This window comes from Musca domestica, unplaced genomic scaffold (genome assembly GCF_030504385.1).
Source record: "Musca domestica strain aabys unplaced genomic scaffold, Musca_domestica.polishedcontigs.V.1.1 5, whole genome shotgun sequence".
In the NCBI taxonomy this organism is placed as follows: Eukaryota; Metazoa; Arthropoda; class Insecta; order Diptera; family Muscidae; genus Musca; species Musca domestica.
Genome location: NW_026712346.1, coordinates 26,732,148 through 26,804,236, shown reverse-complemented (window position 1 = coordinate 26,804,236; position 72,089 = coordinate 26,732,148). Strand labels below are relative to the sequence as shown.

Sequence of the window (72,089 nt, the reverse complement as noted above, 5' to 3'; positions counted from 1 at the left end):
GGGGTCCTTATCAGTGGAGAGTTATGCCGTTTGCACTAAAAGAGCATCTGAAGAACTTAGGTGAAGTGTTCTGCAGATTAAGGTTTGCCAATTTTATGATAAACCCGGAAAAATGCGAGTTTATTAAAAATCTAGGCCACGTCGTCATTGGAGATGGCATACATACTAATCCCGATAAAGTGGCTGCTATTCAAGAGATGCCAGCACCCACCAATCTAAGAGAGTTGCGTAGATTTCTAGGAGTCGTATCGTGGTATCAGCGCTTTGTACCAGAATTTGCCACATTGGCATATCCAATACGTCGCAATTTAAGAAGGGAAAACACTGGAAGTGGCCGGAGGATCATCACACTGTTTTTGAGATGTTGAAGATGAGACTCACCCAAGCGCCGGTCCTGGATTGTCCGGACTTTGCAAGGATGTTTACGTTGCAAACATACGCCAGTGAGCACGGACTAGGTGCAGTTTTAACGCAGGATTTCGAAGAGGCATATTACATTCTCCGAAGACTCTGCGAAACCTCCTTCTTCTGCAGAAAAAGCACGAAGCAGCGACTTCGTCTCCCAGGCCTAAGTTTCCTAGAAATTTACCGTGGTCACTTTGACTACGGCCGAGGGAGTGGAATTATCTCCCACAAAAGTCGAGCATCAAATGGAAACTTTGAATTTGCAGAATGAGCAGAATACAAGATTCATAGGGGAACGTTGCCCACGCCACAATGAACGCCGGGGGCCCCATCTAGCGGAGCCTCACCGGCACCACATGGATCGGTAATGAAAGGAATAGCAGAGCAAATTCGTAAATGGAATGTTTCATACGATTGTAAACGGGAACCAAGGGAATTTATCGAGAGGGTTGAAGAACGCACACCCATGCTTGAGAGAGAACAGAACTTACTGCCGGCCGCAATGCCAGAAGTACTCGTGTCTTCAGTTATTTTAATGTTACAGTCTAAAATAGAGCGTAGATTGTAAAAATTATTGATGTCCGACTGTTTGGATACTCGGAGCAACCATATCTTGACAGTGATATTAAAAAGACGTACTACTTCTACTATAAATGGGAGTTTCTATTCCAAGAAGTTTTTCACCTCTGTGTTTAAATAATCGTGAGGAAGACCAATTTATAGGGCAATAAAATCCTTGATGTATGGATGTGATGTTTATACCCACGGTGGAAAAGTAATTGTTTTTCTCGTACATTTCAAGGCCCTTTACCTTGGGAGACAATACAGACGGACACAAATAAATTACGGAGAACTCACCTTATCGTGTATAGTAAATGCGGGCATCACTTTGGTATTCGGTGGTTTTCTTTTGGATGGCACCTTACTCGTCGCTTCCTTTGTAGCTGGTTTCTTTATACCCGCCTTATCGGACAGGGCAGGATACTCTGCAGACGACTTCGCCTTTGGGGTAGCACCTTTAGGAATTTCCGTTGAAGTGGGATTTTTTGGAAAGTCATCAATTTTCGCCGTACCGTGTTTTTCGGCTACCTCGGCAATCGTCCAGTGTGACAGAAACATCCATCGGTTGAATCGATGCTATGGGAGGATTATATTGTTTATCGCCCAATTGCTTATCAAGTTTAATCTGCAGGTCAGCAATTGTCCTATGAAAGGCCATTTCACGACCATGTGCTTGGACAAGTTTACATCTCTCAACCTGGGTCTTAATGACGGCGTCCAGTTATGTTAGAGAGCGGTTTTCTTCTTGGGCTCTAGCCAGATCTTTTGTAAGTTGCTGGACCAATGCGTTAAGTTTCACTGATTCGAATTAGGATCGCTGTTGCAATTGTTATTACAGCACTTCTTTTTCCTTTTCTGTATCTATCAGATATCACAATCTGATATCCTCCACTAGGTATGCCATTGTCGGAGATTTCAACAAATTCACCTTTGTCATGAATAGCAGATACATCTTTCATTTCAACAGCAGTTGACATTGTATTTACAATTAAATTAGGCGGTACACAAAAACCTTTGATAAAATCGACCTTCTTTGCTGATTTATACAAGGTTTTCACAGTACTGTCCTTTTTCATACGGACGCACAAACCTTCTGAACTGCTTTTTCGGTAGTCGGTACGGCATTGCCATTTTTCTTTACTGCTCCATCGGCTGACATAGTGATGTTGGTATACCAGTAGATGGCACACCGACGTACACGCTGTATTGCGGTTCATTGACAGGAGTATGTTATCGCCTGTTATTAAAGCTCAAATGAAAATGCTTTTAAAAGTTTTTAGCATGAACCGCACTGATCAACACCACAACACAGCATAATGTTGCCTGAGACATTTGCCCTGGCAAAGTCAAGCCCAACAGATATGGTTCCGTATCTCTAATCAAAACCCTTAATTACAAAAGAGGTAAGGACAGTAAGGGACGTCGAATGTCCAGATCTAAAACCAAATTGACAATCTTTTAAAATTATTTTGTCTTCAACTTTAATTTTGAGTCTTTTCTGAATGCAGACAACATTGAAATGCGGCGATAGTTACCACAGTCTGATGGCGAAGATCCCTTTTCTAAGATGGGTACAACTATGGCCTCTTTCCAGGGTTAAGGTAAGTACCCGAAGTTTAAAGAATGGTTGAAAGAAGAACATTCTCCGAAGACTCTGCGAAACCTCCTTCTTCTGCAGGAAAAGCAGGAAGCAGCGACATCGTCTCCCAGGCCTAAGTCTCCTAGGAATTTACCCGTGGTCACTTTGACTACGGCCGAAGGAGTGGAATTATCTCCCACAAAAGTCGAGCATCAAATGGAAACTTTGAATTTGCAGAATGAGCAGAATACAAGATTCATAGGGGAACGTTGCCCACGCCACAATGAACGCCGGGGGCCACATCTAGCGGAGCCTCACCGGCACCACATGGATCGGTAATGAAAGGAATAGCAGAGCAAATTCGTAAATGAAATGTTTCATACGATTGTAAACGGGAACCAAGGGAATTTATCGAGAGGGTTGAAGAATGCACACTCATGCATGAGAGAGAACAGGACTTACTGCCGGCCGCAATGTGTCTTCAGTTATTTTAATGTCTCGTGTCTTCAGTTATTTTAATGTTACAGTCTAAAATAGAGCGTAGATTGTAAAAATTATTGATGTCCGACTGTTTGGATACTCGCAGCAACCATATCTTGACAGTGATATTAAAAAGACGTACTACTTCTACTATAAATGGGAGTTTCTGTTCCAAGAAGTCTTTCAACTCTGTGTTTAAATAATCGTGAGGAAGTCCAATTTATAGGGCAATAAAATCCTTGGTGTATGGATGTGATGTTTATACCCACGGTGAAAAATTAATTGTTTAACTTTCTCGTACATTTCAAGGCCCTTTACCTTGAGAGACAATACAGACGGACACAAATAAATTACGGAGAACTCACCTGTGTCGTGTATAGTAAATGCGGGCATCACTTTGGTATTCGGTGGTTTTCTTGTGGGGGGCACCTTACTCGTCGCTTCCTTTGTAGCTGGTTTCTTCTTACCTGCCTTATCAGACAGGGCAGGATACTCTGCAGACGACTTCGCCTTTGGGTAGCACCTTTAGGTATTTCCGTTGAAGTGGGATTTTTTGGAAAGTCATCAATTTTCGCCACACCGTGTTTTTCGGCTACCTCGGCAGCCCAATCGTCATTTGGAGGAGAATTGGCTTTTTTTTTGCACTGCCAGTGTGACAGAAACATCCATCGGTTGCATCAATGCTATGGGAGGATTATGTTGTTTATCACCCAATTGCTTAAAAAGTTTAATCTGCAGGTCAGCAATTGTCCTATGAAAGGCCATTTCACGACCATGTGCTTGGACAATTTTACAACTCTCAACCTGGTTCTTAATGACGGCGTCCAGTTATGTCATTAGAGACCTTTGATAAAATCGACCTTCTTCGCTGATTTATACAAGGTTTTCACAGTACTGTCCTTTTTCATACGGATGCACAAACCTTCTGAACTGCTTTATCGGTAGTCGGTACGGCATTGCCATTTTTTTCACTGCTCCATCGGCTGACATAGTGATGTTGGTATGCCAGTAGATGGCGAACCGACGGACACGCTGTATTGCGGTTCATTGACAGGAGTATGTTATCGCCTGTTATTAAAGCTCAAAGCGCTGGGCTTCTGCAGCGTATTGGGAATACAGGATTCCTAACCAAATTATTCTCCCGCTGTTGTGCCCCCCCTCATGAGGAAGCGATCAATTCGCTCGATGCCTGCCATATCGTATGTGACTTTACATGATGGCCTTCTAATGAACTCATCAGATCTAAAAGTCGATCTCAGCCCTAAACAATAGTATAAAATGGACCTTTCCCACTTCCTAAGCCTTTCCATCTGACTCGACGAAATAGGGAACCAGATCGAAAAGGCAAAGGAAATTTCATATAATTAGCTGTTTATACAAAAGGAACTTAATGCCATTTGATAGACCACCATAATATCTAAGGACGCCTTGGAATGCAAAATATACTTTTTTCGCCCGTTCAAGTATGAAATCCACATGTCTAATGAATTTGAATTTCTCACTGTGTATAACACCTAAATACCTAATCTTATCCATTATAGGAATGATAAATATAGGGTAAAAGGACCTAAAATTAGGAAATACGACTCGTGGTTTACCTTTAAATACGATTGCTGTACATTTGTCAACGTTTAGCTATGTAGGTCCTCAAACCAAACGTTCAGCAGGGATTATAGGGAAGTCGCCCTCGGTCGAGACAGGATAACATCTTCAGCATAGAGAAAATGCAAGCCCCAAGTGGGTTCAGGCGTGTCACCAAGGAAGATGTTTAGATCCTGCTCAGATCGGTCTCTCTGTGGACAAATGGTCACCAACTTTCATTTGGAAGCTCCTATCCCGAAGGAAGCTCGCCACCAGTCTGCAAGTCTGAGCATCACATCCAAATTGCTTTAATTTGAACAAGATGCCCCCATACCACACAGAGTCAAACGCCCTGCAAAGTCAAACCCAACAGATATGGTTCCGTATCACTTCCGTATCACAACCCTTAATTTCAAAAGAGGTAAGGACAGCAAGGGCATGGGACGTCGAATGTCCAGATCTAAAACCAAATTGATAATCTTTTAAAATTATTTTGTCTTCAACTATAATTAAATAATAGTCTTTAAGAATAACAGACTCATACAACTTTCCGAATGCAGACAACATCAAAATGCGGCGATAGTTACCACAGTCTGATGGCAAAGATCCCTTTTTTAAGATGGGTACAACTATGGCCTTTTTCCAGGGTTTAGGAAAGTACCCGAAGTTTGAGAATGATTGAAAAGAATTGGCAGGAAACTAATTCGGCGTACCTCCATCTATCTATATTATCGATAGCAGACCCATCAGCTGCGAAAGTAACAATACTAACGCTAAATGTACACACACACATATAACTGTACATATTTTTGTGGTGCGTTCAATGGTTGGAGAGAGCCTCAAATTTTGTATAAATAAAAGCTGAACTGAGTTCAAAAAAAGAAAAATAAATAAATAAATAAACCTATACCTATAAATAAATAAAACCTATCTCTGACCTGATTTACGAAGAAACTCGTGGTGTTCTGAAGGTGTTTTTGGAAAACGTTATTTGTGCTGTCACCTACACCAAACATACTAAGCGTAAAACCATCACCGTCGTGGATGTCGTATATGCTTTGAAGAGACAAGCTCGTACCTTGTACGTTTTCGACGATTAAACAAATTCTTGGCGCAATTTGGAGAAATCTTTTTTACAATAAAACAATCGGTCGTTTTCCGGACCACAAAATATATCAAAAAAAAAAAAAATTAAAATAAAGAAAAAATAAACAATTACCTTAATAAATGAAGAAATTTTATTTTAAAATGTTTTTTAGATTTTGTTTTTAGCTTATCACAACAAAAATGGCAACTCACGTTGCCAAACACATTTAGTTGCTCTTCTTCTTTTTCTTATGATATGATCTTTATGTATGTATTGGTGCTGTTTAGTCGATATTACTAAAGAACAACAATGCTGTGGTAGCAAAAAAAGTCATTTTGACTTTTTTAAATTTAATTTGAAATTGTTGAATATTTTTATTACATAGATCGTTGATTCATATTATCTTTAAAAATTTTATTAAAAATTTTTAAATTTTTCATTGTAGCACTGATAATTTACTTAAAATTTTCATCGAATATTAAAATAATTAAATTTTATTTAAAAGTTGTCTATTAAATTAATTTTTCTTTATTTATGTTAAGTATTCTTATTTGATTTTCGATTAATTTGTGCTTAATTATACATTACATTTATTTTTTAAAAATCACTTCTTTGTTTTATTTATAATTATTTTTTTGTTGCAAATGTCAGACTTAATCCCTTTATTGTTGTTTTTATAAAAACAACGTTTGTTTATTATGGTATCCCGAACAAACAAGCCAAACACTGTTCTATTAATAGACAAGTCACGGTCGACGAAGGAATTTTTGTTGTAACAGACAAAACCAACTTACATGGTTATGCTACTTCGTTCAGCTTGAACGAAAGCATAACAAGTATGTAAATGTTTATAAGTGAGGTTGTAAGATTTAAAAGATTTTCCAAAAGAATTTTATTTTTATTTAATTCTTCGGTTCCTCTTCTATTGAGCTTACAATCTCGTCACTTGGGTAAAAAATGTTTTTTGTATAGAAGTTATTTTTAAAATAACTTCTGGGGAGAATATCCTAGTCAAAAAACAAAGGAACTGGTGAGGATTGGTGGCTCTTTGCCTTACCCCCTGGTAAACATTACCATCGTTCTCCGCTAATAAACAAACGTTGTTTTTATAAAAACAACAATAAAGGGATTAAGCCTGACCATTTTGCAACAACAAAATACTATGGTATCCCGAACAAACAAGCCAAACACAGTTTTAAAATTATTTTATTTATTTCCTTGTTATTAATTTAAAAATTTGTGATTTCATCAAAAGTAATCTTTATTTTCATAAAAATTGTTTATTTACTTCAAATGTTTTTATTAAAATTCTCATTAATTTGTGATTAACATTTCCTTTAATTTTCAAATTTTTTTTATTTTATTTTTAAATTAATTTATGTTATTTAATATTTATAATTATGTTCGTTAATTTTCAAGTTCAGTTTTATTTTTTCATCTATCTCTAAAAATAGCTATTCAATAACTTTTATCTAACAATAGTTCTTAAGTCTATGGCATAAATTTACTTAGTATAATTCTTATTTTTCTAAGTTTATTTAATTATGACAGTTAATGATATGATAGTTAATGTTACCTAACATTAATTCAATAAAACAATAAGCTTAAATGCAAATTAAATTTGCATATATAAATTCTCGTAAAAAGATGAATAAAAAGGATGTCTCTAACATTTTTTTATATTTTTGTTTCTTATATACTATATAAAACTTATCTTAAATCTATTTGCACTACTTAAACTAATTTACATACTACTATTTACAGTATATGCAGGGAAAGGGCGTTACACCAGTTACTGGGCTGTTTGGTAGAGAGTGTCGTCGATGTCTAGCGAGCCGAACTTACGATGATAGAAGAGGAGTGTGTCCTCTCTATATATAGAACACCTTCTTCATCTAGTGTAACTAAGCTACTCGGCGGCCTATAATCGACATGAATTAGCCTTTGCACATCAGGCTTTCCTTAACAAGACTGTTACTTACTGTAGCTGCCCGGTCTAGGAATTAAAGGGCATTGGTCACTAGAATCTTATCTATAGGGCTGAAGTCTATGGAACTATATACTATCCTGTTGGGCTGTAAGCGCCATATCCCATCTTCACCCTGCCTTGGCTTTAAGCCCAAGCAGGACCTAAGAATCCGTCTTTCCCATATGCGAAGTCTTGCCATTTGGTGGGGAGAGATCCCAAACCAAATAGGAAAGGCGTATGCAATTAGCGGTATAATAATCTGTTTATAGATTAATTACCAAACTTCTACAGTGAGCCCTTCTCTTCTTCCGATGGAACTTTGATAGGTCCAAAATATGAATTAGACTTTTCTAAGTATAAAGTCAATTTGCCTAACAACTTAAAATTGGCTATGGAAAATAGCACCCAAGTATTTGACTTGGTCTGAATTTCTAATAGCTTCCCCTCCAATTGCAAGTGAAGGTTTTTCTGTCTGGCGCTACGGTTCAAGTATTTCTTCTTGCCTTTAAAGGTTATAGCCTCACATTTGTCGACATTTAAATGCATTTTCCAAGTTTGGAAGTATTCAGGGAGTTGCTCCAAATAGGCATTCAGCCTGTTATTAGTATTCCCAGCGTGGACTCCTGTAGCAGCGACAAATATGTCATCCGCATATATCAGGAGTAAATGCCTATCAGGCGCACGTGGTATATTACTATTAAATATGTTTAAGGGAACTGGTCCTAGGACCAGGACGACGGAAAGGTCCTCCTCAACTTTTATCTTAAAACTTTTGTTTGTTAAGATGCTAGTTGTCATCCTACATATATTAGAATTAAAGCCTAGTCTTCTCAATTCATGTATATTATAACCTTTTGTTATACGTTGTCGAACGCTCTGGCAACATCTAAACTATCAGAAATAGTTATGTGTCTGTTATTTAAAGCTTTATTCGCATATTCCCCTTAGACCATCAGGGCATATGATGTTGAATGACCCTGCCTGAAGCCAAATGGAATAACTTTCCTCCAAATCTTCTAACATTTCTCTTATATCAGAGAGTAGAAAGTACTCAAATAGCTAATTAGCCTATAGCTACTGCAATTACATCTTCTTTGCAACCCTGTCCCGCATTTCCGGCGAAAGTCTACGGGTCCTCTGTTTCCAGAATATGTTCTAGAAATGGTGGACTCCATGGTACTTCGAAAACATAACCTGCTCGCTCCGTCTGTACAGCCGAATAAGAAATCAAAACTATCCTCCCTTTTGTACATTCTCCCAGCTAGTGTATCTGAGGTCTGCCCCTACTATGACTTCCCCAGTTATGTCCCCAAGTAGTTCTAAGCTATTTATATCGAAAATCTCAGTTGACGTACAGTACAGTACAGGCCCTTCCGCCCTATAGATTCTAACACTAGTACACTCCACGGGTCCAGATCAAGTGGTACTCTATCTCAATCTTATGTTTTCCCTTACTTGTACAGCGGTACCCCCACATCTCAAACCTCTTCTATACTGTAAGAAACCAACATATCCTCCTACTGAAATCAGTGGTTATGAGATAGTTTATTTTCAGCCAATAATATGACCTCCGTCTGAGGAAGGTAGTGCCTCCTGTGTATCGATACTTAATAGTGGCTAATATAAGTGAAAAAGATCTAACAATTTATACCTAACTTACCTACCAAGGAAACCATGACTCTAGCCTGGCTTGTCTTGTTCTTACTTTTTAGCTCTTCCGCATGATGAATGTCAAGAAATCTTTACCAGAGATTTCGTTACAGAGTTCGTCGAAAAGCGTAAAACCACTAACTACTTCGCCTTGCGATTGCCATGTTGGCTTTGGGTAGACCCAAAGTGGTGTTAGCTTTGGGTTGAGCCACAGCCACATTCCCTTTTTGCTACTGTCCCAAAGTCAGGTTAGATTTGGGTGCAGACTTAGCCGACGTAGCAGAAGCAAATAATACGTCAGGCTGTATCTTGCCACTGCCTTTAGGGAAACTGGCCATGGACACAGCGTCCCTTTCTTAGCATACTTGCCTTCAGCTAATTTTTCCAATAGCTTCTGGCGTGTTAGATAGGTGCGAGTGTTCGCAGAGTGTACAATGTGATTGCAGTTTATGCATTTAAAAAAGTAACAGTTTCCCCTCTGACTGTATCTTTCACATCCAACATTGTGGGCTTATTAACGCCCTTGTGTATTTTACATTTGCCAACTCCATTATTTGTTCCACATTTTGGTGTTGCCCCCACACAACGGTACCCCCGATATTCGGTATTTTCATGATTTTTGCCAAACTTTTACACGGATTTGTCTAAAAATTTGTCATAATAGACTCTAGCTCGTATGGCGATACATTGTATGCATAGGTCCACGTTTTGGTACAGCCCCCATATAACGGTAACCCCCGATTACCGGTATTTGCATGAATTTTGCCAAATTTTTTCGTGGACTTGTTAACAATTGGTATTTGTTGGTCATAATGGGTTTTAGATCCTGCGGCAAAAAATTGTTCATAGAGGTTCCTACTTCGCCTAGCGATTGCTAGCCAAGATGCATGTTAGCTTTGGGTAGACCCAAAGTTTTGTTAGCTTTGGGTTGAGCTATAACCACATTCTCCCTTTGCTACTGTCCCAAAGGCAGGTTAACTTTAGGAGGAGTCTTGGCCGATGTTGCAGAAGCAAATAATATGTTAGGCTGTCTTGCCACTGTCTTTAGGGAAACTGGCCTTGGGCCTTAGCAGCATTGCCTTCAGCTATTTTTGCCAGAAGCTTCAAGCGTGTTGGACAGTCGTGAGCATTTGCAGCGTGTCCAGTATGATTGCAGTTTACAAATTTAAATACGTGATCTGGCCACATAGTTACCTTTCCTGTAAGTAACGCCTTTGTGGATTTTACAGTTACCAGGACCAAGGACTCCTGTCGCATTTGCAATGTTTGCGTTTTTTCCTGATGTGATATGGGCATCAATGTTTATCGTTTGCGCAATGACGAAGGCACCATGCACAGCATTGCCATCACCTACAAGTACAGCATTACTAACGTCATCCATACAGCTGACAATTTAGACTCAACTGCAGACTGGAAATTAGAGTTTCATGAAATGCTGACGGCAAAAGACAAATTCACCCTTCTTACTTGGATGCGGCCATAGTTTGAATCAATCAATTTTGTAACTAAAAGTAGGCCCCTAAACACTTCACTATTAATTTTCCTTTGTTTTCACTGTTCATCGATTTATTTTTATACGATGTATGTCTTCACGCGATCACATCACAATATTTCCTTATATCTATACTTAATATATATATTATTTTTCTAAGTTAATCTATATAATACTTAACTGAAGCTACAGTGAAGCTGTAGCCTTGCTCTATACAATTTTAATTAAATATAGCTTATAATAATAATGTTCTCCCAAAGAACGATAAGTTCTTTTAAAAACTGGAGTCCCTAACGTTTTTATTTTTCAATTCCTTAACAAATAATCTATCGTTAAATCTACTTACTATCTAATGGTGATGATTAGTCTACTTAATTTACTAGTTACAATACTTACAGAGGATGTTACACCGGCTACTGCGATACCTGATATACGGGGTTTCCTAGCGCGAGCGTCCCAAACCTTCGATGATAGAAGATGACTTGGTCTTCTATGTAGAGAAGACCCTATTCATTCATCGTAAGTAAACTGATTGGTGGCCTATAATTGGCCCGAGCTTGCCTGTGCGTATCTGTTTCATATACTAGGCTTTCTCTTACTAATCTATTATAGACAGATGCAGCTCTTTCTAGGTACATTAGAGCGCTAAGCATAGGAAAAATATCTATTGGGCTAAAGTCGAACGATTTGAAATTATCCTGTTGGCAGGTAAATTCCAGGTTCCATCTTCACCCTGGGTTCGCCTTAAACCTAAACAGGACATTAGAATTCGCCTCTCCCTAATGCAGAGTCTTTCCATGTGGTGGGAGGGTATCCCAAACCAAATAGGAAAGACATGCAATCAGAGGCCTTATTATCTTTTTTAGATATGTAGGCCTAACATATATATTTGACTTTTCTAAACAATATGCCTAACAAACTCAAGGTTGCTATGCAAAATGAGGCCCAGATATTTCATTTGGTCCGTATTGCGAATTTGTTGGCCACCAATCAAAAAATTTGGCTCATATGTTTCCGTACATTGAAAATATTGTGGAAAATGTAATCTGTCTGGAAAATTACTTTTTGGCGGCGGCTTTCTCAGCAGCTGGCTTCTTTGCGATTTCGCGAACTAAACGTTGGAAGGGTAATTTGGGGATCAATAATAAGGTTCTCTTCATTTCACGCAAATCAACTGTATAGGACAAAAACGATGGTATCAGGACGGAACTTTGGTATCTAGTTGTTTACCGCGAGCCTTTCCACCCGTCGATTTACGGGCAGTTTGCTAAGTGCGAACCATTTTTCACTTGAATTTTTTACTTCACTAGAGATATGCACATAAACGCTATTAACACTGTAATAACGTTGCCAGCTGTGATTATTTGCTTCAAGGCCATATTTATTGATACAGTTTCTTAAAAACTAAACAAAATGGCTTATTGTTAAAACTAATTTTATAATTAAAAATACGACAAACGCCATCTACTTAAATACGCTACTATAAATTCAGCGGTGGATTGATAAGCAGCAATATTTTAATGATAAGATGAAAGTAATCATTAAAAAGCTCCGAAAATAATTCAATTTAAAAAAACGGGCTAAAAATTATTTAATAAAATTAAAACTTAACTGTTTAAAACTATTATTTACAAAATATATACAAATTTGTTTATTGATTAGCAATATAAACAGAGTCAGAAATGTTCATTTTGTTGTGTCTTCTATAATAAAACAAGAAGTTTATTCTCATTACTATAAAAGAGACCCTTTTCGTTTAAATTGGCCACACAGCATGAGGCAATTGTCTTTAAGTGTGTATGTCATTGGAATTTATAGAACATTCGAGGGACTCTAGAATCTGCGAGTTTTCCATTTGACTATCCGTCTCGATGAAGTTTAAAGTCGCTCTAATGAAAAATCGATCAATCCTGTCTATGCCTGCCTTGTCCGAAGTTGTCCTATATGACGGACTTTTCAACGCCTCATCCCCTCTAATTGTTGGTCTCAAACCCAGACAATAATTAAGCATGGACCAACCCCAAATTCTAAGCCGCTCCAATTGGGCGGAAGAGATTGTGAACCATCCCGGAAATTCGTACGATACCACAGGTCTTATTACTTGTTTACATACTAAAACTCTATTAGTCAAACATCCATTATGCTTCTATATGTCCTTAAACATTTTTAAATTAAGAATAGAATCCATATGTCAGATAAATTAAAGTTTTTCACAGAGAACCTGTCTACATTCAGTATCGGAATTGTCAACATTCAGTTAAGGGCCCCACAGGCAGAAGTATCCATGAATTTAATCGAGATAGTCTAGGACCAGATATTGCTAATATGACGTCGTCAGCATAAGACACAAATAGCAATAGCATGGGCATAGAAGAGAACATTGAGGAGCCCCAGCTCTGAAGAAAGTCCGTCTAGGTCTATGTTCCGGTTTTTCCCCATAAACCGTCATTTTCAGCGCTCTATGGTCTGAATTATAGTCTACAGTTGTAATCTCTCGCGCCCCCATTGTCATCAACATGAGTACCAGACGAAGCCAGGCATATGTCGATAAAGGATTGTAATCCAAAAGCGACCCTGGTCGATCCGTCCGCGATACCCCCACCCCTTAAATCTCTCCTGTCTCCTATGTGTCGATACGACAAAGCTAATGTTAGCAAATATAAATGTAGAAGACTTTAGCCTGGCTTGCCTTGTCCTTACTTTTCAGTTCTTTCCAGAATTGGCGAACTTGCATGACAGATGTCAAGAAATCTTTACTAAAAATTTCGTTACAGAGTTCGTCAAAAAGCGTAAAGCCACTGACTAATTGACCTAGCGATTGTTCGCACAGCGCCATGTTGGCTTCGGGTAGACCCAAAGTTGTATTAGCTTTGGGTTGAGCTATAACCACATTTGCTTTTGGCGGCTGTCCCAAAGTCAGGATAGCTTTAGGAGCAGCCTTAGCCGATGTTGCAGAATCAAATGATACGTTAGACTGTATCTTGCCACTGTCTTTAGGAAAACTGGCCTTCGGCACAGCCTTAGCAGCATTGACTGCAGCTATTTTTGCAAGAAGCTTCAGGAGTGTTGGACAGTCGTGAGCATTTGCAGTGCGTCCAGTACGGTTGCAGTATGCGCATTTGAATACGTAATCTGGCCGCATCTGTCTGTCCCACTTACAGGTATCATCGTGGGCTTATTAACGCCCTGGGGGATTTTGCACTTACCAGGACCATGGTCTCCTGCGCACTTCACGCAGCAGGAAGGCATACCGAAATTAGTGGACACATGGAAGCGCCATTGGCAATTATGGCACTGTATCAACCCCTTCTTTTTCATTCAGGGCCTTAACATGCTGTGCACAGAAATAGCTGGTGGTAGTTTTAACTTACCTGTAACATCCTTTTCTTTGCTGGAACTAGCATTACGAGTGACGGCTTTACTGTCTTCTCCTTTGATGGTCATTGCTGTCTTTGATGAAACTGTCGCAACCTCCTTCCTTCCCCCAGGTAGTACGGGCGTATTGCTTACCTGTGATGGCGCACGGCATACTACCATCGGTACCTGTGCCACTGGCGGTGTGGTCACGGACTGCCCTATTAGCAACGTAGGTGCAGTATACACCTCCATGGTGGCCTCTTCAACGATTGTAGATGGTACCCAATTTTCATCACTGATTATTAAGGAAAGACTTCTCCAGTCTTTCAGCTTCTCGTTTGTAGGATGTTTCTCGCCTTAGAATAGCTTGACATTCTCGAGCATTGTCTTCCTGCCTTTCTTTATATGCATTATAAAACATACTTTTGCTCAACAGCATTAAGAGCATTTGGAGTTTTGCGTTAGCAGCCTCCAATTTCATTGACTCAAATGAGTCGTCGCGGTCGTATTTGCAATTTCGTACCTTTATCCATATGTGATACTGATATCACTGTGTGACCGTAGGAAATATCAGCAAATCCAGACACTGCTTCTAGGCGTTTATCCTTTGGCGCCACATCGAAGGCATCATCCACTGCATTGCCATCACCAATGTTGTTAGTGATGGCACCAACCATCTCCTTGATCAATTTGTACTTGATAACACTAGCACCTAGTATGGCATTGCCAACATCATCCATACAGCCGACAATTTAAACTCAACTGCCGACTGGAAATTAGTTTTTGGTTTCTATGACAGCAGATGAAATTATCAAATGCCGACGGCAAAATACAAAGTCACCCTTTCTCCTCCGATGCGGTCAAAGTTTGAAACGATCAATTTTATCCCAAAAAGGTAGACCACTGAACACTTCACATTTATTTGTCCTTTGTTTTCACCAATCGCCGATTTATTTTTATCCGTTTATTTTTATTCCATAATACCTTTCGAAATAATTTAGGCATTCTTTTCGGTCTTCTTGAGCGAATGATACGAGTCTTCTTGTTGTCATGGGCAGCATTGCCAGCCAATTCCAAGACTTCAGCAGACAAAGTTGTAGTAGTTGCCTTTGAGCAGTAGACGATGAATACGACCACTTAAGCACTGAAAAACACAAATGATAGAAATCTAATGTTTTTTCCAGTTTAAAGATGCCATTTATATATTTTATTCAGTTGACATGTTACAATGTTTTACATAAAGGTTAAGGTATTATTTATGATTACATAGAGGTATTCTTTTCTAGATATTTACATACATATAAAAGAGATTACAAAATTTTGTGTTCGTCTTGTACATTAGTACTGCAAATCAATTACATTTACAATGTTTTGTTGAATTCGTGTTGAAGAAGGCCCAAAAATTCAAAAAAGGCAATTATTATTCTAGACTTAAAAATAAACTTATAACTATTATTTATATAAGACTTAAAACTAAACTTATAACTATGATTTATATAACAATAATATTTACAGTATATACATATTTTTAAGGCCTATTGGTCAGTATTATATACTGTGCCAGTGGCTGCATCATAGCTTCCGAATCTGCGTTGATAATGAATAAGAGAATCTTCATTATATAATAGGCCTTCTTTATTGAGCTTAAGAAGGGCGACTGGAGGGATTTGTTTTTGTCTCAGAAGTGTTTTTAGATAAAAATTAACTTGTAAGAAATAATTTATCATACTGCTTTCTAAGTTATGACATCTATCAAAGCATGATATTGTATTTCATATCATAAATGCGTCTATTCTGCACAACTCTGTAGTTCTATAAATACTTTTGTTTGAGGGCCTTCTGATTTCTCCATTTTCATTTATGTAAGGTCTAAGACCTACAGCTGAACATAGAATACGTCTCTCAAAAGAACGCAACCTTTCCATTTGGGTCAATTAGATATCAGCCCACACTGGGAAAGGGTAAGTTAAAATTGACCCAATTAGTTGCTTTTCGCTTTTTCCATCTCAAAATCAATGTGTTTGATGGAATCAAATTTCCTTCTGAACATAATGCCTAAATATTCCATTTCATTTGAGGCACGCATTATTTCATTACGTAATTTTATTTTAGGTGTATATCTGCCTTATGTTGGATATGTTGCCCTGCGCTGACCACTTAGCACAATAGATGATAATTTGCTGGCATTGAGATTCAGCTGCCATTAATCAAAATATTTACTTAGATTTTCTATGTATGGACTGAGTCTCCTTTCAAGTGTATGGCCAAAACGTTCACGTAAGTCAATCAGAAAGTCATCTTCGTAAGTTAAAAGCAGACCGTCATCGGGTGGACCAGGAATGTCGCTTATGAATATTTTGTACAGGACCGGCCCAAGGAGTGAACCTTGTGGTACACCCGTTTGTGTCTGTCGCTGCCCAGACATATTATCCCCGACTTTAACCCTACATGTCCTTTTTTAAGGAAAACTCCAATAGGCCTGCATATATTATGACTGAAACCAAAGGATTGTAGCTTATAAATAATTTCATTTTGCCAAACGGTATCAAATGCCTTTGCGAAATCAAGGTTAGCGGCCATAGTGCCCATTTTCCTCTCATACCATCTGCTGACATAATTCAAAAATGTTATTAGAGCATGTGTCGTTGAGTATTTTGGCCTAAACCCAAACTGAAACCCTTTAAGAATATTACGGTCTTCCATTGTTGATTTTAGTTTTTCTAAAATTAAATATTCTAATATTTGTCCAAAAGGAGAGAGATGTGAAATGGGTCTATAATTGCAAAATTGTTTTCCATCAGTTTTTGGCTTTTTAATTGACACTATTAGAGACTGTTTCAAACTAATTGGAAAATAGTCTATATTTATGCAAAGGTTGCATAAAAGGGTTTTGAAATGGAGAATTGTATTACCCACTTTTTTGAGGGCAATATCAGAAATCCCATCAATACTGCATGATTTTTTTGTCGGCCTTTATTTATTACAGCGCCAGCTGCTGTAAGGTCATCTCAGAAGTTCACCAGAGGCGTTCGCTAATCAATCCCACCCACTGCCTCATTTACAAGTCTGTGAATAGGAGTGCTTCCCGAATCATCCCTTAAATTATGAACTCCTTCTAAGTGGTCTGCTAAAACCTCAGCCTTATTACTGTTATCAGTAATTTTTGATCCATTGGTATCAATTAATGTCCCTATTGACTCTTTGTTGGAAAGAGCAACTGCTCTCTTGATTTTGCTGTATGTTTGTGAATTCACTTGTATGCCCTCCAAATAATTTTTACAACGGTCTTGTTCAAAATTAGTGACTAATTGTTCTATTAATCTTTTACGTCTTAGGATGTGAGGTGGTAATTCACCTTATAAACATTTTTGCTTAGGAACCGAATGTTCAATAGCATCTTTAAATGCCATGTTTAATCCATTAACACAATGATTAATTTCACTGGCTAATACATTTCTACTTTTAGGAAGAGAATGACCTGCCAATTTATATTGCAAAAGTCTATCGAATTTTCTGATTTTTATATCTTGTAATTATAATACGTTTTATCAACACTCCTTAAAATAATTTGCAAGGAAATAATTATTTCAACATCTGTATTATCTGACTCAAAATCATGGGTTTTAAACTGGTCATGCTCTTCCAATACGACTCTCGGCCATATTATGAAAAAAGTAAATAAAAGAATATTCAGTTTTGGCATGTTTGATTGGGATACCGTAGTATTTTGTTGTTGCAAAAAAACGTCAGGATTAATCCCATTATTGTTGTTTTTTTATAAAACAACTTTCGTTTATTAGTGGAGAACGATTGTAATGTTTACCAGGGGGTAAGGCAGGGAATACCTAGGTTTCGGAAAGAGCCACCAATCCTCATCAGTTCCTTTGTTTTTTGCCTGCGATATTCTCCCCAGAAGTTATATTAAAATAACTCCTACGACAAAAAACTTTTTTATCCAAGATTTAGTTTTATATAATTCCTTGGTTCCTCTTCTATTGAGCTTACAATCTCGTCACTTGGGTAAAAAAGTTTTTTGTAATAGGAGTTATTTTAAAATAACTTTTGGGGAGAATATCCCAGGCAAAAAACAAGGGAACTGATGAGGATTGGTGGCTCTTTCAGAAACCTAGGTATTCCCTGCCTTAACCCCGGGAAAACATTACCATCGTTCTCCTCTGATAAACAAATGTTGTTTTTATAAAAACAACATTATTGGGATTAAGCCTGACAATTTTTGCAACAACAAAAGAATCTTCTATAATATTGGTTCTTGTGGCAATTTAGTATGTATGTTTGGAGCTCTCGACCTCTTCTATTATCAATATTCCCACCCCAGTCACGATGTTTTGTATTCAGGTCACAGTCAATTATTGTCATTGGCTGCGCCCAGGATAGCAATTTCATCTAGACTAGAGGGGTAAAAATCATCTTTAGGGGGCAAATACGTTGACATTAATATAATGAATGTCCCGTCAGCTTTATAAAGTCGTATGCCACAAGACTCAATATTACCTATGTCTATTTCTTAAAATTCTGTCTTATATTCCTCTTAAACTAGGATTTCCGTGCCTCTACCTGATCTGCCTACTGTGCACTGTTTATAAAGTGCATATCCCTCAATACCAAATCTGTGCCTCTTTGTCAGTTAAGTATTGCTAAAAGGAGAACATCAGACTTATAAGTTTGAATAAATTACTTAATGTAGTGTCTTTTAACTAAAGACACCATCAAATTGCGATTGAGAAATATGCACTTCAACATTTGTAACCTTGCAAATGCATCGGGAGTTTTAGAAAGGCAGTGGGATCACCTTCTCTTCTTTTTTATTTCCTAATATCTATCTTTAAATTGTCCAAGATCTTTCTGTGAGGTTTCTACCAAAAGTTGTCCTACATTCATCAGCCATTGAAATAGGTAATGTTGCAGGGACCTTAGTGACAACATTATTATTTATAATTTTATTTGAGCTATTTGTAGGTATATTTGGGGTATCCTATATTAGCATATGTTAAAAAATTATTAGCAGTAGAAATTCTGTCTGAATTTGCAGAATTAATTGCAATTTTTTCATCTCTCCTTCCTTTCTTTTTTAAAAGGATGGCATTCTGTGTTGGCCAATCGCGAGAATTAGCTGCATGACCTACTTGATTGCGAATAATGTACTTTAAAGGTGGTCTTGGTACATCAGATTCCGATGTTTAAGCATTTGGGACATTTTCAACCAAGCATTTACCATGTTCGTGATTTTCGCAACAGTTGTCCAATTCGTTGACAGTTAAAGCATTTAACAATGTCGCTGCCAGTAGCCCTGCTAAAAAAGATATTGCATATTAATTTTTTTGCTTTGGTTTTATAAAGTCAATTTTATCAGATGATCCATCTAATTTAAGAATCCATTTAGTTTCAGTAATATTTACTAAATCTTATACTTTTATACTGAAATTTTAATTTTACAAAGAATCTATGATTTCTTCTTTACAAGCTTCTTTAGGCAACCTACTGAATTACTTAATTACTGAATAGGGCAATGATTGTTTTGGGGTGTGTGAGATATTTATATCCTCTTTCTTTAAGTAACGAATTATTTTTTTGAAAATTCTCTAAACGAATAATTCTAACATAATTGTGCTTCGAACAACTTTGATGCTATAGTTGTTATTTCCTATATTATACATGTATACACAACTTCATACACTGTTATGGCTGGTAGGATCTCACTCTTCCCTTTGGCGGCATTGGGGGTTGATATTACTGCGGCTGCGGAAGAATTATTGTTTTTTTCGGTGGTATTTGGGTATTTTCCACAGTATCCATCATTATATTGTCTCCATCTATGACATTCGATGGAACAGCTTCAACATTTTTTGTACTTTGCTGTTTTTGAAAGTCAATAATAATTTTCTTGTAGCTGGTTTCTTTTTCGCTGTTTCAGTTAGCAGACGTCTTGAAGTTTTTTGAGACGAGTGATTTCTTCCAATTTTATTTTTTTTGGATTTCACTCAACCTGGCTTCAAGCTTCATAATTTTATATGATGACTCATCATCATAATTCTGCTTCCTCTTCTCACGCTTTCTTACGCATCTTTGCTACGTGCCCATATAACTTGATCGACACATACCACTTCATTTCCATCTTCGTCTTCTTCCATCTTCTATATGCCGACGGAGCCAAAAATAAAGTTGTAACCACAATAGCAGCAACGGTGTTTGCATTTCGTTGTAAAACAATATTAAATTTTCTCTTTTCTGGCCGATGGCGGCTTTTGTTTTCTCATAAGTTTATGGTTTATGGTTCATGACAAATATTCATTTAAAGAAAATTGTTAAGGAAAAAAATAACATAAGTTTACATTTGTATGTTCCTCCACTTAAAAGCTTATTTATAATTTGGGCCAAGTGCATGATACTACTATAGATAGAGAACCAATAACATCTGATAAAGGCACAACTTTTTCTATAACTAAATACAAAAAATTCCATATTATTTTAAAAGATCCGAATAGAATTATTTTAAAGAAAATTTCATTTTGAATAAAAAAGATCTAATTATTTATATTAAACAATGTTGAATTCACATGAATTATTATTTTAAGTTTGTTTTTGGTTGCAATGTAATTTTCATGTTACTTTTGTACCTAAAATGTCATGCCAACATTAAACTTGTTATTTTCTCACGTAAGGTATACTAAAATTATTCGATTTGTTCGACTTATTCAAAAATTCGAATTATTCGAGCAATTTAATACTCTTAATCGAACAAACTAAAAACCCCAAAATCGAACTTTTAATCGAAGAAAACTCAAACCCGATTAATTGGATTCTCAAAGGGTTATTCACTGTTTGGCTTATATTTCACTGTTAAAACAAATACATTCACAAATTTATGTGTACTATTATTTTTATTAGCGGCGGGCTAAGGTGTACGTACATCGAAACGATGAGATGTGCATAGTAGTCAATTGGTAAATTTTTCGAAAGGTTGTGTGGTAGCGTGTTTAATTTTTTACAAATCTAATCACAAATTCCCAACTAAAGTTAAAAAAAAATAAAACGAATTATTTTATAAGGAATTATTTTAAAATTATTTTTGAAAATGCAGCCTGATATGTTTACTCTTGCAGGCATAATGTTAATGAAGAAAATTTTTATCTTCAAATAAATTTGAAAGCTCAAATCTTAATAAGCTTTATAAAAAATTCTAAAAAACTTTTCAGAACTTTTATATTTACATCAAAATATAACATTCTTCACAAAAAGTCATAATTTACGGGGGAAAGTTACAAAATCCCCCAAATACTTCATACTACCAATGTACAGGCATTCTGTGACAAACGGTTATGTTTTTTCAATTATGAATTTAAACACAATTTGTTAATCTTTTTTTAATTTCTTGAAGAAATATTCCCAAAAAGAAATTCCTCTTTACAGGCAAATAGAACACTAAAACACTTGGAAATTATTTTCTTCTCCAATTTTTGAAAATAATAAATCATTTCCAAATTCTCTAAATACATCGGGGAAAAATAATTGTGTAATTCCATTCAGAGAAAATTCATATTCAAATTTCTTGAAATGCGTATAAAACATTTAAAAATTTTGTTGAAAAAGGAAAAAACATATTTCATACATCATTCTTAAGGGATATATGAAAAAAAAAGCTGGTATATTTTAGCTGGTAGTTTTTAAAATTCACATGAAATAACTCGAAGAAATTAAAGGTAGATAATTTTTAAAGGGAAAGGGAAGAAAACAAAATGGACAAAAAAATTCCAATAGCAAAATGTATGTGGTGGTTGTTCCTTGAGTTATAATGTTTTTTTTCTAGGAGGGAGTATCAAAATGATTATAATTTTAATATTACAAGAAAATATCAGTATAGATAATTGAAATAATTTAAATAAAATTAGGAAAAAAGTAAAATATTCGATCAAATAATTCAAAATCAAAAAACTTAAAAAAATAATGTGTACAAAAATAATCAAGGAAAAAAGCAAGCATCAAAAAATCTTATTTTAAAAAATCTTAATAGTTATTGAAAAATAATCAAATCCCTAAATTATTTTTATTTATTACAGAAAAGTACTAAAAACTATAGATTGAGTGGAAAACAAGAAAAAAAGCTGTAAGTTCGGCCGGGCCGAATTTTTAATACCCTCCACCATTAGGTACAAATTTGGCAATTTCCAAAAAAAAAATACCGTTAAAATCTTACCGAATGCTTATACGACGACGTGGGCCTGCATAGGCAACTTTTGTCATAAATTATTACAATATTTAAATGCGAAACTTGAAGAAAAATCTGTTTATAATGTAGCTAAAATCGTCAAAATACCGAATATGGGGGGTACCGTTATATGGGGGCTATACGAAGACGTGGACCTGCACAGACAATTTTTTGACTTTGGATGAAGTATCCATTACGAACTTCAAATACCAAATATGAAACGATTCCGGTAAACAATGTCGCTACAATCATCAAAATACCGAATATCGGGGGGTACCGTTATATGGGGGCTATATGAAGACGTGGACCTGCACAAATAATTTTCTGTCTTAGGCTCTAGTATCCATTACGAACTTCAAATACCAAATTTGAAATAATTCCGGTGAATAATGTCGCTAAAATCATCAAAATACCGAATATCGGGAGGTACCGTTATATGGGGGCTATATGATAACTTGGACCTACATGGCCCATTTACGAACTTAACCTGCCTACTGGGAAAATATACATGTGTGCAAAATTTTAGCCTTCTATCTCAATTTGTTCGAAAGATAGCGTGATTACAACAGACAGACGGACAGACAGACAGACAGACAGACACACAGACGGACATGGCTAAATCGTCTTAGACTTTTACGCTGATCAAGAATATATATACTTTTTTGGGTCTGACATGAATATTTCGAGGAGTTACAAACAGAATGACAAAATTAATATACCCTCCATAGTATGGTGGAGGGTATAAAAAAATATCTTTCCATCTTAGTACGAGCTATTTTTCACTTCACTAGAGATATGCACACAAACACTGTTAACACTGTAATAACGTTGCCATCGCAATTTCAATTTTATTTCCCAAAATTCATTACATTAAATTAAACTTACTCTAACACAAATTTTATTTGTTTTTCCAGAGATTTATAATTGTGTTTTGATTAAATTGGGCAAGGCCAGCCAACTTTTATGTATGTAAATATGTAGAGTTTTTTTAACATTTTTAAGTTCGAAAAAAAGGGAATAAAAACGAGATTATCAATTAACTTATACTACTTACAGCTAATGGGCATTGCCCTTAAAAACTCAATAACAAACAAAACAATAACATAACAAAACAGAATAATGTAAGTCTCAGTTAATATAATGCATTCCATGTGTAAAGAATTAGTTTGCAATGTAAGTGTTTACATTTTTTTAACATAAAATTTAATATTATAAAATTATACTCCATTGAATTTATATGTATATAAAATTATATTATGAATAATAATCATAATAATATTTATTATTTTTATTACTATTTTTTTATATTAAATTTATTTATTATTTATTATTATTGGTCAATAGAATAAATAGTGTTGTGAAAATTATATGATCCATATCTTCTATGGTAGAATACAATTTTGCCCTCATTATTGAAAATTTTGCCATCATTGTATAGTGTTAGAAAGCTCATAGGTGGTAGGTACTCACCGTTTGCCATGATGGTGTTCAGCTCATTGCTTGTTACACTACAGTTAAATATGTTTTGATTACTATGGATTGTGCACTTCTCCAGGTATTTTAACGCTATATTGACCAATTCAATTCTGTCAATTTTACTTTTTTCATAAAGTAATAAGTTTTTAGGACTTCTTAGTCTACCAAATTCATTTCTAGCATTTTCCTCTCTAGTATTCTAATTCTTTACATTTGATGTGCCGATATTGTGAACCAAATGGGGAATGCATATGACATAGCTGGTCTTACAAGTTGTTTGTACAAAATAAGCTTTACATTCTGCGTTAGACCATCCCTCTTACCTATCATACTTCGCAGTTTGGCAAATACGGCCTTTCATTTGCTAAGTACATAATCAATATGTCTTGTGAATTGTATATCTGATTGAAGTATTACTCCAAGATTTTTTATTATGTTAGTATTATGAATAACACTATTCCCTGTTTTAACTGCAGGAATGAATTTCCTCGCATTTCTGCATACTGATCCCGGCTTCTCCTTAAATATAATTGATCGGCATTTATCTATGTTAAGGGTTAATTTCCACATATCGAAGTATTGCTTCAAATCTTGCAGATATTTTGTTACTAATTTTTCAGCTGATTTTGCCCTATGATGTGTTGCTGCTACTATTATGTCGTCTGTAAAGATTGAGGCCATGACCTCTCCAGTTGGCTGTGGGATATCAGCGAGGAATAGGTTGAAAAGAACAGGGCCCAGCACTGATCCCTGTGCGACCCCTGTTTTTAATGTGTTTTTTTTTTTTCTGAATTATGGCCATCAGTGGTGACATAATAACTTCTATTTTAAAGGTAATTTTTGACAATTCGGGTAATATTGGGGTTGATATTGTATTTATTATTCATTTTATATATCAGCCCTTCTTAACACATCGAAAGCTTTGGAAAAATCCAAGCTGACTGCTATGGTGGCTTTTCGTTTGTTTCTACCTTTATTTATCTTGTTTATCAATGTCATTAGGCAATGTGTGGTCGATGTACCTTTTCTAAAACCATATTGATTGTCTTTCAGAATATTGTTATCTTTTATTTGGTCACTTTTTTTGTAACAAAATTATTTCAAAAAGCTTTCCAAATGATGATAAGAGTGAGATAGGCCTGTAGCTGTTCGGATTTGTGGGATCTTTACCTGGTTTAAGTACAGGTATAATTTTTGCTATTTTCCATTTCTTTGGGTAATAGCCAATATTTAAACAATGGTTCAATATTTATGTTAGAAATTCCCATGAAGCAATATTTGTTCGTTTAAGAACATAATTACGAACGCCGTCATTTCCGAAGCTTTTCTTAATGTTAAGGGTTTTTATTATTGCACTTACTTGACTAGTTGTAACGAATTGCTCATTATTCGTGGTAAAGACTGATGTGTTACTACCATCAGCTAATAGTTCAGGGCAAAATTGAACTAATGGCTGTTCACTGAAAGATGTTCTATTGTTTGAGGATAATGAGTTTCCATTAGAAAAAATTTTTGCTAAAAGATTAATTTTGCCCTTACTGGAAACAATTTCCGCTCCTAGCTCATCAATGAGGCAGTCTATTCTTGTTTTTGGGCTTAATCCACAAACAGCTTTTGTTTGTTGAAACATGTTTTCATTAGCTGATATGCTATTTACATATCTGGTATAATACTGTTCTTCTAAACAAGAAATTTGTTGTTTAATTAGCCTATCCCATTTTCTAATTTGTGATCCTAATGATATGCTTCATTAGAGTTAACAATTCTATTTCTTCTTAGATTCTTCTTTTGCGCCAATAAATTAAGAATTTCAGGTGGTAGGTCCGGGAGAAGATTTTTTTTTTCGATAATGTTGTTTAATACTATTTTCTATAGCCGTGTTAAAAGCAACAGTCATATTTTCAATAGTGGAATCTATTTAACTGACTGTTGCATTTCTGTCCTTAGGAAGGCATATTTGTGCTAATTTTGCTCCTAATTCATTATTAAATTGACGAATATTCATGCTTTGAAATCAAATATTTTCTCCGGTTCTTCATTGCCTATATTATTTAATAATATATCAAGAAAAACAGCTATATGAACAGAGTTACAATCACCCGTCTCAAGCCCAGTAATCGCCCTTCGCGGGTGATTCGTTATCAAGAAAACGTCTATAAAAGAATCCGTCGTCGGTGTTACCCTGCTTGATACTTCTTTTTTTTTTCATTTCTATATTTGAGGTAGAAAGAACCCAGTCATTTAATATTCGACCATTAGCATTTGTCTGGTGGCCTCCCCAAAAGCGGGTGTTTTGCATTTAGGTCAGCACCTTTATTGCTTCGTTAGGACCTATTATGTCAGATAACTTATCTAGATCTTTTTTTTTAGTAATATGTCACTGAGATAAAACATTGTTTGCCCGCCTCAGATTTTTCTTGGTCAGTTTTCAGTTCTTTATAACTTACTGCAAAGTCACTTTTTTCATGCCGGTTATAAAATGTTTGCCTAAAAGTCTTTGGCAGTCATTATCAAAGGCTCCCATGGCCTGTTTAATAAAAGGGTAGTTTGCCCTTTTTTGTTGTCAATAGCACTTTTTGTTGGGGGGATTTTCATAGCAATAGAAATTTAGGATAAGTAATATTTGGCTTATTAGCTACATTGTTATTTGTGTTGGCTTTTGCAGCCGCTTTCGTTTGGTCCATTCTTTCTAATATTTCAAGCCGTTTTGGACATTTTTTGTAACTTTGAATTTAACGCATTTAACCGGGATTCCCTTTGTCTTAATTTTTTTACCTATATTTGCGTCAGTTGTTATTGTTTCCTCAGTATTTTGGTCTTTGGACGGTATGTGACACTTTCCACGTTCATGTCGACTAGCACATTTTACGCAATTTGGAAACATCCTACAATTGATAGAGATATGGCCATGTCTTTGGCAATTTTTACACTGTGGAAGATCCACACTCTTATATTTGTCAATGCTAACGCCATTATTTAGAATGAATCTAAGTCAAGAAAAGGATTTTATGTCAGAATCATTGGAAAATTGCACAATTCATTTTGTTCTTTGTAGCTTGACTATTTTAAAATTTTTTAAATTTATTCCTGTATCCTCAATAAAATTTTTAAGATCAGGCTTATCATAGGTATCTGAGACACCCTTAACAATCAGTGTGTGAGGCTTCTCTTCTTTGATGGTGTATGTAAAAAAAGAAATTGTCATATTTTCTAGATATTATCTGACTTTCAGATGTTCTTCATTTTTACTCAGTTAATTGTGAATACATTGTGATTTAGCAAGTTTTTTTAATTTAATTGTAAAGTCTCTAACGTTAACATTATAGATTTTAATAATAGGAGGGCTTGAATTACCTTTTGGTTTAGTTGTTCTTGTAATTGCTGTCTTTCCGCTGTTATCTTGCATGTCCAGTTGCTGGGAAGTCCCTTAGCTGCTATTATTGACCACCGGCATTGCGGATATGTCATCTTCACACTCGTACTCGACAGCTACCATGAGGTCTACGGCTGCAGTGGTACAAATATTGTCGTTGTCATTTATATTTGTCCATTCTTTGGGGATATGGACATCCAAGTTAACACTGCCTGTGGCAATTTTATTAGCAAGTTATTGGATAGTTTTCTTAAATTCTTCGTTTTCTTCTTTTAATTTAGGGTTTTCGTTAAGAACACCTTCATATTTTTTATTAAGTTCAATCAATTGGTCCACTATTGGTGCAGTAGGTTTGTTTTTCTTTTGCATTTCACTTCGATGTAAACGTCAGTATTGTTATTATTACGGTTTGTAGTATTTATGGTAAATTGTGATGATAGCATCAAATTTTGGGTTTGATATGTTAGTGAATTCTTACCTATCGGTATACCAGATGTACACGCACACACAAAGGAGAACATACAATACTAACGGCAAATGTACACATACACATATAACTGTACATACTTTACTTGTGTGTTCAATAGTTGGAGAGAACCTCAAATTTTGTATAAATACGAGCGGAATCATCCGGAAAAAACATTAGTGCTCAAACAGTTCGTGAAGTGATAAGTGAAATAAACTAAAGTAAAAAAATGACTGGTCGTGGTAAAGGTGGTAAAGGCTTGGGAAAAGGTGGCGCTAAACGTCACAGGAAAGTGCTCCGTGGTAACATCCAAGGTATTACCAAGCCAGCTATTAGATGTTTGGCTCGTCGTGGCGGTGTAAAACGTATCTCTGGCCTGATTTACGAAGAAACTCGTGGTGTTCTGAAAGTGTTTTTGGAAAACGTTATTCATGCTGTCACCTACATCGAACATGCTAAGCGTAAAACCGTCACCGCTATGGATGTCGTTTATGCTTTGAAGAGACAAGGCATTTACCTTGTACGGTTTCGGCGGTTAAACAAATTCTTGACGCAATTTGGAGAAATCTTTTTTTTACAACAAAACAATCGGTCCTTTTCAGGACCACAAAATATATCAAAAAAGAGATAAAATCTTGTTGAAATCTATTTTTTTAATTAAAACAAAGAAAAAAATAAACACTTATCTTAGGAAATAAAGAAATTTTAAAATTTTTATTAAATTTCGTTTTCAGCTTTCTCGTATGTGTTTTCTCACAATTCGTGAAAAATATATAAAAATCAAAGAAAGAAAAAATATAAATACTTACTCGTTTCAATTTTCTCAAGAATATTTTCTCCGAAACATTGTTTTACCGAGGTCTCGTATTTTGTTCCCGATCATAAACAAATTAGTTGCGTTTCTTCTTCTTCTTTTTCCTATAATATGAGTATAACATAGAGTCGCTATTGTGATTTTGGACTTTTTTTTAAATAAATTTTTTCCAAAATTTAATTTAAAATCATTGAATATATTTATTAATTAGACCGTTGATTCATTTTATTTCAAAAAATTTCATTAAAAATTGTAAATTATTCACTAATCATTTCCATTAAAATTTTACCGAAAATTTATTTAAAAATTAAATTTTATTTAAAAATTCTTCATTAAATGAATTTTATTTTATTGATGTTAAATTCTCTTATTAAATTTTCAATTAATTTGAATTTAATTTTTCATTAGATTATTTTTTAAAAATCACTATTTCCTTTTATTTAATATTATTTTATTTATTTCCTTATTATTAATTTAAAATTTTTCGATTTCGTCAAAAGCATTCTTCATTTTCATAAAATCTATTTATTATTCTAAATTCCTTTAATTTACCTGCAAATATTTTCATATAAATTTCTTTAAATTTTCACTAATATTTGCCTTAATTTTTAAACATTTTCTTATTTTATTTTAATTTAATTATTAATTTCCATTATTTTATTTTTCGTTGTAATTATTTTCGTTAATTTTAATTTCATTATGTTACTTTTATTCTATTTTTTGTGTTAAAAATTTTCCATAGCACCACAATGTACTTTTATTTTCATGCATGCGTCGATTTATTTCCACCAAAACACTATTCTGCCGCCAAAATTCCCTTGCAAATCATCATATTTCCACCACAACACTATTCTGCCGCCAAAATTCCTTTGCAAATCATCTACTTTATGCCTTCCCGAAGAATGCGCCGGGGTGCGATTTTTTTACATAAAATTACTGCGAGCCACCACCAACTGCCACGTGCTTCTTCTTCGTAGTATACATACTCATTTGGTGACGCCGCGATTTCTCTCTGGCTCTATTCCTGAAATCATAAGAGACAACAACACAAATATGCAACTGAGAACGAAAAACAGTTATTTTGCCAACGTCTCATAGAAAATTATTGAGAATTTTTATTTTTTTCATAGAAATGTAGTTTGAGGGCATTCTTTCTCTTTTGAAATATTTTTTGCCGTCCTGAACAGGACGGATTGGTTGATTTTAGTATGGAATTATACGATGGTCTGTATTCTTCTTCTTCATTCCATAATACCTTCTTTCGAGATAATTTAGGCTTTCTTTTCGGTCTTCTTGGGCAAGAGAACAGCATGGATGTTTGGCAATACACCACCTTGGGCAATGATAATGCCAGACAGCAATTTGTTCAATTCTTCGTCGTTACAGATGGCCAATTGAAAGTGACGGGGAATGATGCGAGTCTTCTTGTTGTCACGGGCAGCATTGCCAGCCAATTCCAAGACTTAAGCAGCCAAATATTCCATGTCATCGGCTAAATAGACGGGAGCACCGGCACCAACACGCTCAGCATAGTTGCCTTTGCGCAACAGACGATGGATACGACCGACGGGGAATTGAAGACCAGCACGATTGGAGACCACGACTTTGCCTTTCCCTTAACTTTGTCACCTTTACCACGACCAGAAATTTTCACTTTATTTTAGTTTTGGACACTTCACTTAAGCACTGAAAAACACAAATGATAAAAAATTGCCTTTTGCCTTTTTGCCCATGGACATATTTATTGAAATCCATTCTTACATCTATACAGGATGGCTTACTGTTATATTATTACAAGGATCATATAGCTTTTCGCCACATACAACATTTTTTTTTGTTTATATTAATTACCGCAAGACAATACTTGACAGCAGAAGTCAGACATATAAATATTACGAAAAAGAAATCTAAAGTTATTTGCTATAAAAAAATACAATTATTAAAAATGAGCGATCTATAAATTAACTTATGCTAAAACTTACTATCTAGGACTAAAACTATGAGTTAAAACTACTATTTACATATGTACAAAAATGACGAAATACAACTCGTATGTATCACTGGGCAGTATTATACACTACGTCAGCAGCATCATACGAGTTGTATCGCCTATGGTAAAATAATAGACGATTATCTATACATAATAAACCCTCATTTTTAAGAGAGGAATAGCAGCTGGTGGCAAATGTTTTTTTGACATTATCGATTGGGCATCATAGGAGTATCTGAGCGCCTCTGCAACAATCTCGTTCTCAAACAACACGCTTTTCTCAACAATTTTTTTGGCCCATTTTATCATGAAGAGATCAATTCTGTCAAAACCAGTCTTGTCATATATGGTTCTACAAGATGTTGATCTGTTAAACCCATTCACCATAAAGCCTTTGCTTAGACCTAGACATGTTCTAAGAACACGACGCTCCCACGTACGTAGCCGTTCCATCTGGTGGGAAGAAATCCAAAACCAAATTGGAAAGGCGTATGTTAATATCGGCCTTATTATTTGGCGATATAAAATCAATTGGCGATATAAAAAAAATTGGGATATACCCCCCCTTATTCTCATAATGCCATGGTAGGTAAAATATATACGTTTTGCCTTTCCCAGAATATAATCTATGTGTCTAATGAAACTATATTTAGAGTCAATTATAACACCTAAATATTTCACGCTGTCAGACAAACTAATTAATTCTGAACCGATTTTAATACCGGGAAATACGAGCGGAAATTTGGGTATGTTGTACAGGCTTACCCTTTATGATCACCGCCGAACATTTGCTAGAGTTCATCTTTAGTCCCCATTTCTGAAAGTACATATATAGCTCTTCTAAGAATATGTTAGCTCTTGTGGTCAGCGTGTTAGCTCTAGGGCCAGTGAAGGCAACCAAAACATCATTTGCATACAATAACTGCAGATCCCTCGGCGAGGCGTTAGGAATATCGCTAACAAAGATGTTGTATAGCAGTGGCCCCAAGAATGAAGCCTGAGGCACTCATGCTGTTACCAATCTACGAGTGGAGATTTGTTCCCCTACCCTATCCGTGAAACAAGGGTCCCGGAGAAAACTCGCTACTATTTTGCTCAAATGTCTATCAAAACCGAAGGTTTCACAGACCATTACGTCATACTGAATCGAATGCTCTTGCAAGGTCAATGCTTACAGCAATAGTACCACATCTTCTATCCAACCCACGAATGACATGTGTTGAGAAGGCAGTGAGCGCATGTGAGGTCGAATGTCCTGTTTTATACCCGAACTGATTATCCTTAATTATTCGCTTATCTTCTACTATCAGTTTCAATCTCTTCTTAATGAAGGATTCCAGCAATTTGGCAAAGGCTGACAATAGCGAAATGGGTCGATAATTGCCACACCCTTCAGAGTTGGAGCCTATCTTAAAAAAAGCACTAGCATTGCCTCCTTTCATGCCTTTGGAAAGTATCCCAAATTTAGGCAGTGATTTAACAGGATTGCTAGAAAGGTGAAGGTTACCTCCACTGCCTTCCTCAATGCCACGTCTGGAATACCATCGATTCCGCTTGACTTTTTCGCGGGCCGATTTGCCAGAGCAATGCCTACTTCACTTGGCCTTACAAAACCGCATTGGTTCCACATATTGGTGTTATTTATGGAGTTACCATCTGCAGAGAAAGTGTCGCTAAAACACACCACCGTATGCCGATCGTCCAATCCCTCAACCGCCGGATTAACTGAGCTGATAAAGGACTGGTCAACCGGTCCATTTGTGGGATGTAGGGCACCCTGGAAATAATTTGCTAAAGCTTCAGGCTTGAGCCTATCATCTGTAATGACTAAACCGGAAGAATCCCGAAGGTTCCCAATTCCATTCCTACTCTTGAGGCCCGCTGCCATTTTCACTTTATGAAAAGTTTTACTATTTAGACGAATGTTTTCTAAATATTATTTAAATCTATCATATCTGAAAATTCGTATACAGTCCTCAATAATGCGATCAAGATTGCGAATATCCGCTCTTAGTATTGCATGTCTCTCTGTATTACCTGACCTCCGAAGAGGTTTACATAATCTCCTTCTATCCCTCATTAAGCTTATGATTCTAGGTGGTAAATCATCAAGGGAACCCGGTCTATATCTCTTTTTTGGAACCGCAATCTCAATCGCACCACGAAAGAGCGTGCACAAATCTTCTATGCATCTGTCAATTTCTGATTCTGACACATTTCTGTCCGCTGGTATGCAGCAGTTATCCAGCCCCAAACGAATTTCCCTCTTATATCGTGCAATATTAATCCCCTCATAATTGAAAAATGTTCGTCTATCGCATGTTTCTATTTCCCCAGCTACTAAGACAAGTTCAAGAGCTCTGTGGTCAGATACATAATCTACTTCATTTACCATGTTACCCCCATCCAATGATGCTAAACCTGGCGTCCTAATAAAAAGGTCAATATATGACCCTGCATTACCAACAAGCCTAGTGGGAATGGAAGATCTTTAAACTTTAAAAAAGAGGTACTCCAAGAGGAACCTAGCTAAATCCCTACCCCTTGCATCTATTTCGGTACCACCCCATAGTTGGTGCTTTGCATTTAAATCAGCACCCACCAATACTTCACCTCTATTATAGAGTTCTGTAATAGAGTCTAAATCCTTCACCTGAAATGAAACATTAGGGCCAAGGTAAAGAGAGACGAAAATTATAGGTGAGTCATCCTCTCTCCATACCCTCACCGCACAAGCCACAATATTTCCAGTACTCATTTCTATCTTTTCAGTCTCTAATCAGGACTGCCGTTCCTCCCCCATGTCGGCGAAATCAAATATTTCCTCCGGTTCTTCATTGTCTATATTATTTAATAATACATCCAGAAAAACAGCTCTATGATCAGAGTTACAATCACCCGTCCCAGTAATAGCCCTTCGCGGGTCCTCTAGACTTATCTGATTCGTTGTCAAGAACACGTCTATAAAAGAATCCCTCGTCGGTGTTACCCTGCTTGGGCCTTCTGTTTTTAAAATTTCTATATTTGAGGTAGAAAGAACCCAGTCATTTAATATTCGATCATTAGCATTTGTCTGGTGGCCTCCCCAAAAGCGGGTGTTTTGCATTTAGGTCAGCACCAATTATTGCTTCGTTTGGACCTATTATGTCAGATAACTTATCTAGATCTTGTTTTAGTAATATGTCACTGGGTCTGAGATAAAGGGATGATAAAAATATCGTTTGCCCGCCTCCGATTTTAATTGGTCTGTTTTCAGTTATTTATAACTTACTACAAAGTCACTTTTTTTACATGCAGGTTATAAAATGTTTGCCTAAAAGTCCTTGGTAGTCAAAGGCTCCCATGGCCTGTTTAATAAAATGGTAGTTTGCCCTTTTTTGTTGTCAATAGCACTTTTTGTTGGGGGGATTTTCATAGCATTTGCATATGATAGATTGTTAGAAATTTAGGATAAGTAATATTTGGCTTATTAGCTACATAGTTATTTGTGTTGGCTTTTGCAGCCGCTTTCTTTTGGGCCATTCTTTCTAATATTTCAAGCCGTTTTGGACATTTTTTGTAACTTTGAAGTTAACGCATTTAACCGGGATTCCCTTTGTCTTAATTTTTTGACCTGTATTTGACCAGTATTTTGGTCTTTGGACGGTATGTGACACTTTCCACGTTCATGTCGACCAGCACATTTTACACAATTTGGAAGCATCCTACAATTGATAGAGATATGGCCATGTCTTTGGGAATTTTTACATAGCGGAAGATCCACACTCTTATATTTTTCAATGCTAACGCCATTATTTAGAATGAATCTAAGTCAAGAAAAGGATTTTATGTCAGAATCATTGGAAAATTGCTCCATCCATTTTGTTCTTTGTAGCTTGACTATTTTAAAATTTTTTAAATTTATTCCTGTATTCTCAATAAAATTTTTAAGATCAGGCGTCTGAGACTCCCTTAACAATCAGTGTGTGAGGCTTCTCTTCTTTGATGGTGTATGTAAATGAAGAAATTTTCATATTTTCTAGATATTCTCTGACTTTCAGATGTTCTTCATTTTTACTCAGTTAATTGTGAATACATTGTGATTTAGCAAGTTTTTTTTAATTTAATTGTAAAGTCTCTAACGTTAACATTATATATTTTAATAATAGGGGGCTGGAAATACGTTTTGTTTTAGTTGTTGTGTTAATTGCTGTCTTTCCGCTATTATCTTGCATGTCCAGTTGCTGCGAAGTCCCTTGGCTGCTATTATTAACCACCGGCATTGCGGATATGTCATCGTCACACTCGTACTCGTCAGCTACCATGAGGTCTACGGCTGCCTCAGTGGTACAAATATTGTCGTTGTTATTTATATTTGTCCACTCTTTGGGGATATGGACATCCACGTTAACACTGCGTGTGGCAATTTTTTAGCAAGTTATTTTATAGTTTTCTTAAATTCTTCGTTTTCTTCTTTTACTTTAGCGTTTTCGTTAAGAACACTTTCATATTTTTTATTAAGTTCAATCAATTGGTCCACTATTGGTGCAGTAGGTTTGTTTTTCTTTTGCATTTCACTTCGATGTAAACGTCAGTATTGTTATTATTACGGTTTGTAGTATTTATGGAAAATTGTGATGATAGCATCAAATTTTGGGTTTGATATGTTAGTGAATTCTTACCTATCGGTATACCAGATGTACACGCACACACAAAGGAGAACATACAATACTAACGGCAAATGTACACATACACATATAACTGTACATACTTTACATGTGTGTTCAATAGTTGGAGAGAGCCTCAAATTTTGTATAAATACGAGCGGAATCATCCGGAAAAAACATTAGTGCTCAATCAGTTCGTGAAGTGATAAGTGAAATAAACTAAAGTAAAAAAATGACTGGTCGTGGTAAAGGTGGTAAAGGCTTGGGAAAAGGTGGCGCTAAACGTCACAGGAAAGTGCTCCGTGGTAACATCCAAGGTATTACCAAGCCAGCTATTAGATGTTTGGCTCGTCGTGGCGGTGTAAAACGTATCTCTGGCCTGATTTACGAAGAAACTCGTGGTGTTCTGAAAGTGTTTTTGGAAAACGTTATTCGTGATGCTGTCACCTACACCGAACATGCTAAGCGTAAAACCGTCACCGCTATGGATGTCGTTTATGCTTTGAAGAGACAAGGCATTTACCTTGTACGGTTTCGGCGGTTAAACAAATTCTTGACGCAATTTGGAGAAATCTTTTTTTTACAACAAAACAATTGTTCCTTTTCAGGACCACAAAATATATCAAAAAAGAGATAAAATCTTGTTGAAATCTATTTTTTTAATTAAAACAAAGAAAAAAATAAACACTTATCTTAGGAAATAAAGAAATTTTAAAATTTTTATTAAATTTCGTTTTCAGCTTTCTCGTATGTGTTTTCTCACAATTCGTGAAAAATATATAAAAATCAAAGAAAGAAAAAATATAAATACTTACTCGTTTCAATTTTCTCAAGAATATTTTCTCCGAAACATTGTTTTACCGAGGTCTCGTATTTTATTCCCGATCATAAACAATTTAGTTGCGTTTCTTCTTCTTCTTTTTCGTATAATATGAGTATAACATAGAGTCGCTATTGTGATTTTGGTTTTTTTCGTTGTGATTTTGGACTTTTTTTTAAATAAATTTTTTCCAAAATTTAATTTAAAATCATTGAATATATTTATTAATTAGACCGTTGATTCATTTTATTTCAAAAAATTTCATTAAAAATTGTAAATTATTCACTAATCATTTCCATTAAAATTTTACCGAAAATTTATTTAAAAATTGAATTTTATTTAAAAATTCTCTCTTATTAAATTTTCAATTAATTTGTATTTAATTTTTCATTAGATTATTTTTTAAAAATCACTATTTCCTTTTATTTAATATTATTTTATTTATTTCCTTATTATTAATTTAAAATTTTTCGATTTCGTCAAAAGCATTCTTCATTTTCATAAAATCTATTTATTATTCTAAATTCCTTTAATTTACTTGCAAATATTTTCATATAAATTTCTTTAAATTTTCACTAATATTTGCCTTAATTTTTAAACATTTTCTTATTTTATTTTTATTTAATTATTAATTTCCATTATTTTATTTTTCGTTGTAATTATTTTCGTTAATTTTAATTTCATTATGTTACTTTTATTCTATTTTTTGTGTTAAAAATTTTCCATAGCACCACAATGTACTTTTATTTTCATGCATGCGTCGATTTATTTCCACCAAAACACTATTCTGCCGCCAAAATTCCCTTGCAAATCATCATATTTCCACCACAACACTATTCTGCCGCCAAAATTCCTTTGCAAATCATCTACTTTATGCCTTCCCGAAGAATGCGCCGGGGTGCGATTTTTTTACATAAAATTACTGCGAGCCACCACCAACTGCCACGTGCTTCTTCTTCGTAGTATACATACTCATTTGGTGACGCCGCGATTTCTCTCTCGCTCTATTCCTGAAATCATAAGAGACAACAACACAAATATGCAACTGAGAACGAAAAACAGTTATTTTGCCAACGTCTCATAGAAAATTATTGAGAATTTTATTTTTTTCATAGAAATGTAGTTTGAGGGCATTCTTTCTCTTTTGAAATATTTTTGCCGTCCTGAACAGGACGGATTGGTTGATTTTAGTATGGAATTATACGATGGTCTGTATTCTTCTTCTTTTTCATTCCATAATACCTTCTTTCGAGATAATTTAGACTTTCTTTTCGGTCTTCTTGGGCAAGAGAACAGCATGGATGTTTGGCAATACACCACCTTGGGCAATGATAATGCCAGACAGCAATTTGTTCAATTCTTCGTCGTTACAGATGGCCAATTGAAAGTGACGGGGAATGATGCGAGTCTTCTTGTTGTCACGGGCAGCATTGCCAGCCAATTCCAAGACTTAAGCAGCCAAATATTCCATGTCATCGGCTAAATAGACGGGAGCACCGGCACCAACACGCTCAGCATAGTTGCCTTTGCGCAACAGACGATGGATACGACCGACGGGGAATTGAAGACCAGCACGATTGGAACGGGACTTTGCCTTTCCCTTAACTTTGTCACCTTTACCACGACCAGAAATTTTCACTTTATTTTAGTTTTGGACACTTCACTTAAGCACTGAAAAACACAAATGATAAAAAATTGCCTTTTGCCTTTTTGCCCATGGACATATTTATTGAAATCCATTCTTACATCTATACAGGATGGCTTACTGTTATATTATTACAAGGATCATATAGCTTTTCGCCACATACAACATTTTTTTTTGTTTATATTAATTACCGCAAGACAATACTTGACAGCAGAAGTCAGACATATAAATATTACGAAAAAGAAATCTAAAGTTATTTGCTATAAAAAATACAATTATTAAAAATGAGCGATCTATAAATTAACTTATGCTAAAACTTACTATCTAGGACTAAAACTATGAGTTAAAACTACTATTTACATATGTACAAAAATGACGAAATACAACTCGTATGTATCACTGGGCAGTATTATACACTACGTCAGCAGCATCATACGAGTTGTATCGCCTATGGTAAAATAATAGACGATTATCTATACATAATAAACCCTCATTTTTAAGAGAGGAATAGCAGCTGGTGGCAAATGTTTTTTTGACATTATCGATTGGGCATCATAGGAGTATCTGAGCGCCTCTGCAACAATCTCGTTCTCAAACAACACGCTTTTCTCAACAATTTTTTTGGCCCATTTTATCATGAAGAGATCAATTCTGTCAAAACCAGTCTTGTCATATATGGTTCTACAAGATGTTGATCTGTTAAACCCATTCACCATAAAGCCTTTGCTTAGACCTAGACATGTTCTAAGAACACGACGCTCCCACGTACGTAGCCGTTCCATCTGGTGGGAAGAAATCCAAAACCAAATTGGAAAGGCGTATGTTAATATCGGCCTTATTATTTGGCGATATAAATCAATTGGCGATATAAAAAAAATTGGGATATACCCCCCCTTATTCTCATAATGCCATGGTAGGTAAAATATATACGTTTTGCCTTTCCCAGAATATAATCTATGTGTCTAATGAAACTATATTTAGAGTCAATTATAACACCTAAATATTTCACGCTGTCAGACAAACTAATTAATTCTGAACCGATTTTTAATACCGGGAAATACGAGCGGAAATTTGGGTATGTTGTACAGGCTTACCCTTTATGATCACCGCCGAACATTTGCTAGAGTTCATCTTTAGTCCCCATTTCTGAAAGTACATATATAGCTCTTCTAAGAATATGTTAGCTCTTGTGGTCAGCGTGTTAGCTCTAGGGCCAGTGAAGGCAACCAAAACATCATTTGCATACAATAACTGCAGATCCCTCGGCGAGGCGTTAGGAATATCGCTAACAAAGATGTTGTATAGCAGTGGCCCCAAGAATGAAGCCTGAGGCACTCATGCTGTTACCAATCTACGAGTGGAGATTGTTCCCCTACCCTATCCGTGAAACAAGGGTCCCGGAGAAAACTCGCTACTATTTTGCTCAAATGTCTATCAAAACCGAAGGTTTCACAGACCATTACGTCATACTGAATCGAATGCTCTTGCAAGGTCAATGCTTACAGCAATAGTACCACATCTTCTATCCAACCCACGAATGACATGTGTTGAGAAGGCAGTGAGCGCATGTGAGGTCGAATGTCCTGTTTTATACCCGAACTGATTATCCTTAATTATTCGCTTATCTTCTACTATCAGTTTCAATCTCTTCTTAATGAAGGATTCCAGCAATTTGGCAAAGGCTGACAATAGCGAAATGGGTCGATAATTGCCACACCCTTCAGAGTTGGAGCCTATCTTAAAAAAAGCACTAGCATTGCCTCCTTTCATGCCTTTGGAAAGTATCCCAAATTTAGGCAGTGATTTAACAGGATTGCTAGAAAGGTGAAGGTTACCTCCACTGCCTTCCTCAATGCCACGTCTGGAATACCATCGATTCCGCTTGACTTTTTCGCGGGCCGATTTGCCAGAGCAATGCCTACTTCACTTGGCCTTACAAAACCGCATTGGTTCCACATATTGGTGTTATTTATGGAGTTACCATCTGCAGAGAAAGTGTCGCTAAAACACACCACCGTATGCCGATCGTCCAATCCCTCAACCGCCGGATTAACTGAGCTGATAAAGGACTGGTCAACCGGTCCATTTGTGGGATGTAGGGCACCCTGGAAATAATTTGCTAAAGCTTCAGGCTTGAGCCTATCATCTGTAATGACTAAACCGGAAGAATCCCGAAGGTTCCCAATTCCATTCCTACTCTTGAGGCCCGCTGCCATTTTCACTTTATGAAAAGTTTTACTATTTAGACGAATGTTTTCTAAATATTATTTAAATCTATCATATCTGAAAATTCGTATACAGTCCTCAATAATGCGATCAAGATTGCGAATATCCGCTCTTAGTATTGCATGTCTCTCTGTATTACCTGACCTCCGAAGAGGTTTACATAATCTCCTTCTATCCCTCATTAAGCTTATGATTCTAGGTGGTAAATCATCAAGGGAACCCGGTCTATATCTCTTTTTTGGAACCGCAATCTCAATCGCACCACGAAAGAGCGTGCACAAATCTTCTATGCATCTGTCAATTTCTGATTCTGACACATTTCTGTCCGCTGGTATGCAGCAGTTATCCAGCCCCAACGAATTTCCCTCTTATATCGTGCAATATTAATCCCCTCATAATTGAAAAATGTTCGTCTATCGCATGTTTCTATTTCCCCAGCTACTAAGACAAGTTCAAGAGCTCTGTGGTCAGATACATAATCTACTTCATTTACCATGTTACCCCCATCCAATGATGCTAAACCTGGCGTCCTAATAAAAAGGTCAATATATGACCCTGCATTACCAACAAGCCTAGTGGGAATGGAAGATCTTTAAACTTTAAAAAAGAGGTACTCCAAGAGGAACCTAGCTAAATCCCTACCCCTTGCATCTATTTCGGTACCACCCCATAGTTGGTGCTTTGCATTTAAATCAGCACCCACCAATACTTCACCTCTATTATAGAGTTCTGTAATAGAGTCTAAATCCTTCACCTGAAATGAAACATTAGGGCCAAGGTAAAGAGAGACGAAAATTATAGGTGAGTCATCCTCTCTCCATACCCTCACCGCACAAGCCACAATATTTCCAGTACTCATTTCTATCTTTTCAGTCTCTAATCAGGACTGCCGTTCCTCCCCCATGTCGGCGAAATCAAATATTTCCTCCGGTTCTTCATTGTCTATATTATTTAATAATACATCCAGAAAAACACCTCTATGATCAGAGTTACAATCACCCGTCCCAGTAATAGCCCTTCGCGGGTCCTCTAGACTTATCTGATTCGTTGTCAAGAACACGTCTATAAAGAATCCCTCGTCGGTGTTACCCTGCTTGGGCCTTCTGTTTTTAAAATTTCTATATTTGAGGTAGAAAGAACCCAGTCATTTAATATTCGATCATTAGCATTTGTCTGGTGGCCTCCCCAAAAGCGGGTGTTTTGCATTTAGGTCAGCACCAATTATTGCTTCGTTTGGACCTATTATGTCAGATAAACTTATCTAGATCTTCTTGGGCAAGAGAACAGCATGGATGTTTGGCAATACACCACCTTGGGCAATGATAATGCCAGACAGCAATTTGTTCAATTCTTCGTCGTTACGGATGGCCAATTGAAAGTGACGAGGAATGATGCTAGTCTTCTTGTTGTCACGGGCAGCATTGCCAGCCAATTCCAAGACTTAAGCAGCCAAATATTCCATGTCATCGGCTAAATAGACGGGAGCACCGGCACCAACACGCTTAGCATAGTTGCCTTTGCGCAACAGACGATGGATACGACCGACGGGGAATTGAAGACCAGCACGATTGGAACGGGACTTTGCCTTTCACCTTTACCACGACCAGAAATTTTCACTTTATTTTAGTTTTGGACACTTCACTTAAGCACTGAAAAACACAAATGATAAAAATTGCCTTTTGCCTTTTTGCCCATGGACATATTTATTGAAATCCATTCTTACATCTATACAGGATGGCTTACTGTTATATTATTACAAGGATCATATAGCTTTTCGCCACATACAACATTTTTTTTTTTTGTTTATATTAATTACCACAAGACAATACTTGACAGCAGAAGTCAGACATATAAATATTACGAAAAAGAAATCTAAAGTTATTTGCTATAAAAAAATACAATTATTAAAAATGAGCGATCTATAAATTAACTTATGCTAAAACTTACTATCTAGGACTAAAACTATGAGTTAAAACTACTATTTACATATGTACAAAAATGACGAAATACAACTCGTATGTATCACTGGGCAGTATTATACACTACGTCAGCAGCATCATACGAGTTGTATCGCCTATGGTAAAATAATATACGATTATCTATACATAATAAACCCTCATTGCTATGGCAAATGTTTTTTTGACATTATCGATTGGGCATCATAGGAGTATCTGAGCGCCTCTGCAACAATCTCGTTCTCAAACAACAAGCTTTTCTCAACAAATTTTTTGGCCCCTTTTATCATGAAGAGATCAATTCTGTCAAAACCAGTCTTGTCATATATGGTTCTACAAGATGTTGATCTGTTAAACCCATTCACCATAAAGCTTTTGCTTAGACCTAGACATGTTCTAAGAACACGACGCTCCCACGTACGTAGCCGTTCCATCTGGTGGGAAGAAATCCAAAACCAAATTGGAAAGGCGTATGTTAATATCGGCCTTATTATTTGGCGATATAAAATCAATTGGCGATATAAAAAAATTGGGATATACCCCCCCTTATTCTCATAATGCCATGGTAGTTAAAATATATACGTTTTGCCTTTCCCAGAATATAATCTATGTGTCTAATGAAACTATATTTAGAGTCAATTATAACACCTAAATATTTCACGCTGTCAGACAAACTAATTAATTCTGAACCGATTTTTAATACCGGGAATACGAGCGGAAATTTGGGTATGTTGTACAGGCTTACCCTTTATGATCACCGCCGAACATTTGCTAGAGTTCATCTTTAGTCCCCATTTCTGAAAGTACATATATAGCTCTTCTAAGAATATGTTAGCTCTTGTGGTCAGCGTGTTAGCTCTAGGGCCAGTGAAGGCAACCAAAACATCATTTGCATACAATAACTGCAGATCCCTCGGCGAGGCGTTAGGAATATCGCTAACAAAGATGTTGTATAGCAGTGGCCCCAAGAATGAAGCCTGAGGCACTCATGCTGTTACCAATCTACGAGTGGAGATTTGTTCCCCTACCCTATCCGTGAAACAAAGGTCCCGGAGAAAACTCGCTACTATTTTGCTCAAATGTCTATCAAAACCGAAGGTTTTACAGACCATTATGTCATACTGAATCGAATGCTCTTGCAAGGTCAATGCTTACAGCAATAGTACCACATCTTCTATCCAACCCACGAATGACATGTGTTGAGAAGGCAGTGAGCGCATGTGAGGTCGAATGTCCTGTTTTATACCCGAACTGATTGTCCTTAATTATTCGCTTATCTTCTACTATCAGTTTCAATCTCTTCTTAATGAAGGATTCCAGCAATTTGGCAAAGGCTGACAATAGCGAAATGGGTCGATAATTGCCACACCCTTCAGAGTTGGAGCCTATCTTAAAAAAAGCAAATTTAGGCAGTGATTTAACAGGATTGCTAGAAAGGTGAAGGTTACCTCCACTGCCTTCCTCAATGCCACGTCTGGAATACCATCGATTCCGCTTGACTTTTTCGCGGGCCGATTTGCCAGAGCAATGCCTACTTCACTTGGCCTTACAAAACCGCATTGGTTCCACATATTGGTGTTATTTATGGAGTTACCATCTGCAGAGAAAGTGTCGCTAAAACACACCACCGTATGCCGATCGTCCAATCCCTCAACCGCCCGATTAACTGAGCTGATAAAGGACTGGTCAACCGGTCCATTTGTGGGATCTAGGGCACCCTGGAAATAATTTGCTAAAGCTTCAGCCTTGAGCCTATCATCTGTAATGACTAAACCGGAAGAATCCCGAAGGTTCCCAATTCCATTCCTACTCTTGAGGCCCGCTGCCATTTTCACTTTATGAAAAGTTTTACTATTTAGACGAATGTTTTCTAAATATTATTTAAATCTATCATATCTGAAAATTCGTATACAGTCCTCAATAATGCGATCAAGATTGCGAATATCCGCTCTTAGTATTGCATGTCTCTCTGTATTACCTGACCTCCGAAGAGGTTTACATAATCTCCTTCTATCCCTCATTAAGCTTATGATTCTAGGTGGTAAATCATCAAGGGAACCCGGTCTACATCTCTTTTTTGGAACCGCAATCTCAATCGCACCACGAAAGAGCGTGCACAATCTTCTATGCATCTGTCAATTTCTGATTCTGACACATTTCTGTCCGCTGGTATGCAGCAGTTATCCAGCCCTAAACGAATTTCCCTCTTATATCGTGCAATATTAATCCCCTCATAATTGAAAAATGTTCGTCTATCGCATGTTTCTATTTCCCCAGCTACTAAGACAAGTTCAAGAGCTCTGTGGTCAGATACATAATCTACTTCATTTACCATGTTACCCCCATCCAATGATGCTAAACCTGGCGTCCCTAATAAAAAGGTCAATATATGACCCTGCATTACCAACAAGCCTAGTGGGAATGGAAGATCTTTAAACTTTAAAAAAGAGGTACTCCAAGAGGAACCTAGCTAAATCCCTACCCCTTGCATCTATTTCGGTACCACCCCATAGTTGGTGCTTTGCATTTAAATCAGCACCCACCAATACTTCAACTCTATTATAGAGTTCTGTAATAGAGTCTAAATCCTTCACCTGAAATGAAACATTAGGGCCAAGGTAAAGAGAGACGAAAATTATAGGTGAGTCATCCTCTCTCCATACCCTCACCGCAACAAGCCACAATATTTCCAGTACTTATTTCTATCTTTTCAGTCTCTAATCAGGACTGCCGTTCCTCCCCATGTCGGCGATGTCCACTATCCCTTAGTTGCCAGTAGCATTTAAAACCCTCAATATGTAGCGAGAAGATGTGAGCTTGTGCTCAGCCAACATCAATATATCCGGTCTGCTCTTATCTATGAATTGTTTTAAATAATATCTCCTTGATATAGAAATCAGGGAGTTGATATTCAAGAATATACATTTAATTAATTTGGACATTAGAGACTGAAAAAATCATCCATACCGATAGGGCCGCATCGGCGCCAGCGGTAGACATTATTCGCTGGAAAGTCGGACCAAAGGACTTAGCCTTATTAATTTTGTCATCAAATCCATTTTCACGGAAATCAACGATTTTTTGAAAGCTATCTCCTGAGTTAGCTTTTGGCTGTGAAAGAGCTCTGTTTAATGGTCTGCCAGGTGGATTGGGGGGTATTTGTCCACGAGCTGCAGAAGCATATGTAGTACGGAGGCTAGAAATACGGGCAGATTTGGCCCCAGCTTTTGCTTTTGCCTCGTCCTGAAGTCTTTTCCTCCTATTCAAGATGGCTAAACGTTTTGGGCAGTCTTTTGCCGATGCGGGAAGATTCTCTCCGCAATTAACACAGACGCAAGGTTGCGCTGGCTTCTTGGTTACTTCTCCCGTGGAGGGGTCAATATATTCTAGCCATACCTCCTGATCTTAGGAGGTTATGGTGCAAGGTTGCGCTGGCTTCTTGATTACTTCTCCCGTGGAGGGGTCAATATATTCTAGCCATACCTCCTGATCTTTGGAGGTTATGGTGCATTTACCCTTTTCATGTGTCTTGCTGCATTTAACGCAGTGTGACACCATATTACAATTGGAGGAAACATGTCCATGTGCTTGACAATGAAAACATTGTGGAAATCTACCCTTTTTATCTTTACGAAGAGTGACCTCCCATGTGAAAATACAAGTCAATTTATACATCTTTTCTATGTCCGTGTTTTTCGATAGACGAAGGAGCCATTTTTTAAACGAAATGTTGTCACTTGGCCTTACAAAACCGCATTGGTTCCACATATTGGTGTTATTTATGGAGTTACCATCTGCAGAGAAAGTGTCGCTAAAACACACCACCGTATGCCGATCGTCCAATCCCTCAACCGCCGGATTAACTGAGCTGATAAAGGACTGGTCAACCGGTCCATTTGTGGGATCTAGGGCACCCCGGACATAGTTTGTCAAAGCTTCAGCCTTGAGCCTATCATCTGTAATGACTAAACCGGAAGAATACCGAAGGTTCCCAATTCAATTCCTACTCTTTAGGCCCGCTGCTATTTTCACTTTATGAAAAGTATTACTATTTTTTGTTTTACAAATATCTTTTAAATCTATCATATCTGAAAATTCGTATACAGTCCTCAATAATGCGATCAAGATTGCGAATATCCGCTCTTAGTATTGCATGTCTCTCTGGATTACCTGACGTCCGAAGAGTTCTATATAATCTCCTTCTTTCCCTCATTAAGCTTATGATTCTAGGTGGTAAATCATCAAGAGAACCCGGTCTACATCTCTTTTTTGGAACCGCAATCTCTATCGCACCACGAAAGACCGTGCACAAATCTTCTATGCATCTGTCAATTTCAGATTCTGACACATTTCTGTCCGCTGGTAGGCAGCAGTTATCCAGCCCCAAACGAATTTTCCTCTTATATCGTGCAATATTAATCCTCTCAAAATTAAAAAAATGTTCGTCTATCGCATGTTTCTATTTCCCCAGCTACTAAGACAAGTTCAAGAGCTCTGTGGTCAGATACATAATCAACTTCATTTACCATATTACCCCCATCCAATGATGCTCTCCAAGAGGTACCTAGCTAAATCCCTACCTCTTGCATCTATCTCGGCACCACCCCATAGTTGGTGCTTTGCAATTAATTCACCACCCACTAATACTTCGCTTCTATTATAGAGTTCTGTAAAAGAGTCTAAATCCTTCACCTGAAATGAAACATTAGGGCGAAGGTACAGAGAGACGAAAATTATAGGTGAGTCATCCTCTCTCCATACCCTCACCGCACAAGCCTCAATATTTAAAGTACCTATTTTTATCTTTTCAGACCGGTAATTGTCTCTAACCAGGACTGCCGTTCCTCCCCAATGTCGGCGATGTCCACTATCCCTTAATTGCCAGTGGCATTTATAACCCTCAATATTGATGTAGCGAGAAGATGTGAGCTTGTGCTCAGCCAACATCAATATATCCGGTCTGCTCTCCTCTATGAATTGTTTTAAATAATATCTCCTTGATATAGAAATCAGGGAGTTGATATTCCAGAATATACATTTAATTTAATTGGACATTAGAGACTGAAAAAGCATCCATGCCGATAGGGCCGCATCGACGCCAGCGGTAGACATTATTCGCTGGAAAGTCGGACCAAAGGACGTAGCCTTATTAATTTTGTCATCAATACCATTTTCAAGGAAATCAACGATTTTTTGAAAGCTATCTCCTGAGTTAGCTGTTGGCTGTGAAAGAGCTATTTTTAATGGTCTGCCAGGTGGATTGGGGGGTATTTGTCCACGAGCTGCAGAAGCATATGTAGTACGGAGGCCGGAAATACGGGCCGATTTGACCTCAGCTTTTGCTTTTGCCTCGTCCTGAAGACTTTTCCTCCTATTCAAGATGGCTAAACATTTTGGGCAGTCTTTTGCCGATGCAGGATGATTCCCTCCGCAATTAACACAGACGCAAGGTTGGGCTGGCTTCTTGATTACTTCTCCATTCTCCCGATCTTTGGAGAGTATGGTGAATTTGCCCTTTTCATGTGTCTTGCTGCATTTAACGCAGTGTGACACCATATTACAATTGGAGGACTCATGTCCATGAGCTTGACAATGAAAACATTGTGGAATACTACTCTTTTTATCTTTACGAAGAGTTACCTCCCTTGTGAAAATACGAGTCAATTTATACATATTTTCTATGTCCGTGTTTTTTGATTTTTTAAATAAAATATTAACTAGGCTAACAATTTCTACGGTGAAATCAGGAATTGAAAAGAAATTTTTAATTTCATCTACACTGTATTCGTCTGGGAGACCTTCTATTACCAATAAGTATAGTAATAGAGGTTTGGGGGTGTGGATATGAAATTTGTACCCAGCACACAAAAAGAGGCTTTTGGCTGAATTATAGTTATTCAGTCCCCTGACCTTGACAGAAATAACACCATTCCTAATAAGTTTTATGATAAACTTACCTGAGGGGAGAGGTTGCTGCAGAGTGTCCGTAACTTCACGAACTCCAACATCATAAATTGTAAATGCTCGCATTGAAACTTTTTCACCACCACCATTATCTTTATAATAATTGCTGGCCTCTTTAGCTGCCGTCTTCTACTGTATGGGTTTGAGCGTTGCTGTATCCTTATTCACATTTCCTTCGGCACAACTGTTTACCAAGGTCCGTTGATATCATCCACACTATTAGGGTTGACTTCATTGTGTACGCCGTTGGGTGCTGTCAGCAGTGCAACACCATCACTCACTACATCCATACCGAGTTCTTCGGCTGCCTCGGTAGCCCAGTCATTTTGTTTAGAAGTACCGTCCGCACCTTCCTTAAATTGGCAATTCTTATTTTTTAGCAAGGTAATTTCAGTTGCTTGTTGTTGAATAATTTTCTCCAACTGCTCAATTCGTCCAAGACCTTTTTGGATCTCATTAAAAGTAGCTTCCAATTTTATACTTTCATAGGGCGAAACGGTGCCAGAATTACTGCTACTACGTTTCTCAGATGCCTCACTTGACATTTCTGAATCCATCTTTTCAGAATTTTTCATAAGAAAAACTTGATCCACGGAATATTTTTGGTCTACGGCATTTTTCTTTTTAGCAAAAAGACTACAGCCTTCGGCTCTCATAGACCCGTGCGCAGGACATAGTTTAATCAGTAGGTCATTGGCTGATAGTATTAAGCTGTGTCCTGTCTTCGTGGGACCGGAGAGGTTCTGCCAGTTCTCCGTTGCATCATCATACGACATCACTCAGCGGATTTCAGTTTCGGCGCGAGTGATTAATCTTGGGAACCTTGTCGCTCCTACGGAGTCTGTGTCCGCCGGTCTGAAAGAACACTATGTTGGCCTGCAGTTAGCCGATCCTCTGTTCCATGAAGCAGCAGCGGTTAGTGTCATTCTGGGCCCTGAAGTCTACAAGAAAATCATGAAGCCGCAAACTTATTCAAGCCCTGGTTTTCCATGGGCCCAACTCACCATATTCGGATGGGTTATATCGGGCCCATGTAACGTATAATGTGAGGGGCAATCTTCAATTGCCTCTGGCTCGTCGAGCCCCTTTAACAAGACTTGTCGATTCACTTGCATATTCAATTAAAGTTAATGGATCTGGTCTCCTCGAGCCACAATATGATCCTGCTTTTCGAGCCAATAACTTATTTTATTTGTAAATAAAATGTTTATGAAAAAATGAAAAAAAAAAATGTATATACGTATTTCTTTTATTGTTAATTTTGCAACACAGCTGGATGTTGCAACGCGGGCGGCAATGTATAGTTTCAAAGCCATTTTCATAACTTATTTGATTTAAACTTTCCCCACAGGCTTTTTTCAGCCCTGCGTTACATGTTGTACACTACCCTTTTTTACGTCTTTGTTTACTTCGTAGACAAAGACAAATGTAGGAACAACATGTAACGAATAGCTTTTATAACCCCGCTTTGCGACATCTTAGTTTTTTTAATTCGCAAAGATTACACGCTCATTGGTTTACAACCGAAAAGCATCAAACTCTGTAATCAAGGTAAATTAAATTGTTTAATGAACAATTTTAAAAAAAATATGCAGTCAACGACTGATTAGAAAAATTCTAACAATTTTTGTTTATTTGTTTGTATACATGATACAGCATATGTATGTATAATCGATATAGACTTAGAAAAATAGTAATATGCTAAGTAATATTAAGAACTATTGTTAAACGTAAGTTATTGAAATATTGTTCATGGATTTTGGAATCAATAAATTTGAAGCAACTTCTTTTGAGTGTTGAACATTCAGTGTTGTGCGCTCGTTGTGAAAGGTTGTGTGTGAAGTGAAATTAAAGTGATCAGCTAATGGTAATAGTGGTTAACATAGCTTTACGAATATGCTGATTTCTTTTCCCAAAAAATTTAGTTACAATATTGAATTTAAAATTCTTAGTTTCCTAACAGCATTTACACTTTTTGTAGGAATGTTATATATAAGTATTAATTTGAGGTGGTCAGCCCATTTGTGTTATAAATATTGACTTTGTCATAGGATAATTTGCAATTCTTAACAAAAAAGGTAAGAAAATTTGTTAGTCATTTATAATGAGTACTAACTAAAAAATAAAATAAAAACATAATAAAACAAAATAAAATTCAGATCATTAAATTAAATAAAATATTTTCAATAATTTTTATAAATTAATTGATTGTTTAGTTCTATATACAAGGTTTTCAATAATTATTTTTTCATTGTCACCAAAAAATAGTTTCTAAGTAAGTTAGACACATAGGTGACAAATAGCAATCATTTTGTAAATATCTAATGAAACACTCTTCACTTATTACCCCATTTTGAATGATTGAGTTATTGCACCTATTGCAATTATTTATTAATTTAAGCCCTATCATGAATTTATCAATTCTATCTAGTTTGCTGGTGTTACATAGATTATTTAATGATGGTGATCTGAATCTTCCATCGTCAGTTTTTTCTGCCCTCATATTTAGGCAGTATGCCAACATTTTACGTTCAAAAACCCTAATGTTTTCCATCTGTCTAGATGATATGCTAAACCATATTAGGAATGCATAAGCTATATTTGGTCTTAATAGCTGTTTATAGATACACATTTTTATGTCCCTACTAAGTCCTCTTTTTGAACATAGAACAAAATACAATTTTTGAAAAGCTACCTTTACTACCAAAGAATACTCCCAGATATTAGAGTTGAGACACATTTTTAATTATATTATTATCTATTTTTATTTTAGGTGAAAATGTTCGACAATTTTCATAAAGCCTTGTTTTCCTTCCTTTAATTATAATAAACTTACACTTATTTATATTTATTTTTAATTTCTATTTTTTAAAATAATCATTTAGTATTACCAGATAATCATTAAGTTTTTGCTGAGCAATCCTTGCCCTTGGATGAGTGGTCGCTATTAAAATATCGTCTGCAAAGGTCAGAACTAGCGACTCATTTTCAGGCTGGGGTAAATCTGTCAGGTACAAATTATATAAAACCGGACCAAGGACAAATCCTTGGGAAACGCCGGTTTTTATATTCTATGTGGAGGAGTGGGATTTTTCTACATTTACAGCAACTGTTCTACCAGTCAAATAATTACTATAGACCTATGGAAATTATAATTCGTTTCCATTTTATTTATAATGCCTTTTTGCCACACCGTGTCAAAAGCTTGTTCAAAATCAAGGCTTACTGCGATGGTGGCACTTCTCTTATTGAAACCGCTAGATACCTGGTTTGAAAATGCTAGGAGAGCATGTGAAGTTGATAATCGCTTACGAAATCCAAATAGGAAATCGGTAAGCAAATTATTTTCATAAATATGCAAATTAATCATTTCCAAAATTAGAATTTCAAAGAGTTTGCCTAAATTTGACAATAGTGATATTGGGGAAGTTGGGTCTTTACCGGCTTTAAAATAGGTATTACCTTTGCATGTTTCCACTTATTTGGGAAATACCCTACATTACGACATTGATTAAATAATATGTATGAAATTAAGAATTCTGCCTTCCCCGCTGCTCTTTTTATTTTTTAACCTGTTTATAGCGTTCCCTATATCTTCAATCTTAAAAAGTTTTAGACTCACATTCTCAGCGCCGTTTCCATCTGCAGTAACCCCATTTCCAAATGAAACCATAGGCTCATTCTCCACATGTGTAGAGAGTGAGTCATTAGAATTACTCTGGATTTTGGAGTACTGCTCTGCAATAAGATTTGCTTTTTCTTCATTTTTATAAATTATTTTATTTTGTTCATTTAGTAATTTGGAAATTTTGGTTCGTTAAGTTAAGCTAAATATTTTTACTTTTTTATACATGTCACCATTTTTTTTATGCTGTTTAGTCTACTTTTATAATAATTTTCCTCAAATATTTTGATATTTTCTTGGATTATTTTATCCAGTCTTTGTAAAATATATGTAAGAGTAATATATTTATTTCTATCTAGAATTCTATGCCTTCTCCTCCTCAGATTTTTCTTTTGTTTGATCAATAACATAATATCTTGTGGAATCATTCCATACTTTGGCCAAAATTTTACCACACTTTCGTTCATAGCTGTAACTAGAATATTTGTTAATGTTTCAACTTCTGCGTCAATTTCATCTATTGTTGCGTTTCTATTGTCTGGAATCTGCTCCAGATCATCTTTGCTCTTTTGATCATCTGCGCTTTTGATCATCTATAGTGTTGTTAAATAAATTTATGTTAAATGATTTAAAGTCAAAAAACTCTTCGTCTGTTCTTTTTTCAATAGTAATTGTTTTTATATTAATCAAAATTGCTTTATGATCAGAATTATAGACCAAAGTTTCCACACATTTCATTGGATCTGGTGCCGAAACCGCCATATTTGTGGAGGTAACAAATATGTTGAATTGACTCCTTAGACCTTATTAGACGGTCTAATTAATAAATTAGGGGTTGTGTATAGCCAATCGGCAAGGACCCTCCCGCTAACATATACATCCCTACCTCCCCATAGAGGGTGTTTGGCATTTAAGTCCCTATGCTAACGAGATATACATCTTCAATATTGCCTACAAGTTTTCTATACAGAGACATTAATATTAAGTTAGTAGGATGACCTTTAACTTCAACTATCGTTCCCTCCAAATCACCTAAATTTGCTTCAATGCGTTCTGCCCTGATCCAGTTTTTAACAAAATATTGCGGTTCCGCCTCCCCTTCCCCGGCCACTTTTCCTATCTTGACGAAAGATTGTGTAATTTTTTAACTGAAATGTTACTTGTTCGTGAGTTTATGTTCAGCTAACAGAAGAGCATCTAGGTTATGTTCATTTAAAAAAATATTTAAATAGTGCCTTTTGTGACGAGACACAATAGAATTTACGTTAATAAAAATTATTTTTAATTTTGCCATTGAGACGTAAATTTAATAATAATCCAAAAATAGCTTGAGATTTTTCTTAGTCAGATTACAAGGAACATACCTTACATTCATTCATTTATTTTCATCAATTTATTAAACAATTTTAAAAATATCTTATGAGATAACAATAGTTCTTACATCTAATTAGCATAATTTCTTATTTTTCTAAGTTTAACTAACTAATACAATTTTCTCTTCTCAGCCGTGCTGATACCTATCTATATACTTATATATCAATAAAATTATAATTATGATTAATTTGTTTTCCTAAAAAACTGGAGTCCCTAACATTTAAATTTTATAATTCTTAAATCTAGTTAAATCTACTCTTAAATGTACTTATTTTCTAAAGTTAATATTGTGTTAAGTAAAACACTCTGTTTGACGTTGACTTCAATACTGTTAGTTTATTGTCTATTTCAGATCTAACAAAATGAAAGAGAACACTTATGTACTAAAAATTGTATAAATAAGTTAGGTTCTAAAATATGAGTAATACATTGAGAGAGAGGTTATTGTTATAATGAACAGTAACTAAAGAGAATATGTGACAACAGTATTATTAGATAGTATCGTTACATATTATTATTACAACATCTTCCTTTTATTATAATGATTTAATAACAAAGTAAATAAATTCATTGTTTCTTATTGTAACTAAATCTATCCGGAGGTAAAATTCTTCTGCCACGACTTGTAACATAAGCATTGTTTTCAATCCATATAATAGGTTTATATTGATCTCCATTGACATTTTGATTTTCAGTTATATTTTATTATATTTCTATTTATTTCATCGTCATTAGTGTTATCATTTAATAAAATTTCATTGTTTTCATTAGCGTTAAATTCATTTTCTTATATTTCATTTTCTTCTTTAATAGTAGGTTTCTTCAAAATGTGCTCTCTATTTCTTCTATAAAAATTACCATCTTCATCCATTACAATCAAACTTCGTGGTTCTGGGCGCTGATCAGTGACTACTCCTGGAATCCAAAAAGAAGAAGGACATTTTTTAAACATTATATTTTCACCGTTTTCGACTCTTTCTAAATTCTTTGCATTTTTATTGTAATTATCTGACACTTTTTTGACGTTTCCTTTAATTTTATTTTCATATATCTTGCTATCAATAACTGTTGGTTTATACTTCAACTGGACTCCTGGAATTTTTGTTCTTAAGATTCTAGACATTAATAACTGAGACGGACTTGGTAAATCCCCTTTTGGCGTTATGTGATAATGAGGTAAGGCTGTGTAAATGTCTGAATGACTGTCTTTACATATTTGCATAATTTTTTTACTGTCTGTATTGATCTTTCGGCTAAACCATTTGATCTTGGGAAATAAGGACTAGATGTTATATGGTCAATGTTCAAGTTTTTGTAAAATAATTTAAATTCATTGGAATCAAAAGGAGGTCCATTATCTGAAATTATTAATTGCGGAATTCCATGCCTGGCAAATATAGATTTTAGTTTGTTAGAAACCCGTAGACTTTAATACCCGGAATTTAACAGTTCAATTTCAATGTATTTTGAATAATAATCGACTACCAGTAAATAATTGAGTTTATTAAAAGTTAAAATATAACAACCTAATTTATACCAGGGAATGTTTACTACATCAAGAGGGATATATTCTTGCTTCTGGTTTGCATTTCTAAATTTAAGGCATACTTCACAATGACCAACTATATTTTGAATGTCATTATTCAAATTAGGCCAATATATAGTATTTTCTGCAAGACTCTGACAACGTTGGACGCCCATATGACCTTCATATATTATATTCGGAAACTTTTTTAGTGCATTTGGTATTACAATTTTATCAGTTTTCAACAATATTCCATTAAATATACTTAATTCATCTTTAACATTAAAATAAGGAACTAAGTTTGACTCTATTTTTATTTTTGGGCTAACCCGTTTTAAAATAGTTTTTGTAAGATGGGATCTGTGACTGTTTCATTCTTTATTTCTTGTATAGCCGACTCTGACATCTTTAATTGTGAACAACGAGTGTTTATATGTATATCTAAATGTATATCTATCTATATGATAATAATTTGTTAAGGGAGCTCTAGACAGAATGTCTGCTATGTATAGGAATTTCCATGGTTTATATGTAACATCAAGTTCGTACATTTGCAAATTGAGCATCAATCTTTGTAGCCTTAAGTGAATTTTATAAAGTGGTTTCTTAAATATTGGAATTAAAGTTTTATGATCAGTTTCCACTGTCACTCTGAACCCATAAATGTATTGGTGAAAATGTCCACAACCAAATGCTATTGCTAAAAGCTCTTTTTCAATTTGAGCATAGTTGATTTGTGACGCTGTTAAAGAAGCAGAAGCGTAAGCTATATGATGAGAGTCTTGCATTAATGTAGCTCCTATGGCAAATTGTGAATCATCGACTGACAAGGTAATACCTTTATTTGAATCAAGATACATTAATACTGGTGACTTAGTAAGCTCTACCTTTAAATTGTGAAATTCATATTCATGGATTGATTTCCAATGCCAAGGAACATCATTTTTTAATAAGTCAACTCAAGTTTTTATTTTTATACGATAAATTTTTGATAAAAGATCCTACAAAATTTACCATACCATTAAAGCGCTGAAGCTCTTTCTGATTCTTTGGTGTTGGAATTTTAAAAATTGACTGAATTCTATCTTTATCAACCTCCATACCCTTTTCATTAAAAACAAGACCTATGAATTTAATTTCCTTGACATATTTATTTAACTTACTTTTATTAAATTTGACACCTGTGATCCTGTCTCCATCTAAGACTTTTCTTAAAATTATATTGTGCTCTTCAACAGTAGACGAAAATATGAGAAAATCGTCGATGTAAATAATTAAACCTTTTATATCCCAAAATAACCTTATCATTTCTGAATGAAAAATTTCTGATGCCGCATTTATACCAAATGGTAATCGCAAAAATCTATACCGACCAAACGTTGTATTAAAAGTACACAATTTTGAAGAATAATAATCCAATTGAAGCATCCAAAAACCACAATTAGCGTCTAAAGATGAAAAGAATTGCGAGCCATTTAGTTGGGCTTTGCAATCATTAACATTTGGAAATGGATAGTGAGGTCTCATTATGGCTCTATTCAAATTTCTTGGATCCAGACATAAACTAATTTTATTATTTAGCTTTTAAACAACAACAATTGAATTTACCCAGTGAGTAGGTTCATTAACTGGAGTTTAACATTTAAGTCTATCATATGTTGTAGTTTATTTTTTAAATCATTATAAATTCCAAAAGGTACTTTACGCGGTGGATCAATGACTGGTTCCACGTCTGGTTTTAATTGTAAATGGACTTTCTTGGATAACAATCCTAAACCTTCAAAAACATCTCTATATACACTCAACACTGACTTTTCTGATATTAAATTAATTTGACAAATTAAATGTAATTGTTTTGCTGTTCCTAAACCTATAATATTATTACAGATCATATCTAAAATATAAAAATTAGCACAGAAATCTTGATTATTAAACTTAAAATTAATTTTAACAATGCCTTTAACTGGCAACTTTTCACCATTAAATGTCGTAATATTAATATTAGATTCAAAAATATGTTTTAATAAATCCAATTTTTTTGCTGTTTTAACTAATATTACATTGGTTTGAGCTCCAGTATCTATTTGACATTCAATTTTGTTGTTATTGATAATTACCTCAAAATTCCATTCCTTGTTGTCTTTTGCTTTTTCCGTTATGCTATTTATAACAAAAGTTCTATCTAATATATCTTCATCCCTCTCTTCTGATAATGCTCTCGTTTGAATTACGGCACTTTCTAGGCTACCTACAAACAAGTCCTGTTGTTGTTGGAATGGTTCTACATTTTGACACATTTTTGCATAGTGATGCTGCTTTTTACATAAATGACATGTGACACCTTCTGTTGGACAGCGGGTTCTATGAATTTCACCACATCCTTTACATTGTTGTTTTTTAATTACATTTATTGTAGACGACACTGCTTCCTCTTCTTCTTGAATATTTTTCACAGCTGGTATGTTACTTTTATATTGACGGCAGACTCTAAAGAAATGATTTGGCTTCTTACAAATATATCATGTTGCTCCATATGCTGGACATTTACTTCCATGTTTCAATCCTCATTTAAAACACATTTTGTTGTCTTTGTTGCTGTTATTTTGAATAGCATTAATTGGCTCTGGTAATTCAGCTTGCAATTTATTTCCATTTTCATGAGCAATAATCATATTTTTTGTAATCTGAACAACTTTATCTAATGTTAACTTATTCTCGCTGAGAAGTCTCTCTTTTATATTTGAGTATTTTGATAAACCGCATACAAAAATGTCTCTTAGAAGATCCGGCCATAGATTGTCAAACTCGCATGACAAACTTAAATTTTTTAATGTGGTAACATAATCATCTGCAGATTCCTCATAGAGCTGTTTTCTGGAAAATATTTGTGATGTTCCGTAATGATGTTGACTTGCGTCACAAAATGTGCTTTAAACTGCTCCACCAAAGTTTTATACGACGTCTTGTCCACATCCAAATTGTATGAATTAAAGATAACCATAGCGTCTGGTCCCATATGATGAAGCAGCAAAGCAACTTTCTTTTGATCACACTCAGCTTCCAAATTTGAAGCCCTTAAAAAGATTTTAAATTGTGCAAACCAATTTTGCCAAGCCATTTTGATGTTAGGTGCATTGAAATTCATATGGCTCAAACACTAATTGATAGCCGTGGACATAGTGTTTTGTTTGTTTTCTTCTAAAGACATTTCTGACTCTTCTCTTCTTTTCATTTTAAAACAGTCCTCTTATTATTTAATTATATTGAGTTGTTATAATTGTTTCTGTTTTCTTTTAGGTTCGTAACACCTGACACCATATTGTGTTAAGTAAAACACTTTGTTTGACGTTGACTTCAATACTGTTAGTTTATTCTCTATTTCAGATCTAACAAAATGAGAGAAAGAGCACTTATGTACTAAAAATGATAGAAATAAGTTATGTTCTAAAATATGAGTAATACATAGAGAGAGAGGTTATTTTCTCTCCCAAATGCGGAGTCTTTCCATTTGGCTGGCATATGCAATCAGAGTCCTTATTATCTGTTTGTAGATAAGTTATCAAACCTTAAGATTCAGCACTCCAGTAGCATTTATAGCACGCTGGTAAGCCCAATATATACACTTGACTTTTCTAAGCGTGTAGTCAATATGCCTAACAAACTCAAAGTTGCTATGCAAAATAACACCCAGATATTTAATCTGGTCCGAATTGCGAATTTATTGCCCTTCAATCACAAGATTTGGCTCATACTGCCTGGCGCTGCGGTATAAGTATTTTTTCTTGCCCTTGAAGGTGATCGCTCCACATTTGTCTACGTTTAAGCGCATTTTCCAAGTATGGAAATATTCGGAGAGTTGCTCCAAATATGCGTTTAAACGTGAGTTAGTGTTCCCCGCATGTGCTCCGGCCGCAGCGATGAAGATATCGTCTACATATGCCAGGAGCAAATGTCCTTCGGGCGCATGCAGTACATCACTAGCAAAAATGTTGAAAAGGACAGGTCCAAGAAGAGACCCTTGTGGTACCCCGGTATTTACTGCACTTTCTGAAGAAAGGTCCTCATCAACTGTAACCCTAAAACTACGATTTGTTAGGAAACTAGTCACTGGTCTACACATTTTAAAATCGAACCGTAGCCTTCTCACTTTATATATGATGGCGTTTTGCTAAACATTATCAAATGCTTTGGCAAAATCTAAACTAACCGCGATTGCGATCTGCCGGCCTTAGTCACAAAGGCCCCTAAGACCATGAGGGCTTGTGATGTTGAGTGGCATCCCCTGAAGCAAAATTGGCTGTCAGGTATGTCTTCTTTATCTTCCAGGATTTCTTCAATCTCTAAAAGTATAAAATATTCAAAAGCTAAGCTAATTGGTCTATAATTATTGCAATGTGTTGGGTCCTTACCAGGTTTCAGGATGGGTATTGTTATCGCCCTTTTCCATGAAACCGGAAAATACCCCAAGTTTATGCAATGGTTAAAGATTATCGAAATATGTTTCCAAGCAGCGCTATCGGTCCTCCTTAACACGATGTCAGGGATTCCATACGGCCCCGCGGTTTTTCGATTTGATTTTCTCTTTAACCCTGCCCCAATTTTTGGTGCTTTGGGAAATTTACGCCATATATTGTCCTTACTTATTATGGATCCATCAGCAGTGAGGTGATCTGCAAATGTCACCAAAGGGGACGTATCATTATACATCGATACATCATTTCTAACAGTGTTGCTGAAAGAAGAAGTATCGTCGGCATCAGAGTGTCTTTGGACGATGTCCGCTAACATGTCAGCCTTTTGGCTAGACACGACTTCCGAAACCCCATCGTTGCCGATGTGGTCTGGGATTTTGGCATAGCGACTAATACCCACTGCAGCCTGAACCCTACCGTACATACGATTGATTTCGCTGAGGTGTCGTACCCATTGAACTTACTCGTATTCCGCAATTGCGCCTTGGATAATTCTATCGGCGTTGCGAATTTCCGCCCTGAGAGTTGAATACCTTTCAGGGTTTCCTGTACGATGTAATCTTCTTCGTATAACTTTCTTTTGTCTGATTAGGTCTAGTATTTCAGGCGAAAGTCTACGGGGTCCTCTATTCCCAGAATAAATTCTAGGAATGCTGGACTCCATGGAGTTTCGGAAAACTTAGCTCGTGGATATCACGTAGTTGGCGTTGGCAAATATAAATGTAGAAGACCTAACCATTTATACCTAACATACCTACTAAGGAGGCCATGGCTCGCCTTATCCTAACTTTTTAGTTCCTCTGAAAACTGACGAACTTACATGACTGACGTCAAGAAATCCTTGCTAAAGATTCCATTTCGTCAAACAGAGTAAACGCGCTGACTACGTATCCTAAGGACTGTTGTTGGCCCAAAGCAACATTGGTTTTGGGTTGTTGGCCCAAAACAATACTGGCTTTGGGATTTTGGCCCAAAGGTGTATTGGGTTTGGGTTGTTGACCCAAGGTCATATTGGCGGCTGGCATCTTTGCCGATGTAACAGTGGCGAATGATACAGAAGCTTGTACCTTGCCGCTGTTAATAGGGAAACCCTTAGCCGCAGTTTTGGCTGTTTTAACAGCCTGACCTTCAGATAGTTTAGCCAATAGCTTTAGGCGGTTACAGTTGATGCATTTGCACACGTAGTTCGGTTGCATTGTAACATTTCCTGTGATGGGGTCAGTCACAGGAACCAGAGTTGGTTTATTTAACCGACTCATGACAGCGTCTTTGGCAATTGTGACATTGCGTTAGACCTTTCTTTTTTTTTTCTTTCTAAAAAGGACATCACTAGTAAAAAGCGACATATTTTGTAAATACGTTCAATATTTGATCCCTTGCCCAAATGGATCAGAAATTTAGCGCTTCCTAGTTTCGTGACACGCTTTATGTCGATATTTAGGTTCAAAGCTTTGAGACCTGTTTCGACATGATTGGTGTTGTACGAGTCCGAAAGGGCCTCTAAAATTACGGAGTACGGTTTTTGGCCTTTAGTTGCATGGGTATAGTAGTGTATACCCTCTTTAGCAAAGTAAGCCTTTACCTTCTCATGGTCTTCCAATTATGTTAGGTGAAAGGCGCTAATTTTCCTGTTTAGCAGTTTAATGGTAAATTTGTCATGTCCCAACGAACTAATTAAAGCTCAGTAATGCCCATAACATTAACGTCAAATGTCGTATAGCTGGTATCGACTTACCTGACTTGCCTGGTGTAGCACCCTTTTGGCGGTTTGGCGGCTGCTGCTACTGACGTGGATGCTGCTGCTGGCTCTTCTTTGTTGCTGTTGGTTATTTGCAACACTTTCACCTTCCGTTTGGCTGCTCAAGGTCGTAGGAAAAACGACCAAAGCATCCTTCTTCCCAGGTAGGATGGGCTTGTTCACTGCCTGTGGTGGAGCACGGCTTACTTCCACTGTTGTTGTTGGAATGGTTCTACATTTTGACACATTTTTGCATAGTGATGCTGCTTTTTACATAAATGACATGTGACACCTTCTGTTGGACAGCGGGTTCTATGAATTTCACCACATCCTTTACATTGTTGTTTTTTAATTACATTTATTGTAGACGACACTGCTTCCTCTTCTTCTTGAATATTTTTCACAGCTGGTATGTTACTTTTAGATTGACGGCAGACTCTAAAGAAATGATTTGGCTTCTTACAAATATAACATGTTGCTCCATATGCTGGACATTTACTTCCATGTTTCAATCCTCATTTAAAACACAGTTTGTTGTCTTTGTTGCTGTTATTTTGAAATCTTTTAATAGTATTAATTGACTCTGGTAATTCAGCTTGCAATTTATTTCATGAGCAATAATCATATTTTTTGTAATCTGAACAACTTTATCCAATGTTAATTTATTATCGCTGAGAAGTCTCTCTTTTATATTTGAGTATTTTGATAAACCGCATACAAAAATGTCTCTTAGAAGATCCGGCCATAGATTGTCAAACTCGCATGACAAACTTAAATTTTTTAATGTGGTAACATAATCATCTGCAGATTCCTCATAGAGCTGTTTTCTGGAAATATTTGTGATGTTCCGTAATGATGTTGACTTGCGTCACAAAATGTGCTTTAAACTGCTCCACCAAAGTTTTATACGACGTCTTGTCCACATCCAAATTGTATGAATTAAAGATAACCATAGCGTCTGGTCCCATATGATGAAGCAGCAAAGCAACTTTCCTTTGATCACACTCAGCTTCCAAATTTGAAGCCCTTAAAAAGATTTTAAATTGTGCAAACCAATTTTGCCAAGCCATTTTGAGGTTAGGTGCATTGAAATTCATATGGCTCAACCACAAATTGATAGCCGTGGACATAGTGTTTTGTTTGTTTTCTTCTAGAGACATTTCTGACTCTTCTCTTCTTTTCATTTTAAAACAGTCCTCTTATTATTTAATTATATTGAGTTGTTATAATTGTTTCTGTTTTCTTTTAGGTTCGTAACACCTGACACCATATTGTGTTAAGTAAAACACTTTGTTTGACGTTGACTTCAATACTGTTAGTTTATTCTCTATTTCAGATCTAACAAAATGAGAGAGAGAGCACTTATGTACTAAAAATGATAGAAATAAGTTATGTTCTAAAATATGAGTAATACATAGAGAGAGAGGTTATTGTTATAATGAACAGTAACTAAGAAGAATATGTGACAACAGTGTCATTACATAGTATTATTACAACAGTTAAATCTACCTCTAACTACTTAATCTACTATATACAATATATACTATGGATGCTACACCGGCTACTGCGATACCTTGTAGAAGGGGTTTTCTAACGCGAGTGCCCAAACCTACGACGATAGAAGAGGAGTTGGTCTTCTCTGTAGAGAAGACCCTCTTAATTCATCGTTAGTAAACTACTCGGTGGCCTATAATTGGCCCGAGCTAGCCTGTTCATGTCTGTTTCATGTACAAGGCTTTCTCTTACTAACTTATTATCGGCGGATGCAGCTCTGTCTAGGCACTTTAGAGCGCTAGCCATAAGAAATTTGTCAATACGGTTAAAGTCGATCGATTCATAAATTATCCTGTTGAGAGGTAGACGCCAGATTCCATCTTCTCCCTGGGTTAGTTTTATGCCCAAACAGGACCTTAAAATACGCCTCTCCCAAATGCGGAGTCTTTCCATTTGGCTGGCATATGCAATCAGAGTCCTTATTATCTGTTTGTAGATAAGTAATCAAACCTTAAGATTCAACACTCCAGTAGCATTTATAGCACGCTGGTAAGCCCAATATATACACTTGACTTTTCTAAGCGTGTAGTCAATATGCCTAACAAACTCAAAGTTGCTATGCAAAATAACACCCAGATATTTAATCTGGTCCGAATTGCGAATTTATTGCACTTCAATCACAAGATTTGGCTCATACTGCCTGGCGCTGCGGTATAAGTATTTTTTCTTGCCCTTGAAGGTGATCGCTCCACATTTGTCTACGTTTAAGCGCATTTTCCAAGTATGGAAATATTCGGAGAGTTGCTCCAAATATACGTTTAAACGTGAGTTAGTGTTCCCCGCATGTGCTCCGGCCGCAGCGATGAAGATATCATCTGCATATGCCAGGAGCAAATGTCCTTCGGGCGCATGCAGTACATCACTAGCAAAAATGTTGAAAAGGACAGGTCCAAGAAGAGATCCTTGTGGTACCCCGGTATTTACTGCACTTTCTGAAGAAAGGTCCTCATCAACTTTAACCCTAAAACTACGATTTGTTTAGAAACTAGTCACTGGTCTACACATTTTAAAATCGAAGCGTAGCCTTCTCACTTTATATATGATGGCGTTTTGCTAAACATTATCAAATGCTTTGGCAAAATCTAAACTAACCGCGATTGCGATCTGCCGGCCTTAGTCACAAAGGCCCCTAAGACCATGAGGGCTTGTGATGTTGAGTGGCATCCCCTGAAGCAAAATTGGCTGTCAGGTATGTCTTCTTTATCTTCCAGGATTTCTTCAATCTCTAAAAGTATAAAATATTCAAAAGCTAAGCTAATTGGTCTATAATTATTGCAATGTGTTGGGTCCTTACCAGGTTTCAGGATGGGTATTGTTATCGCCCTTTTCCATGAAACCGGAAAAAACCCCAAGTTTATGCAATGGTTAAAGATTATCGAAATATGTTTCCAAGCAGCGCTATCGGTCCTCCTTAACACGATGTCAGGGATTCCATACGGCCCCGCGGTTTTTCGATTTGATTTTCTCTTTAACCCTGCCCCAATTTTTGGTGCTTTGGGGAATTTACGCCATATATTGTCCTTACTTATTATGGATCCATCAGCAGTGAGGTGATCTGCAAATGTCACCAAAGGGGACGTATCATTATACATCGATACATCATTTCTAACAGTGTTGCTGAAAGAAGAAGTATCGTCGGCATCAGAGTGTCTTTGGACGATGTCCGCTAACATGTCAGCCTTTTGGCTAGACACGACTTCCGAAAACCCATCGTTGCCGATGTGGTCTGGGATTTTGGCATAGCGACTAATACCCACTGCAGCCTGAACCCTACCGTACATACGATTGATTTCGCTGAGGTGTCGTACCCATTGAACTTACTCGTATTCCGCAATTGCGCCTTGGATAATTCTATCGGCGTTGCGAATTTCCGCCCTGAGAGTTGAATACCTTTCAGGATTTCCTGTACGATGTAATCTTCTTCGTAGAACTTTCTTTTGTCTGATTAGGTCTAGTATTTCAGGCGAAAGTCTACGGGGTCCTCTATTCCCAGAATAAATTCTAGGAATGCTGGACTCCATGGAGTTTCGGAAAACTTAGCTCGTGGATATCACGTAGTTGGCGTTGGCAAATATAAATGTAGAAGACCTAACCATTTATACCTAACATACCTACTAAGGAGGCCATGGCTCGCCTTATCCTAACTTTTTAGTTCCTCTGAAAACTGACGAACTTACATGACTGACGTCAAGAAATCCTTGCTAAAGATTCCATTGCAAATTTCGTCAAACAGAGTAAACGCGCTGACTACGTATCCTAAGGACTGTTGTTGGCCCAAAGCAACATTGGTTTTGGGTTGTTGGCCCAAAACAATACTGGCTTTGGGATTTTGGCCCAAAGGTGTATTGGGTTTGGGTTGTTGACCCAAGGTCATATTGGCGGCTGACATCTTTGCCGATGTAACAGTGGCGAATGATACAGAAGCTTGTACCTTGCCGCTGTTAATAGGGAAACCCTTAGCCGCAGTTTTGGCTGTTTTAACAGCCTGACCTTCACCTGACCAAAGGGGACGTATCATTATACATCGATACATCATTTCTAACAGTGTTGCTGAAGGAAGAAGTATCGTCGGCATCAGAGTGTCTTTGGACGATGTCCGCTAACATGTCAGCCTTTTGGCTAGACACGACTTCCGAAACCCCATCGTTGCCGATGTGGTCTGGGATTTTGGCATAGCGACTAATACCCACTGCTGCCTGAACCCTACCGTACATACGATTGATTTCGCTGAGGTGTCGTACCCATTGAACTTACTCGTATTCCGCAATTGCGCCTTGGATAATTCTATCGGCGTTGCGAATTTCCGCCCTGAGAGTTGAATACCTTTCAGGGTTTTTCTGTACGATGTAATCTTCTTCGTAGAACTTTCTTTTGTCTGATTAGGTCTAGTATTTCAGGCGAAAGTCTACGGGGTCCTCTATTCCCAGAATAAATTCTAGGAATGCTGGACTCCATGGAGTTTCGGAAAACTTAGCTCGTGGATATCACGTAGTTGGCGTTGGCAAATATAAATGTAGAAGACCTAACCATTTATACCTAACACACCTACTAAGGAGGCCATGGCTCGCCTTATCCTAACTTTTTAGTTCCTCTGAAAACTGACGAACTTACATGACTGACGTCAAGAAATCCTTGCTAAAGATTCCATTGCAAATTTCGTCAAACAGAGTAAACGCGCTGACTACGTATCCTAAGGACTGTTGTTGGCCCAAAGCAATATTGGTTTTGGGTTGTTGGCCCAAAACAATACTGGCTTTGGGATTTTGGCCCAAAGGTGTATTGGGTTTGGGTTGTTGACCCAAGGTCATATTGGCGGCTGGCATCTTTGCCGATGTAACAGTGGCGAATGATACAGAAGCTTGTACCTTGCCGCTGTTAATAGGGAAACCCTTAGCCGCAGTTTTGGCTGTTTTAACAGCCTGACCTTCAGCTAGTTTAGCCAATAGCTTTAGGCGGTTACAGTTGATGCATTTGCATACGTAGTTCGGTTGCATTGTAACATTTCCTGTGATGGGGTCAGTCACAGGAACCAGAGTTGGTTTATTTAACCGACTCATGACAGCGTCTTTGGCAATTGTGACATTGCGTTAGACCTTTCTTTTTTTTTCTTTCTAAAGTGGACATCACTAGTAAAAAGCGACGTATTTTGTAAATACGTTCAATATTTGATCCCTTGCCCAAATGGATCAGAAATTTAGCGCTTCCTAGTTTCGTGACACGCTTTATGTCGATATTTAGGTTCAAAGCTTTGAGACCTGTTTCGACATGATTGGTGTTGTACGAGTCCGAAAGGGCCTCTAAAATTACGGAGTACGGTTTTTGGCCTTTAGTTGCATGGGTATAGTAGTGTATACCCTCTTTAGCAAAGTAAGCCTTTACCTTCTCATGGTCTTCCAATTATGTTAGGTGAAAGGCGCTAATTTTCCTGTTTAGCAGTTTAATGGTAAATTTGTCATGTCCCAACGAACTAATTAAAGCTCAGTAATGCCCATAACATTAACGTCAAATGTCGTATAGCTGGTATCGACTTACCTGACTTGCCTGGTGTAGCACCCTTTTGGCGGTTTGGCGGCTGCTGCTACTGACGTGGTTGCTGCTGCTGGCTCTTCTTTGTTGCTGTTGGTTATTTGCAACACTTTCACCTTCCGTTTGGCTGCTCAAGGTCGTAGGAAAAACGACCAAAGCATCCTTCTTCCCAGGCAGGATGGGCTTGTTCACTGCCTGTGGTGGAGCACGGCTTGCTTCCACTGATAACTGTGCCACTGGCGGTGTGCACACAGACTGCACCACTGGCAGTGTGGGCAGTTCTACCTCCATAGCGGTAGAATCCAATTTGCTTTGTGAGTTCTCCAAAATCTCACAAGCATTTACGGAGAATTTCTTCTCGTAAGTTGCAATTGTTCTCTTTCAGCTGTTGATCTTCAGGAATTCAGCATTGAGCTGCGTGGCTGTCTCCTCTTGCCTGGCCTTAACGGCTGCCAACTCGACCGAAAAGTCTTTGTTGTCCTCCATAATGTTGGACAACAATGCTTCCAACTGGTTGACTTTCGCCTCCAGCTTTAGTGATTCATAAGGAGAATCACACTCGTTAAAACCACGTTTCTTTTTGCGCTTCCGTTGCTTTTCAACAACGGCGCCATCAGTGGTGGAGTCGTCTGTGGTCCCTCCTTTGGCCGCCGAAGCAGAGACAAGGGCGCGGCTTGGCCCATGGGTACAGCAGTGGCGAGTTGTGGGACACTGCATTACCGACCGTTAGAAATTTTACGCGGTGAAAAAGATGGTGTTACCGACAGTTCGGTCGGCGATTTGAACTGCATTACCGACCGGGACTACATTACCGACACCCACGGTCATTTGTAATACATTACCGACAAGCGGTACTGCGTTACCGACCGATGGTCCCGGCACGGCATTACCATCGGGCACCTCCATGGCGCCCGATCACCCCCTTATATGGGCCAAGTGCCGACGGAAAAATTATTGCTATTTGCCGACGGAACCCACTTGACAAATTCCCGACGGCAAGACACAAATCCAAAAATGCCGAAGGGATTTCAATTTTACTTGGAGCTTTTATCTCTTAAGTTTGAAACACTCCAAGTTCACTTCACTATTTTATTTTCACTTTTATTCACTAGCACTGATGGTCCGCACACTCCAAGAGCACAAAGCGGAATGAACATAGTTTTACAGTTTCAGTTCAATTTCAGTTTCAATTTATTTACATTAGTATCCTTAAACAGTTTTTAAATACCTTACGCTAACAAAATGTCCTTATATCTATACTTAACATAAATCTTATTTTTCTAAGTTTATGTATATAATACTTAACTAAGGCTACAGTGAAGCTGTAGCCCTTCTCTATACTATTTTGATTACAAATATACTTATAATTACGCTTATAACTATAGCGTTCTCCTAAAAATGATGATAAAAAAACTGGAGTCCCTACCTCTATTATTAAAACTACTTAACTCGCTTCCTAACGCGAGCGACCCAAATCTTCGATGATAGAAGAGGAGATGGTCTTCTCTGCTCGGTGGCCTATAATTGGCCCGAGCTAGCCTGTCCATGTCTGTGTCATGTTCAAGGCTTTCTCTTACTAGCCTGTTATCGATAGATGCGGCTCTGTCTAGGCACTTTAGAGCGCTAGCTATAAGAAATTTATCTATACGGCTAAAATCGATCGATTCGTAAATTATCCTGTTGGGAGGTAAACGCCAGTTTCCATCTTCACCCTGGGTTCGTCTTAAGCCTAAACAGGACCTTAAAATTCGCCTTTCCCAAACGCGTAGTCTTTCTATTTGTCTGGAAGATATTCCAAACCAAATAGGAAAGGCATATGCAATCAGAAGCCTTATTATCTGTTTGTAGATAAGTAATCTAACCTTAACAGTAAGCCCTCCAGTAGCATTTATAGCACGTTGGTAGGCCCAATATATACCCTTGACTTTTCTAAGAGTGCAGTCAATATGCCTAACAAACTCAAAGTTGCTATGCAAAATAACACCCAGATCTGGTCCGAATTGCGAATTTATTGACCTCCAATCACAAGATTTGGCTCATACTGCCTGGTGCTGCGGTATAATTTTTTTTCTTGCCCTTGAAGGTGATCGCTTCACATTTGTCTACGTTTAAGCACATTTTCCAAGTATGGAAATATTTGGAGTGTTGCTCCAAATATTCGTTTAAACGCGAGTTAGTGTTCCCCGCATGTGCTCCGGCCGCAGCGATGAAGATATCATCTGCATATGCCAGGAGCAAATGTCCTTCGGGCGCATGTGGTACATCACTAGTAAAAATGTTGAATAGGACAGGGCCAAGGAGAGATCCTTGTGGCAACCCAGCGTTTACTGCCCTTTCTGAAGAAAGGTCCTCATCAACTTTAACTGTTAAACTACGATTAGCTAGGAAGCTAGTCACTAGTCTACATTTTTTAAAATTGAAGCCTAGCCTTCTCATTTTATATATGATGGCATTTTACCAAACATTATCAAATGCTTTGGCTACCGCGATTGTGATCTGTCGGTGATTTGGCGCCTTAGACCATGAGGACTTGTGATGTTGAGTGGCCTCCCCTGAAGACAAATTGGCTGTCAGGTATAACTTCTTTATCTTCCAGGATTTTTTTAATCTCCAAAATTATAAAATATTCAAAAAACTTCCCAAAAGCTGGGAGTAAGCTAATTGGGTATAATTATTGCAATGTGTTGTGTCCTTACAAGGTTTCAGAATGGGTATTGTTATCGTTCTTTTCCATGAAACCGGAAAATACTCCAAGTTTATGCAATGGTTAAAGATTATTGAAATGTGTTTCCAAGCTGCGATAAAGGTTTGTGAACCTATAGCGACTCTGGTTGGTTCATCTGTGGTATAAAATTTAGATCAGGACAGCTAGCTAAGAAATCTAAAACTATTCTCCCTCTGTAACATGTTGAAACAATCCCCAAGCTAGTGTGTCTAGCATTAAGGTCCCTAAGAGGTTCTAAGCTACTGATGTCAAATCTATCAGATGGCCTGCTGTACATAGCCACTGCTTTTAGTGGTGACCCGCCGGCCCTAGAGATACAAGCACAAGTACACTCGATGGGTCCCAAATCTAGTGGTACTCGATCACATTTCACGTTATCCCTATACCAATATAGCCGTACCCCCACCCCTGTCTTCTTTCTTATATTATAAGTAACTAACGTACCCGCCTGTCTCAAATCTGTGGTTTTGAGATAGTTTATGTTCAGTCAACATCATGACCTCCGGCCGATGCTTATCGAGGAATAACCGGAGGTAGTACCTCGATATAACGGAGTTGATATTGGCAAACATAAATGTAGAAGACCTAACCATTTATACCTAACATACCTACTAAGGAGGCCATGGCTTTAGCCTGGCTCGCCTTATCCTGACTTTTAAGTTCCTCTGAAAACTGACGGACTTGCGTGACTGACGTCAAGAAATCATTGCCAAAGATTTCATTGCAAATTTCGTCAAAAAGAGTAAACCCGCTGACTACGTGTCCTAAGGACTGTTGTTGGCTCACAGCAATATTGGTTTTGGGTTGTTGCCTCATTGAAATATTGGCTTTGGATTGTTGGCCCAAAGGTGTAATGGTTTTGGGTTGTTGGTCCAAAGGAAATTTGGCTTCGGGTTGTTGGCCCTAAGTCTGGTTGGCAGCAGTGTTCTGCGCCGATGTAACAGTGGCAAACGATACATTAGGTTGTATCTTGCCTCTGTTGACAGGGAAACCCTTTGACGCGGGTTTAGCTGCTTTAATCGCCTGTTCTTCAGCTGCTTTACGCAAAAGCTTTAGACGGGTTGGACAATCGCGCGCATTTTCGGCGTGTCCAACACGGTTACAATTTATGCATTTGAACACGTAGTTCGGTTGCATTGTAACCTTACCAGTGACTGGATCAGTCACAGGTACCATGGTTGGATTATTCACGCCCTTGGGAAGTTTGCAATTCCCTGAGCCATGACCTTCTGCACATTTGACGCAGCAATACGGCATGCCACAATTAGCCGACACATGAAAGTGTCGTTGGCAATTGTGACATTGCGTCAGACCTTTTTTCTTGTCCTTCCTGATATGGACATCGCTCGTGAATATCTGATCCCTTGCCCAGGTGAATCAGGAATTTTGCCCCCCCCCCAAATTTTGTGACACGCTTTATATCAAGGTTAAGGTTCAGAGCCTTTAGCCCTGCCTCGACATGTGTGGCGTCGTAAGAGTCCGATAGGCCCTCCAAAACTACGAAGTACGGGGTTTGGCCTTTAGGAGCGTGGGTATAAAAATGTATACCCTCTTTAACGAAAAATGCCTTTACCTTCTCGTTGTCTTCCAACGAGATAAGGTGAAAGGCGCTTACTTTTCTATTTACCAATTTAATGGTAAATCTGTCGTGTCCAAGCAATTTAATCAAATTGTCCGTCACGCCCTTAACATTTACGTCGAATGTCGAGATGGGTGGTATCGACTTACCTGTTTTACCCGGTGTACCATCCTTACTGGGGTTGGCTGCTGTTGTTGTTGCTGCTGCTGCTGATGTTGTCGCTGCTGCTGGCTCTCCTTTGGTGCCATTGGTAACCTGCACGGTCCTGTAACGGTCCGTTTTGCTGCTTTGACCGATTTTTGTTTTTCGGCCTTGGCTTCCTTCTTTCCAGGCAGGATGGGCTTCTTGACTGCCTGTGGCGGAGCGCGGCCTGCTTCCACCGAAAACTGCGTCACTGGCGGTGTGGGCAGTACAACCTCCATTGAGGTATCTTCACATGGAGATGGTGAATTCTCCAGAATATCACCAGCCTTGATTGAGAATTTCTTCTCATACGCTGCAGCTGGAAACGCGCTTAAATTCGGCATTCAGTTGCCTAGCCGTTTCATCTTGATGTTCCTTAACGGCGGCCAGTTCAGTCGTCAAGGCTTTGTTGTCTTCGACGAGGCTCGACAACAATGTTTCTAAAAACAATGTTTCTCTTCTTAATAAAGAAGTTTGCAACAAATTTCCAAGTTCACTTCACTAGCACTGGTTCACTCTTTATTTTTCACTTTTCACTGTCCGATGTATGTGCGCACACTCCAAGAGCTCAAATCAGAATTTTTTGAACATAGCTTTTATTGAGATTATATTCATTACATTTTTTTGGCTTTCGCCTAACTTTAAGTAATATTAAAAATAATATTTGTACTTAGCATACTAGTATTTATCTAAGTCTATCTTATAATTACGTATATACATACATAGGTTGCAGCAGGTATGCAACCTATACTTAAGTCTAAAATTAGTATTATTAATTTTTCTTTGAATAATTTCAACAAGAATTTATTTCTTTTTCTCCCAAAATTATCTTTAAAAAAAGAGTATCTTATCATTTTGTGTTTTGGATTCTTACATTCTACTTAAAAACTAGGCACTTAAAATAGTAATTATATACATAAAGAGGACGTATCATCGGCTATTGTTCCAATTGGTAGATGGTGTTGTATGCGTCGAATGTTTTGTACCGGCGATGGTAAAACACTAATTGGTCTTCATTAAATTAAAAGCCTTCATTATTGAGGATGTCAAGGCTATTTGGAGGATGGTAATTTGCCTCCAATAGTCCATCAACATGTGAGAAGCTGTTTTCGAGGCTTCTCGCAACCAAAGCGTTTTCGCAGTAAGCTGCTTTGTGTAGAAAGTTGAGAGCACTCTTCGCCAAAAAGACATCAATCCTTTTGAATGGAAGATTTTTATATATTAAGTAATTTGACCCAAATAATGTTTTAGATTAAGGCAAGACCTTAAGATACCCCTTTCGCAGATTCGAATTCTCTCCATCTGATGAAAAGAGATTCCGTACCAAAACGGAAACGCATAGGCCACTATTGGTCTTATGATCTGTTTATAAATTAATAATTTCGCCGGGAGGGTTAGACCGCCCGCTCGGCATATTATTCTTTGAAAAGCCCAGAATAGTTTCTTGGCTTTTTCTAGAATATGGTTAACATGTCTGACGAACTCAAATTAGAGTGGAATACCACTCCAAGATATTTGAGCTCCTCAG

General features: G+C 36.9%; 4 pseudogenes; 2 read left to right on the top strand and 2 right to left on the bottom strand.

Moving 5' to 3' along the window:
- Positions 1–27,896: 27,896 nt before the first annotated feature.
- On the top strand, positions 27,897–28,312 carry LOC131804880 (histone H4-like; annotated as a pseudogene).
- Positions 28,313–29,752: 1,440 nt separating this feature from the next.
- LOC131805089 (histone H2A-like) lies at positions 29,753–32,392 on the bottom strand (annotated as a pseudogene).
- A 2,957-nt stretch (positions 32,393–35,349) lies between these two features.
- Positions 35,350–35,695, top strand: LOC131805029 (histone H4-like; annotated as a pseudogene).
- Positions 35,696–37,146: 1,451 nt separating this feature from the next.
- On the bottom strand, positions 37,147–39,831 carry LOC131805088 (histone H2A-like; annotated as a pseudogene).
- Between the last annotated feature and the right edge of the window lie 32,258 nt (positions 39,832–72,089).